Raw genomic sequence first — 72,089 nt, forward strand, 5'->3', positions numbered from 1 at the left:
AATGGGGGAAAGCACAAAATAAATGAAAAATTAAATTGCAGAAAGTGGGTGTCTTAGTTATCTAGTGCTGCTGTAACAGAAATACCACAAATGAATGGCTTTAACAAAGAGAAATTTATTCTCTCACAATTTAGGAGGCTAGAAATCTAAATTCTGTAAGCCAGCTCTAGGGGAAGGCTTTCTCTCTCTGTCAGCTCTGGAGGAAAGTCCTTGTCTCCTTTCAACATCTATGGGCCAGGCATTCCTTAGAGATCTACACGTGTTTTACCATCAGTCTTCCCCTGGGTCTAAGAGGTTCTCAGCACAGGGACCCTGGGTCCAAAGGATGCACTCCACTACCGGTTCTTCTTTCTTGATGGTAGTCAGGTATCTTCATTTCTGCTCACTCCTCTACTTCTCTCTCCTTTTATCACTTGTAAGATAAAAGGTGATGAAGGCCACATCCCAGGGTAACTTCCTTTACATTGAATTAGGGTTGCAACGTGAGTAAGGGTGTTGCATTCTTCCCTAATTCTCCTTAATGTGGCCTATAACTGTACCTCATTAACACAATGGACAGCTCATTCCCAAATGGGACCATAAGCACAGGCACAGAGGCTAGGATTTACAACACATCACAAAATGGAGGATAATCTGATCACAAAATGGAAGACAACCACACAATACTGGGAATCATGGCCTAGCCCAGTTGACACATATTTTGGGAGGACACAATTCAATCCATGACAGTTGGTAAAAGTAATATGCATTCATTAAAAATATTTCACTGAGTGTACACTTACATCATCAAGTACAGTATTTTCCATGTCATTCAGTGAATCTCTTTGATGACAGCTGTGTTGTATCAGCCATGGGCATCAACACAATCATTGGTGATGATAACAGAACAAATTATCCTGTCAGGGAAAATGCAAAGCAAGTAATTTGACAAAAATGGACCTATTTGCCTCTATGGCTCTTATGTTATTGTCACATAATACCATGAGGTAAAGTGAATGACTAGTATTGTGTAATACTGAGACAGAAGATTGGGACAGCGGTTTTAAAGGGGGGCTTCAAGTAGACATCTAGGTATTGTTACATGAACAGCTTGGACACTTTCCAAAGTTATTTCATTATATTAATGTAAGTGTAATTGAGGCACTGTTGTTCAATATTCAGTTCCATCTGGGAAATATAAAAATGAAGCATCCCTAATAGTGTGTAACTTTGCAATTTGTTTCTGTGAAAATATGCTTCACTTTATTAGTGATTGTGCTGAGCTGAGATCACGTTAACTCATATAAAATATAAAGCAGCTATTGACTGGCTCATACTATAGGGTCTCTATGAGTCAGAATCTACTCGATGGCAAGGGGTTTGGTTTGGTTTTATTGACTGGCTCTGGTACATAAGCATTGGATCACCAATGCACCCAATTTTTATAATATTGAGCAGTTTGTTCATTCACTCATTTATTCATTTATCAGTTACTAACTTTTTTTTTTTAAGTAAATGTTTGGCGTAGTGGTTAAGTGCTACAGCTGCTAGCCCAAGCGTTGGCTGTTCAAATCCGCCAGGCGCTCCTTGGAAACTCTATGGGGCAGTTCTACTCTGTCCTGTAGGGTCTCTAGGAGTTGGAATTGACTCGATGGCACTGGGTTTTTTGTTTTTTTTAAGTAAATGTTGATTGATAACATGTTCTGTTATTAGCACAACTGTAGGCATTCAAGGAAGCTGAAAATTGTTAACATCACAAAAATTTGCAAGTAATTAATTAACATTAAATTAATTTGCAAGAATAAATTTGCAAGGATAGCCAAAGATACCAACAAATATATTCTCTTTATTTAATAGCATTTTCCTTCAAATTTTTAAAATTATTCTCATGTATATTTTAAAATATACTGGTTTATACAAATTTTTCTCTCTACTAAATGCTTAGAATATATACACATTGTCACCCGTTATCAACCCTGCTCAGTCCTGTTTCCCACTTTATCAAGTTCTGAAAGTGTAAACACATTTTATAAACTTAGAGTGAGTTCAAACTTAAACACTCATGAAACCATAACAAAAATCCAATAAAATGAAAGAAAAAATATTGAATTTGCTTTTTTCCCCATCTCCCAAACCTCAGCTTTTTCTTTTTCTTTTTTGGACATGTTGTTGCCTTTATAATTGGACTGATTCCCTTTAGGCCCCAGACATTTCTGGCTAGTATTGGTTAGTCTATCATATTGTTTTGTTATTTTGCTTTGGAGCACTATTTTTCTCAATTTAAGTCTAATACCTAGTCCTCGTAGAGACTCTGGAAAATTCAGAAAAGTTAAAAAAAAAAAAACCCAAAAACTGATGATAATATTTTATTGTAGCCTTTAATACACTCTGGAAAGTTCTCATGATCCTGAGATAATTGGTACTAGAAAAATGACACAAAATCTAACTAAAATGGGAATGAGAACTAACATTTTATTGTACTGAGTCTGCCAGATTTAGCAAATATAAATACAGGGCACCTAGTTAAATTTGAATTTCAGATAAACAATAAATAATTTATAAGCATGCCCTTGCAAATACGAAGCATACTCAAACTAAAAAGATTTTCATTGTGTATTTAATATTCAAATTTAGTCAGTGTCCTGTATTTAATTTGGCAACCCTATGGAGTCCCTGGAGAAAACCCTGGTGGCTTAGTGGTTAAGCACTACAGCTTCTAATCAAAAGGTTAGCAGTTCGATTCTACCAGGCTCTCTTTGGAAACTGTATGGGACAGTTCTACTCTGTACTATGGGGTCACTAGACTTGGAATTGACTCAATGGCAATGAGTTTTGGTTTTATGGAGTCCCTGGGTGGCATAAATGATTAGCATCCTCAACTACCAACTGAAAGGTTGGAGGTTCCAGTCCACCCAGAGGTACCTCAGAAGAAAGTCCTGGCCATCTACTTCTGAAAACTCAGCCATTGAAATCCTGTGGAGCACAGTTGTATTCAGACACACATGGGGTTGTCATGAGTCAGAGTAAACCTGATGGAAACCAGTAGTTAACAATATATGATAGTCTCCTGTGTTGAGTGCTTTCCTTGGTCTTTGTCCACATCTTAAAGGGTTGCCCCAGCCAGGGGACTCAACAGGGAATCTGAGGTGTTGAGGAGGTAAAAGATTTGAACAAGCTCAAAGAACAAGCAAAAGGAAGAGCCAATGACAGTTAGCTGGATAACCTAACTTCCCTGCCCACCTTCTTAAGTACTAGGCTGTACCACCTTCCTCAGGCTACCAAAAGCCAGGGACAGTGTCAAGTGGAAGTTTCCATGAGCCTCTTGAAAGCCAATAGGCAATGACTTCAAGCCTCCAGGAAGCCCATGACTGACATAGATCTTTCTGGAATATTAAAGACAAGATTAACTAAATATTTCCTAATATACAGCTTTTATTTACCCGGAATGTTGCATCCTTCTTTCTTTGCCATAAGTCCTTATGCTTAAAGCATGCTTAGTCTTCAAAGCCTTGCTTAAATTCTTACTCTAATTATAAAACTAAGTTTTTTCTAATCTCTCTGTTTCTCTTGCCTCTATAAAATTTCTACCTTTCATGTAGTTTCAACTTTGAAAGTTGGAAAGAAATAAAAATTAAAAAAATAAGCACTTTAAAAAAAAAACAATTAGCTAGAAAAACAATTCTTTTATTTTAATAGACTTTATTAATAGAAATTTATCTAAAACATATACTCTGTACATGATGTGATATATATATAAATAATCACTTGTCAAAAAAATGGTCAAAAGCATTTGACACCTGGATAAGAACAGTGAAAACATTATGAATAGTGGCAGAACATTGTCTGATATACTGTGGGAAAATGAGCCCCTCAGGTTTGGAAGCATTTAGAATATGACTGGGGAAGAGCAGTCTCCTCAAAGTAGACTGGACCTTAATGACATGGATGCAGTAAAGCTTTCAGGACCTCCATTTGCTGATGTGGCACCACTAGAAAACAGAAGGAACAGCTGCAAATATCCATTAATAATTGGCAGGTAGAATCTATGAAGTATGAATCTAGGAAAATTGGAAGTTGTCAAAAATGAAATGGAACACATGAAGATAGATATCCTACCATTATTGAGCTGATGGGACTGGTACTGGCCATTCTGAAGCAAACAATTTTATGGTCTACTATGCTGGCAATGACAAATTGAAGAGGAATGGAGCCACATTTATCGTCAAAAAGAACATTTCAAGATCTATCCTGAAGAACAACTGTCAGTGGTAGGATAATATCCATATGGCTACAAAGAATACCAGTTAATATGACTATTATTCAAATTTATGCACCAATCACTAGTGCCAAAGATGAAGAAATAGAAGATTTTTATCAGCTGCTGCAGTCTGAAATTGATCAAACATGAAATCAAGATGCATTGATAATTTCTGGGAGTTGGAATGCAAAAGTTGGAAACAAAGAAGGATCAGTCGTTAGAAAATATGGCCTTGGTGATAGAAAAAATGCCAGAGATCAAATGATAGAATTTTGCAAGACCAACGACTTCTTCACTGCAAATACCTTCTTTCACCAACACAAACGGCAACTATACACATGAACCTCACCAGATGGAACACACAGAAATCAAAGTGACTACATCTGTGGAAAGAGACAATGGAAAAGCTCGATCTCATCAGTCAGAACAAGGCCAGGGGCCAACGGTGTAACAGACCATCAATTGCTCATATGCAAGTTCAAGCTGAAACTGAAGAAAATCAGAGCAAGTCCACAAGAGCCAAAATATGACCTTGAGTATATCCCACCTATATTTGGAGACCATCTGAAGAATAGATTTGACGCATCGAACACTGGTGGCCGAAAACTGGACGAGCTGTGTAATGACATCAAGGACATCATACTTGAAGAAAGCAAGAGGTTGTTGAAAAGACAGGAAAGAAAGAAAAGATGAAGACGGATGTCGGAGGAGACTCTGAAACTTGCTCTTGAGCATAGAGCAGCTAAAGCAAAAGGAAAAAATGATGAAGTAAAAGAACTGAACAGAAGATTTCAAAGGGCCTCTCGAGAAGACAAAGTAAAGTGTTATAATGACATGTGCAAAGAGCTGGAAATGGAAAACCAAAAGGGAAGAACACGCTCGGTGTTTCTCAAGCTGAAAAAACTGAAGAAAAAATTCAAGCCTCAAGTTGCAATAGTGAAGAATTCCAAGGGAAAAATGTTAAATGATGCAGGAAGCATCAAAAGAAGATGGAAGGAATATACAGAGTGATTATACCAAAAAGAATTAGTCGATGTTCAACCATTTCAAGAGGTAGCATATGATCAGGAACTGATGGTGCTGAAGGAAGAAGTCCAAGCTGCTCTGAAGCCATTGGCCAAAAACAAGGCTCCAGGAATTGATGGAGCATCAATTGAGATGTTTAAACAAACAGATGCAGCGCTGGAGGTGCTCACTGATCTATGCCAAGAAATATGGAAGAGAGCGTCCTGGCCAACTGACTGGAAGAGATCCATATTTATGCCTATTCTCAAGAAAGGTGATCCAACTGCATGTGGAAATTATAGAACAATATCATTAATATCACACGCAAGCAAAATTTTGCTGAAGATCATTCAAAAACAGCTGCAGCAGTATATCCACAGGGAACTGCCAGAAATTCAGGCTGAATTCAGAAGACGATGTGGAACCAGGGATATCATTGGTGATGTCAGATGGATCCTGTCTGAAAGCAGAGAATACCAGAAGGAGGTTTACCTGTGTTTTATTGACTATGCAAAGGCATTCCACGATGTGGATCGTAACAAAGTACAGATAACACTGTGAAGAATGGGAATTCCAGAACACTTAATTGTGCTCCTGAGGAACCTTTACATAGATCAAGAGGCAGTTGTTCAGACAGAATAAGGGCATACTGATTGGTTTAAAATCAGGAAAGGTGTGCATCAGGGTTGTATTCTTTCACCATACCTATTCAATCTGTATGCTGAGCAAATAATCCGAGAAGCTGGACTATATGAAGAAGAGTGGGGCATCAGGATTGGAGGAAGCCTCATTAACAACCCGTGTTATGCAGATGACACAACCTTGCTTGCTGAAAGTGAAGAGGACTTGAAGCACTTACTAATGAAGATCAAAAACCACAGCCTTCAGTATGGATTGCACCTCAACATAAAGAAAACAAAAATCCTCACAACTGGACCAATGAGCAACATCATGATAAATGGAGAAAAGATTGAAGATGTCAATTATTTCATTTTACTTGGATCCACAATCAATAGCCATGGAAGCAGCAGTCAAGAAATCAAAAGACACATTGCATTGGGTAAATCTGCTGCAAAGGACCTCTTTAAAGTGTTGCAAAGCAAAGATGTCACCTTGAAGACTAAGGTGCACCTGACCCAAGCCATGGTATTTTCAATCATATCACATGCATGTGAAAGCTAGACAACAAATAAGGAAGACCGAAGAAGAATTTATGCCTTTGAATTGTGGTGTTGGCGAAGAATATTGAAAATATCACAGACTGCCAGAAGAATGAACAAATCTATCTTGGAAGAAGTACAACCAGAATGCTCCTTAGAAGGATGGTGAGACTGTGTCTTACATACTTTGAACATGCTGTCAGGAGTGATCAGCCTCTGGGGAAGGACATCATGCTTGGCAAAGTACAGGGTCAGCAGAAAAGAGGAAGACCCTCAACGAGGTGGATTGACACAGTGGCTGCAACAATGGGCTCAAACATAACAACGAGTGTAAGGAGGGCACAGGAGTGGGCAGTGTTTCGTTCTGTTGTGCATAGGGTCGCTATGAGTCGGAACTGACTCAACAGCACCTAACAACAACAAGAATGCAAAAGCTGGAATCAAAGAAGAAAGATCAATAGTTGGAAAATATGGCCTTGGTGATAGAAATGATGGCGGAGATATTGTGATAGAATTTTGCAAGACCAACGACTTCTTCATTACAAATACCTTTTGTCAACAACATAAACAGCTACACTACACATGAACCTTGCCAGATGGAATACACAAGAATCAAATCGGCTACATCTGTGGAAAGAGACATCAGTCATAACAAGGCCAGGGGTCAACTGTGGAAGAGACCATCAATTGCTCATATGCAAGTTCAAATTGAGGCTGAAGAAAATTGAAACAAGTCCATGAGAGCCAAAGTACAACCTTGAGTGTATCCCCCTTGAACACATATATTTAGAGATCATTTCAAGAATAGATTTGGTGCATCAAATCCTAGTCACTGATGACCAGAAGAGTTGTGGGATGACATCAAGGACATCATACAGAAAGAAAGCAAGAGGTCCTTAAAAAGACATCATACAGAAAGAAAAGACCAAAATGGATGTCAGAAAAGACTCTGAAAGTTGCTCTTGAATGTTGCGTAGCTAAAGCGAAAGAAAAAAATGATGATGTAAAAGAGTTGTACAGAAGATTTCAAAGGGTAACTTGAGAGGCAAAGTGAAGTATTATAATGAGATGCACAAAGACTTGGAGTTCGAAAACCAAAAAGGAAGAACATGCTCTTATTTCTTAAAGTGAAAGCACCGAAGAAAAAATTCAAGCCTCGAGTGGCAATTTTGAAAGATTCTGTAGACAAGATATTGAACAACTCAGGAAACATCAAAAGAAGATGGAAGGAATACACAGAGTTACTGTACCAAAAATAATTTGTCAACATTCAACCATTTCAGGAGGTAGCATATGATCAAGATCTGATGGTATTGGACAAAGGAATCCAAGCTGCACCAAAGGCATAGGCAAAAAACAAGGCTCCAGCAACTGACAAAATACTGATTGTGGAGTTTCAACAAAAGGAAGCAATGCTAGAAATGCTCACTCATCTATGCCAAGAAATTTGGAAGACAGCTACCTGGAAAACCAACTTGAAGAGGTTCACATTTGTGCCCATTCCAAGGAAAGGTGATCCAACAGAATGCAGAAATTGTCAAGCATTACCATTAATATCACACATAAGTAAAATTTTGCTGAAGATCATTCAAGAACAGTTCCAGCAATACATCAACAGGGAACTGCCAGAATTTCAAGCTGGATTCAGAAGAGGACATGGAATGAAGGCTATCATTACCGATGTCAGGTGTATCTTCGCTGAAAGCAGAGAATGCCAGAAAGATATTTACTGTGCTGTATTGACTATGCAAAGGCATTCAATTGTGTGGATCAAAACAAATTATGGATAGCATTTTGAAGAATGGAAATTCCAGAACACTTAACTGTGCTCATGCAGAACCTATACGTAGACCAAGAGGCAGTCTTTTGAATGAACAAGAAGACACTCTGTGGTTTAAAATAAGGAAAGGTGTTCGTTAGAGTTGTACCTTTTCTGCATACTTATTCTTTCTGTATGCTGAACAAATAATTCAAGAAGCTGGACTACATGAAGAGAACGGGGCATCAGGATTGGAGGAAGACTCATTAATAACCTGTGATATGCAGATGACACAACCTGGCTTGCTGAAAGTGAAGAGGATTTGAAGCACTTACTGATGAAGATAAAAACTACAGCCTTCAGTATGGATGAAACCTTAACAAAAAGAAAAGAAAAACTCTTACAACTGATCCAATAAGGAATATTATGTTAAATGGAGAAGATATTGAAGTTGTCAAGGATTTCATTTTACTTGGATCCACAATTAATGCCCATGGATGCAATAGTCAAGAAATCAAATGACATATTTCATTGGGCAAATCTGCTGGAAAAGACCTCTTTAGAGTGTTAAAAAGCAAAGATATCACTTTGACCCAAGTCATGGTATTTTCAGTTACTTCATATGCATGCAAAGCTGGACAATGAATAAGGAAGACTGGAGAATTGATGCATTTGAATTATGGTGTTGGCAAAGAATATTGAATATACCGTGAATCTCCAGAAGAACGAATAAATCTGTCTTGGAAGAAGTACAGCTAGAATGCTCCTTAGACAGGAGAATGGTGTCATGGTTATCTAGTGCTGCTTAACAGAAATACCACAAGTGGATGGCTTTAACAAAGAAAAATTTATTCTCTCGTAGTCTAGGAGGCTAGAAGTCTGAAGTCAGCATACCAGCTCCAGGGAAAGACTTTCTGTCTCTGACAACTCCATGGGAAGGTCTTTGTCATCAATCTTCCCCTGGTCTAGGAGCTTCTTAGTGCAGGGACCCTAGGTCCAAAGGATGTGCTCCCCTTTGGTTTCTTCACTCTTGGTGGCATGAAGTCTCCTTGTCTCTCTGGTTGCTTCTCTCTCTTATATCTCATAAGAGATCAACTCAAGGTATAACATAATCTTGTAGATTGAGTCCTGACTCATTGATAGAACTGCTTCTAATCTTGGTTCATTAGCATCATAGAAGTAGGGTTTACAACACATACCCAGTAAACCCAGTGCCGTCGACAACACATAGGAAAATCAAATCTGATGACCAAATGGTGGATAACCACACAATACTGGGAATCATGGTCTGGCCCAATTGACACACATTTTGGGGTGATATTATTCAATTCATAGCAGATGGTGAGACTGTCTGAAGTACTTGGGACATGTTATCAGAAGGTACAGTCCCTGGAGAAGATCATCATACTTGGTAGAAAAAAAAAAGATCAACAAAAAAGAAGACCCTTAACAAGATTGGTTGACGCAGTGGCTGCAACAATGGGCTCAAACATAGGGAAGATTATGAGGATGGTGCAGGACTGGGTGTTATATAGGGTCACTATGCATTGGAACTGACTCCAAGACACCTAACAAAAATAATAAGGCACTACCAGAAATTCTTATCTGTGGTAACATACTTCATGAGGTAGCATTTCTATGTGCTTTCACGTATGTCTTAATATTATACATGAGACTTCATAAAGTCAACCTAAAACCAAGAAAAGTTCCCTTTAACTCTTCGTGTACTCAGTTTGTAAATTACTATTTTTATGGCTTTAAAAAAATTGCCTGGTCAGGAATTTTAAGACAATATGATGGCTTATCTTTACCTCTTACCAGGGACTGATAACAATTCTACAAAAAAAAAAAAAAAAAAAAAAAATTTAATTTAATAGCACCGATGAGTCTCTAGTACAACCTGGTACATATTTATTGCATCTCAGCTTGAAAGCAGCATCATATTTAAACAACAACAGAGACCATACATGTTTTCTTTCCTTGTCCAGATGGTGCATCATCTTGGGAAATGGTGTAACCTGTCACAACATATAAGTGTGATCTTGTGTAAAAAAATTCTGCAGGCCTGGGACACTAACTGTGGAGGCCACGTGCTGTCTCTCATTATCCCAAATAATTAGAATTTTGCATTTTCCCCATCAGCACACCATTGAGATTAACAATTAAAAATCACTGAGTAGAGTCAAGGAAGCATAAAAATTTGATGGCTAGAAAAGGACTTTTTCTAATTTTTTCCTGTCATCTGTTACATCGATGAAATTGCTAAGACCTGCTCTCAACTCTGCCCCCAAATAGTAAAACTATTATAGACACATCTGGGTAGAAAATCATGTGCATTTGATTTGACATACAGATTTTCCTAATTAAAATTAATTACAAATAAAATCCGGGTACTTATTTCTTAAGTGTGATTATCTTACATTTATCTATGAAGTTTTAAAAGACAGGGTTATGTTCCTGGAGCCAAAAGATCTGAGTTCAAGTTCTAATTCTGACATCTTTATATGGTTTGGGGGAAATGATTTATGCTCTTTGTCATCTGTGAATAAAATGGTGATTCTAAAAAATCTAAACCCCGGCATTAGCTGAATGAAACAATCTGTAGGAGCAACTTATGAATTGCAAAACAATAACTGTAACTGCATGGCATTATTAGTATAGAACTAAGGAAGTAAATTTGAAGTTTTAAAAAGGAAAGATGTCATTTTGATGCTAAAGTGTGCCTGACCCAAGCCATGTTTTTTTCGGTTGCCTCATATGCATGCAGAAGTTGGACACTGAAAGAGAAAAACAGAAGCAGAATTGATGCATTTGTTGCAGAGGAAAAACTCTGAGCACTGTGACATTAAAGTTCAGACGTTTATTGAATGCTTAAAGACCATTCGAATGGGGGACAGCATAAGTCTCACTGCATTGAACCCATGACTCTGAGGAGGGGTCCTTGGGTGAGTAAGGTTATAGGGCAAAATCGGGAAGTAGCTGTGCAATGTTCTGATTTGTCCTTGGTGAGGTAAGGGGACTGGGGGTGGGGCATTCCAAATGGGGCTTATACACGATTGGACTACAGGGCATATGTATTCTAACATGCTTGGTTACAAGATATAATTGTGACATTACATAGTAGTCACAGGATGAATATTTAGCAAATATTTGGAGAACGAGCTCTTAAAATAACTTGCTTCAGACAGAATATTTCCTGAGTACGCCTTCAACAATGGGTTGCTCATTAGCAGGGGTGCCAAGACCCCTGTAGGAGCCTTGTCTCAGCAAAAATGTGGCCTGACCGCAGAAAGACATTTCCTTAGTTACCCTTGGTTACAGAGCCAGAGGTGAACTACTGTAAAGCCAGTGAGCTTAAAATAATATGAAGTTGGAGCCCAGACCTCAGATCAGCCATTTTATTTCAGGCAAGTGCCTCTAATCCTTAGAGCTCCTTAACACATTCAGATTTTTTACCATGGACCCCCGGAAGAAGGAAGATATCAGTCTTGGAAGAATAAAACCAGAATGTTCCTTAGAAGCAAGGATAATGAGACTTTGGCTTACTTTCTTTGGAAACACCATCAGGAAAGACCAATGTAGAAAAGGAAAGGATGCTTAGCATGGTAGAAGGTCAGTGAAAATGAGGGGAACCTTTAATGAGATAGATTGACATATACACACAACAGTGGATTCAAACATACTAGCGATCATGAAGATGGCATAGGACTGGGCAACATTTCCTTCTGTAATGCATAAGTTTGCCATGAGCCGGAGCTGACTGGATGGCAGCTAACAACAATAAGGAAGTAAATTATTATTCTCTGTATATCCTTTTTGTTCTCCTGATTTAAAACAACCAAAAAAAAAAAAAAAACTGACCAAATCACTGAGGAAAAACATCTTGGAGTAGATTAATAATTTACCACCTGTAAAAAAAAATTTTTTTTTAATTTTTTTTCTAACTGTAATCAGTCAGAAGAACAGGAAACCACTCTTGGGCCTTTCAAGCAGGAAGGGATGTAATGAGGACAAATGCTTATACAGGTGTCCCAAAGGCTGGAGGAGTAAATGGGACGGAGGCAGCCCCTAGAGAAGCCCAGGAGAGGAGAAGGTTATCCAGAGAGATGGAAGTTGCTACCACCTTTTGGCTGGAGTCCAGCTCCCAATCGCCACTGATTTGCTGAAGGCATTAACCCTGCTGCTGCTGCTCTGGAACTCTACCACTACATCTAACAGAAGCCCAGGAGCCCTCACGCCCTCTTGTGCTCAGTTCCTAGGAGCCCGGCCTTTCTGTCCCTTTCTCCCACTGATGTTCCACAGGCAAATCAAACTCAGCTAGCAAGGGAGTCTGGGAAATGCAATTTGCAAGTTTCCACACAGCCTGAAGTCAGAGGCGTGACTGGAGCTGAAGGCCAACACACCACACATATTTCACAACAATTTATCTGGACAGCTGATGATTTTATCTAGTGACTATGAAGTCAAGCATATCCATTTAGCTTCAGACTACCACTCATCTGGAAAGCTTAGCTTAAGCAATTAGTAGAGATGCTCATTTTCTTGTACGTATTGTGGGCAAAAACAACTATACCAAAATGTTTGTCGTGCTGATAGGTTTTAGACTAATATGTAATATTGAAAGACCTTCTTCTCAAAATATGATCCATGGATCACCTCCATCAGAAGCTCCTGGTGCACTTGTTAAAAAACAACAAATGCAGAATTGGTGTATGTTTTGCTGGGTATATTCTCAACAACAACAACATAGATACTCAGATTTTACTTAAACCAGTCAAGTTGATTTTGACTCATGGCAACCCTGTGTGTATCAGAGTAGAGGTGTGCTTTGTCAGGTTTTTAACGGCTGATTTTTTTGGAGGCAGAACACCAAGCTTTCTTCCAAGGTGCCTCTGTGTGGGCTCGAACTGCCAACCTTTCAGTTAGCGGCCGAGCTCTTAACAGATTTCACTGCCCAAGGACTCTGGATTAGACCCTAGATGTGCTGAATCAGAATCTCTGTGTGCTCTGCAAACCTTCACTTTAATTAAACTCCCAGGGTGACTGTTCTCTAACTGTTATGGGTTTGGGAAATAATTCTTGGTGGTTAGGTGGTGCATAGGAGCGGGGCAGTAGTGGGGAGGCAGCTGGTGGCAGAATCTTTAGATGAATTACCTATACTTCCTTGCTGCCCACTCCTCACCTGAGTGAGAAGGTTACGCTGTGGGATGGTACTCACTGCCACTGACTGTGTATCAGATTTGGAGGTCACTTTTTACAAAGCAATTTTGAGGCATTCGTAGTTACAACAGCTTTCCATTGTTTTCTCAGCTGTCCACCTGCCCCAGCTTTATCTTTCCTCAAATTGTAAGCCTGGAGCTGCATTTTAATGTTTTCATTTTGACACCCACTGGGTTTGATCTTGGCTGTGTCCTGAGGCTGCGTTCTCCCTTACTCAAAATATTATGGATTGAATTGTGACCTGGCCTCTTCCCCCCAAAAATATATGTCAAAGTCCTAACTTCTGTTGAAACCCTGGTGGCGTAGTGGGTAAGTGCTACGGCTGCTAATCAAAAGGTCAGAAGTTCAAATCCACCAGGCGCTCCTTGGAAACTCTATGGGGGAGTTCTACTCTGTCTTATAGGGTAACTATGAGTCGGAATCGACTTGACGGGAACAGGTTTGGTTTTTTTTTAGCCCTTGTTGTACCTGTGAATGTGACCTCGTTTGGAAATAGGGCCACTGAAGATGTATTAGGTTAACATAGAGTCACACCAGGGTACTGTAGAGTGTGTCCTAACCCAATCTGCAGATGTTCTATAGAAGAGGAAAAGAGACACAGGCAGACAGAGGAGAGATGGTCATATGAAGATGTATCTACACCCCAAGGAACACCTGGAGCCACCAGAAGCCCGGATAGGCAGGAAAGAGTCTCCCCCTAGAGCCTTCAGAGAGAACATGGCCTTGCCAACACCCTTAATTCAGACTATTAGCCTCCAGAACTGTGTGACAATAGATTTCTGTTCTTAGAAGTCACCTAGTTTGTGGTATTTCATTATGACAGCTCTAGCAAACCAATATACTCAATGAACAACTTTTTTTTCTCTCACCAACCTTTTGTGACTCCTGCTTCAGGAATTTTCAGCTCAGGCTCCATGTAGTTTATATTGAAGCCTGACACCCTTAGTTCTGGAAAACACTTGGCAAGTGCTCTCAGAAGTTGTTGGCCAGACGACATTTATCATTAACCCTGTTCCCATAGCAGCCACCCACGGAAATGCTGCTGCATTGAGTGAGCTGAAGTTGTGCTGGGCGGGCAGCTGCCCCTTGTAGTTCTAAAGGAGCAGCTGGTGTCAGAGTTGATGCCAGATTTCACTCCAACCCACTGGGTAAATGACTGGTTGCCCAGCAGTTCTGTTTTATACCCGGCGATACATTATTTGCCCACTCTAACAACCTCACATAATGACCATCCAACTCACACTAAGTGTCTGTCTTCACTACAATACTCAGCATCATCTCTTTTGGGGAAGAGGGGTAAAACCCATTAAAGAATAGCAAAGATACAATAATGAGGGGCCATTTTGAAACCTTATCCATCCTGCCTTCCTCAGAGTATTGTTACCTCAGCCCCATGAGGCTGGTCTCTTCTCAGTTTGTTGTGGTTTTCTAAAAGAAGGTTGTGTTCCTGTTCTTTAACTCACAATGCAGTAATTATTACTAAGGTTTACAAACTCCTTAGGGATTTTTTCCTTAATCTTTGTCAGTAAGAATTTCCTGTAGCCAAGGCTGTTTCTTTTGTATTCTTAGTGTATTTCCGATTACACAAGTTGACTTTGCCTGGGGGAAACTTACCTCATAGAACACTCTTTTGAAAACAGAATAGGGATATAATTGTGACATTACCAGGTTATAGGACAACTGGCAATAGAGATGCTTTGTTCTCTGTTGTCTACTTTATCCAAAACTAAGAAGCATGAACTATTTCCCTCAACCCTGTGCCAGACGTGCCAGGGTTTCAACAGTAGCAACTGGCAGATCTGAACAGCACTAACAGCATCAATAGCCAAACAGAGAGAGCACCATCCTTGCTAGGAGGATCTAGACTCCAGGCTCTGTTCTGTGTATGTCCTCCTTTTCTTCTGGGCTTCATCCCTGAAATGACAGTCTGGAACTGTAGATTTCTCTAATGCAACTGTGGCTTCAAGATTTGATAAATCTAAGAGCCCTGGGCAGAAGGGGAGAAAAATGTAGAACAGAATTCAAATTCATGAAAAGGACCAGACTTACTGGACTGGAGGAATCCCTGAGACTATGGTCCCCAGACACTCTTCTCAGAACTGAAACCATTCCCTAAATTTGAGATAGGGAAGAAACAGGGATTGAGCCCCTAGGCAAGGAGCGCTGCAATACCTGCAACTTACAATACTGTATGCTTGGCTAATGACATAAAACCCCCATCCTGGAATGTGTGATAAGGAAAGAACAGTGTACTCCCTTGTAAGATGTTTTCCAGAAGGACCGATCTGACCTGGTCCCTGGAGCATGCACAGACATCCACAAAGTGACCAAGGTGATTGACGGATGACTTCTGCCTGCTGCAAGTATCAGGAATCGAAACTGCACCACAGAAGGGAAGGACTGCACAGGTGCGACACCCCGTAATGAGTCCTGCTACAAATTCCAGAAGCCTCCAGGACAGGAGCTGTCTTAAAGCCGTCTTAGAAAGCTACTGCCCATGCACGGTAGTTAACATATCCCTGCCCAGACAGGCCACTTGCTGGAAAACCCTGCCTATACCTGTGAATAAACATAAATCTTTTCCTGCTCAAAAACCTTTAAAAATCCATGCAAATCCTTTGGTCTGGGAGACAGGGGTAAGAGTTGCCTAGACCCTCCTCCTCTCCACTTGCAAGCCTGTTTAATGAAGATTTGCTTGTGAGGAAAATTCTCTGTGCCTTAACTGTTCATTCTTGACCAGTGAGAGGCAAGAATCTTGTTTAATTAAAGGTGTAGAGGCACCAGCACCAAGTCCACTTTTCAGACAAAAATTAGGTAAGCCTATATAAAATAAACAATAACTCACTTGAGGAACATGCTTCTAAATTCAATCAAATCCACAAGACTGAATGGGCAGCTCCTGTCCCAAAGCAAGATGAGAAAGTGGGAAGGGACAGGAACTGGATGAATGGACAAAGAGAACCTGGGGTGGAAAGGAGGGAGATGCTGACACAATGCAGGGATTTCAATCAATGTCACAAAACAATATGTATACGAATTTTTGAATGAGAAATTAACTTGAACTGTGAACTTTCACCTAAAGCACAATAAAATTAAAAAAAAAAAAGGATTTGATAAATCTTTGATTCCATGGCTTCTACTGGCATGAGCACTAAATACTTGTTTTTTAAACTATGTGTATAATAAAAACTTCCCCAAAAGAATTATGAAGCACACAATACAGAAAAATTCATATCCATAAGAGTTATAGCTTGATGAGTTTTTACAAACTGAACACTGCCATGTACCAGGCACCCCAAACAAGAAACAGAATATTCCAGCAAACCCAGAAATTCCATTCCTGAGCCTTTCTAGTCACACATCCCCAAAGGACACTGTAATAATATCAGCTAAAGTACTACCCACTGCCTGCAAGTCTATTCCAACTCATAGTGACCCCATGGGACAGAGTAGAACTGCCCCATAGGGTTTCCGAGTTGTAAATCTTTACAGAAGCAGACTGCCACATCTTTCTCCCATGGAGTGGCTGGGGGGGTTCAAACGCTGACCTTTGAGTTAGCAGCTGAGCACTTAACCACTGCTCCAGTAGGGCTCCTTTTCAAAGTAGTCTTCTATAAAATACGTATTGCCGGGGGGGTGAAAAATGGGGTCATTTTATAACGATAAAAGGTTCAATTCATCAGCAACTGACAATCCTAAATCTGCACACTTTATGTTCTTGTTGTTAGGTGTCCTTGAGTCAGTTCCAGCTTATAGCGACCCTATCTACAACAGATCGAAATACTGCCCAGTCCTCTGCCATCTTCACAGTTGTTGATGTTTGAGCCCATTGTTGCAGCCACCGTGTCAACCCATCTCGTTGAGGGTCTTCTTCTTTCTCTCTGGCCCTCTACTTTACCAAGCATGATGTTCTTCTCCAGGGACTGATTCCTCATGATAACACATCCATAGTATGTGAAACGTAGTCTCACCACCCTTGCTTCTAAGGAGCATTCTGGTTGTACTTATTCCAAGACAGATTTGTTTGTTCTTCTGGCAGTCCATGGTATAGTCAATATTCTTCACCAACACCACAATTCAAAGATGTCAATTCTTCTTCCATCTTCCTTATTTATTGTCCAACTTTCGTATGCGTATGAGGTGATTGAAAACACCATGGCTTGGGTCAGGCTCACCTTAGTCATCAGGGGACACGGTCTTTTACAGCAGATTTGCCCAGTGCAATACACAATTTGATTTCTTGACTGCTGCTTCCATGGCTGTTGATTGTGGATCCAAGTAAAATGAAATCCTTGACAACTTCAATCTTTTCTCTGTTTATCATGATGTTGCTTACTGGTCCAGTTCTGAGGATTTTTATTTTATGTTGAGGTGTAATCCATACTGAAGGCTGTGGTCTTTGATCTTCATCAGTAAGTGCTTCATGTCCTCTTCACTTTCAGCAAGCAAGGTTGTGTCATCTGCATAACACAGGTTGTTAATGAGTATTCCTCCAATTCTGACACCCCTGATCCACACTTTATAGCACAACTTAAGGTGCAAGGAGTACTGAGACTCTCTTCTCAGGATCTTCAAGTCAGAAAGACCGTGAATGTTCTACTGTTTTAGTTGCCCTGAATGTTGCAGACTATAGCCTGCCCTCAGCTAAAATTCATTAAAACATAGGAAACCGATACCATACCATGCCCTTCTTCCTCATGTTGACTCCCCTTTACAATCTGTTTCTTTTTATTACATTCATGTTACATCAGAGAACAAAGAAGGTTATCAACGATGCTGACTCCTTCTGAGGGCTCAGACGGAGGCAGTGTTCATGCCTCTCTCCTACCTTCTAGTGACTACAGTAAATCCTTGTCATTTCTTCTCTGCTTGTAGCTGTGTCTTCATGTGGCATCTCCCCCCACTTATGATTCTGTCTCTGTGTCTCTTCTTCTGTTTATAATGCAAGAGTCATATAAGCTTAGGACCTACCCTACTCCAGTATGACTTCATTAATTACCTGATAATATCTTCAAAGAAAGACCCCATTTCCCCAAACTAGGTTATATTCACAGATACAAGGATTAGGACTTCAAAATGTCTTTTCTGGGAACATAATTTGATCCATAACACTGAGAGAACACATGTCTTTTCCCTGAGCTTGGATAATGACTCAATACCTATGAACGCTTGTTGAATCTTTATCATGGGTAGGGGAGAGCAAGAACTTTAACTAATTACTACATAATGCATTAAATGCTAAAGATAACTAATAGCATACCTGCCTCCTACTCATTTTTAAATACATTTAAAGAATGAAAATACAATAAGGGAATATGTTGATATACCATCAATGAGTATTAAAATTATTTACCTATTTACAGCTGGGATCCTCATGGGGGATTATCATGTGAAATTGGTTTACCTTGCTTACTGAGTAAACTTTCCCTGTAAATTTAAAAAGAGGCTTTCGTTCTGTAGGAAGGGGTTGTAAGGAAACAGATGCCAGCCTTACCTAGAAGCAGAATCATTGATGTGGTGGAAAAATGTTAAACTTTTCACAACAGATGATCTGGCAAGCAAGGTAAGCAACTTGCTTACCCTGCCTATTGGATAGTCCACTTCTGGGTACAATCATCCAGGGCTAGATAAATTGTCACCGGGTGTAATTTCTGTGTTTTAGTGCAGATTCTTCTCCTACTTTCATGGAATGATCTGGAGCTTTAAGATCATTTCAAGATAGTGCTTGGGACTTAGTAGAGACCTAGTAAATGTTTACCAAATTAATTGACAGTTGCCTTTATCAGAGTTTAGTACTTGCCTTCATTTCAAAAAGGTTTTGAAGTACTGTGATAAAGAGGAGTAAGGATGTTTTCTGGGATTTCTAAATACCACATTTTCAACAGCTCATCACTTCAAAACACTAGTGCACAATTAGAACTGACAGAACTGTGAAATCTCTGCCAAGCCTGTTACCTTTCAGACAGTCAGCAAAACCATCACATTGTTAAAGCAAGGAAACCCTGGTGGCGTAGTGGTTAAGTGCTGCGGCTGGTTTTGTTAAAGCAAAATTGCCTCCAGAAACTCAAGGACATTTTTCTTCTCCCCTCCCCCCCATTTTTCCCCCTTTTTACTCTTAATGGAATATGACTAATATTTGAGGCATAACAACAACAACAACAAAAACTATTCAATCAATCTTAGTTTAATCAATCTATCCTCAAGGTTTATTAGGGTTTTTTTTTTTATGTATAGTTCCTATTTGTAGGTTTAGGGGTGGTGGTGAAGATTTCAAGGAATTCAAAAGAATATGTTTCTTCTCATAACATAAAAACTGTAGGCAAATCAACTTTACTTAGTTTGTGGGCAATGTAGTAGGATAGCTCTTAGTTCTTAACCACTTTGCCCTTTGAAATAGGTTAATAATTTTGCTTGTGCTTTTTCATTAACTTGTCAATTTGTGAGGTACATATGGCACCACTTGATACAAAGGAATTATAGAGCAATGCAGAGGCCTCTGAGATCCTCTGCAGAGGTTTGGGGGAGTCTAGGATGAACTAAGAACAGCCATTTCAGGAAATGTGTTCCGCTTCCAGACTCATACTGGAGTAGGGTGGGTTGTAAACCTAATCTCTTCTGAGTGATGTCTTACTAAAGAAGAAAACAGCCATGTAGAGAAGAGATCATGCAAAGATTCATCTACATACCATGGAATGCCAAGGAAGTCTGGGGTTACCGACAAGTAGAAACTCCTAGAACCACACCCTGAATTTGGACTTCTAGGCTCCAAAAATGTGAGAAAATAAATTTCTGTTCTTCAGAGCCTCCCACTTGATTTTTTTTTTTTTTTTACAGAAGTGCTAGGTAACTAAGACAGTTACTAAATACAGCCTTAAACTAAGGAGATCATCCTGGATTACCTGGGTGGGCCCTATCTAATCACATAACCTTTAAAGGCAAAAATGTTTCCCAGTTTGTCACAGAAGAATCCAGAAGAGGGAACCACAGTAAAAGTGAGGCAGAAGGAGAAGTCAGAGACATCTGAAGCATGAGAAGGACTCTACCTGCCATCCCTGGCTTTGAAGATGGAAGAAAGGGGCCACAAGCCAAGGAATGTGAGTGTCCTCTAGAAGCTAAGAATGACTCTGAGACAATAAGCAGCAAGGAAATAAGGACCTCAATTCTGAGGCCCCATAAGAGTGAAATCTAGAACAACCTGAATGAGTGTGGATACAGATTCATTTCTAGAGCCTCCAGAAAGGAGTGCAATACTGCCAGAACCTTGATCTCAGCCTTGTGAAACCCAGAGCAGAGAGCCAGCTGAGCCATGCTGCATAGGACTTCAGACATACAGAACTGTGAACTAGCAAAGGAGTTTTAAAACACTAAGGCCAAAGATGAAGAAACTGAAGATTTTTACCAACTTCTGCAATCTGAAATTTATCAAACATGCAGTCAAAAAGCATTGATAATTACCAGTGATTGGAATGCAAAAGTTGGAGACAAAGAAGAAGGATTGGTAGTTAGAAAATATAACCTTGGTGATAGAAATGGTGTCAGAGACCCCATGACAGAATTTTGCAAGACCAATAACTTCATTGCAAATACCTTTTTCACCAACATAAACATGGACCTCACCAGATGGAATACACAGGAATCAAATCAACTACATCTGTAGAAAGAGATAATGGAGAAGCTCAATATCATCAGTCAGAACAAGGCCACTGGCTAACTGTGGAACAGACTGTCAATTGCTCCAATGCAAGTACAAATTGAAACTGAAGAAAATTGAAACAAGTCCGCAAGAGCCAAAGTATGACCTTAAGCATATCCCACTTGAATTTAGACACCATCTCAAGAACAGATTTGACACATTGGACATTAATGATCAAAGAACAGATGAATTGTGGAATGACATCAAGGACACCACACATGAAGAAAGCAAGAGGTCATTAAAAAGACAGGAAAGAAAGAAAAGATCAAAATGGATGTCAGAAGAGACTCTGAAACTTGCTCTTGACCATTGAGTAGATAAAACAAAAGGAAGAAATGATGAAGTAAAGAGCTGAAAAGAAGACTTCAAAGGGCAGCTCTAGAAGACAAAGTAAAATATTATAATGGTGTGCAAAGACCTGGAAGTAGAAAAAGGGAAGAACACACTCAGCATTTTTCAAGCTGAAGAAAAAATACAAGCCTTGAGTTGCAATATTGAAGGATTCTATGGGGAAAATGTTAAACGACGCAGGAAGCATTAAAAGAAGATGGAGGGAGGCGGAGCCAAGATGGCAGACTAGACAGATGCTTCCATCAAGCTGTCTTTACAACAAAGACCTGAAAAAACAAGTGAAACGAGTACATTTGTAACAAGATAGGAGCCCTGAGCATCAAAGGCAAGCTTAGACAACAAACTGAGAGGCAGGGGAAGGAAGAGACAGTTCAGGAGCAGAGAGGAGGTACCGGACCTGAATCGTGGGGAGCCCTCAGGCACCATTCCCTGAGCAACTGTGGCAGCGGTGGGCTGGTCCTAGCATTCGGCTGCAGTTTCCTCAGGGAGAAGCAGCCAGCCACACAGCCCACTCACACCTCTGGAACCTGAGCAGAAGGGCGCTCTCAGCAAAAGCTAAGTACTTGCATATATTTTACCACACCCCCCCGCCCCCAAGCCAGCTTCAGCAGCAGAATCCCTGGGCCTGAGATAGACCCTGGTGAGCACCTAGAGCCATCCTCCCAGCCTTAGGGAAGGAAAAAATATGCAAATGGGGGGAAAAGATAATTTGGTAGCTCCATTAACTGGGGGAGCTCAGGACAGAAGCAGCTCCTGTCCAGGCATAAACCATCCATGGACCTTGAGCACCTTTCCCTTCTGCATGGACCTGTATGGGCCTATTTCGGGAGAATATGCCCTTGTTGGCAAACTCCAACCATTTCAGCTGTGCAGTGGAGAGGTGGGTGTTTGACGTTTGACATTGCTTTGCCTATTAAACAAGGTCCTCACCTACCCACAACAGGGACCTAAGGACTGGTGGCTCCGCTTGGGTCACCCAGCCACCCGCAACAGGGGCCCAGGGATAAGTGGAACCTCCCAGTCCTTACAACAAAAACTTTGGGTGCCCATGGTCCCTCTCAGAGCCCACCCACCAGCACATTCTAGGGAACAGAGACACGTTTTCCTCAGAGACACTTGGGGATTGGTTCTCATCCCCCTGCCTTGTTCAGAGCATGATCCCCTGCTGCAATCAGATATGGGTATATACGCCAATCACCCCTGCCGCTCTAAGACCGTAGGACAGACCCTGTACCACACACTTGATATCAGCTACCTGGAAACCTGACCTGAATTCATACAAGAAAACTGAATGGACTCCTAGACTGATATACCTGATAACAGGTCTAGCCAGCTGGGGACAGGACACCAGAGCTCCAAAGGAGAAAATAATCAAGCTAGCTCACTCAAGCAATGCATAGGGGTATACCAAAACAAAACAAAGCAAGCAGCTACGACACAGTAAGCAAGCATAAACTAATACAATAACTTATAGATGGCTCAGAGACAACAGTCAATATCAAGTCAGATAAAGAAACAGACCATGATCACCTCAACAGGCTCTCAAAACAAAGAATCCAGGGATCTTCTAGATGAAAGTGCATTCCTGGAATTACCAGATGCAGAATAGAAAAGTTTAATATACAGAACCCTTCAAGACATCAGGAAGGAAATGAGGCAATACCCAGAACAAGCCAAGGAACACACAGATAAAGCAACTGAAGAAATCAGAAAGATTTTTCAGGAACATAATGAAAAGTTTAGTAAGCTGGAAAAATCCATAGACAGACAGCAATCAGAAATTGAGAAGAGTAACAATAAAATTATAGAATTAGATAACTCAATAGAAAGCCAGAGGAGCAGAATTAAGCAAGTAGAAGCTAGAATTTCTGAACTCAAAGCTAAATCACTTGGCATTAATATATTTGAAGAAAAATCAGATAAAAGAATTTTAAAAAATGAAGAAATCTTAAGAATTACGTGGAACTCTATCAGGAGAAATAACCTACTAGTGATTGGAGTACCAGAACAGGAAGGGATAACAGAAAATACTGAAAAAATTTTTGAAGATTTGTTGGCAGAAAACTTCCCTGATATTGCGAAAGATGAGAAGATATCTATCTAAGATGCTCATCGAACTCCACATAAGGCAGATCTTAAAAGAAAGTCACCAAGACATATTGTAATCAAGCTTGCTAAAACCAAAGATAAAGAGACAATTATAAGAGCAGTGAGGGATAAAAGAAAAGTCACCTACAAGGGAGAGCCAATAACAACAAGCTCGGACTAATCGGCAGAAACCATGCAGGCAAGAAGGCAATGGGGTGACATATTTAAAAAATTGAAGGAAAAAGTTGCCTGCCAAGAATCATATATACATCAAAACTGCCTATTAAATATGAAGGTGAAATTAAGACATTTCCAGATAAACACAAGTTGAGGAAATTCATAAAAACCAAACCAAAACTACAAGAAATACTAAAGGGAGTTCTTTGGTTAGAAAATCAACACTATCAGGTATCAACCCAAGACTAGAACACTGTGCAGAGCAACCAGAAGTCAACGCAGACAGGGAAATAAAAAAAAAAAAAACAAAGCAAGATTGAAGAAAAAAAGCCCAAAACAGGGTAACGGCGATGTTATTATATAAAAGAAGACAACATTAAAATAATAAAGAGGGACTAAGAAATGTAATCGTACACCTTCCATATGGAGAGGAAGATACAGCGACACAAAGAAATAAAACACAATAAAATTATTTAAAAAAAAAAAAAGATGGAAAAATACACAGAGTCATTATACCAAAAAGAATTGGTCGACATTCAACCATTTCAGGAGGCAACGATATGATCAGGAACCAAGGGTACTGAAGGGAGAAGTCCAAGCAGCACTGAAGGCATTGGTGAAAAACATGGCTCCAGGAATTGATGGAATACCAGTTGAGATGTTTCAACAAATGGATGCATCCCTGGAAGTGCTCACTCATTTGTGTCAAGAAATTTGGAAGACAGCTACCCGGCCAGCCAACTGGAAGAGATCCATATTTATTCCTATTACGAAGAAAGGTGATCCAATCAAATGTGGAAATTATTGAAACAATATCATTACTATCACATGCAAGGAAAATTTTGCCGAAGATCATTCAAAAGCAGCTGCTGCAGTACATCAACAGTGAACTGCCAGAAATTCAGGCTGGATTCAGAAGATGTGGAACCAGGGATATCACTGCTGATGTCACATGGATCTTGGTTGAAAGCAGAGAATACTGAAAGATGTTTACCTGTGTTTTATTGACTATGCAAAGGCATTCGACTGTGTGGATCAAAACAAATTATGGATAACATTACGAAGAATGGGAATCCCAGAACTGTTAATTGTGCTCATGAGGAACCTGAAGATAGATCAAGTGGCAGTCGTTCAAACAGAACAAGGGGATATTGCATGGTTTAAAGTCAGGAAAGATGTGTGTCAGGGTTGTATCCTTTTGTCACACTTATTCAATCTGTGCGCTGAACAAATAATCTGAGAAGCTGGGCAATATGAAGAAGAACGGGGCATCAAGATTGGAGGAAGACTCATTAATAACCTATGTTATGCAGATGACACAACCTTGCTTGCTGAAAGTGAAGAGGACTTGAAGCACTTACTGATGAAGATCAAAGACCACACCCTTCAGTATGGATTACACCTGAACGTAAAGAAAACACAAATCCTAACAACTGGACCAATAAGCAACATCATGATAAATGGAGAAAAGATTGAAATTGTCAAGGATTTCATTTTACTTGGATTCACACTCGGCACCCATGGAAGCAGCAGTCAAAAAATTAGAGGACACATTGCATTGGGAAATCTGCTGCCAAAGACCTCTTTAAAGTGTTGAAAAGCAAAGATGTCTCCTTGAACACTATGCTGTGTCTGACCCAAGCCATGGTGTTTTCAATTACCTCATATGCATGTGAAAGCTGAACAATGAACAAAGAAGACCAGAGAAGAATTGACACCTTTGAACTGTGGTGTTGGTGAAGAATATTGAATACACCATGGACTGCCAAAAGAATGAACAAATCTGTCTTGGAAGGATTACAATCAGAATGTTCCTTAGAAGCAAGGATGGTGAGACTACATCTCCCATACTTTGGACATGTTATTAGGAGCGATCAGTCCCTGGAAAAGGACATCATGCTTAGTAAAGTGAAGGGCCAGTGAAAAAGGGAAAAGCCCTGGACTAGACGGATCGATACAGTGGCTGCAAGAATAGGCTCAAGCATGGCAATGACTGTGAGAATGGCACAGAACCAGGCCATGTTTCCTTCTGTTGTACATAGGGTCCCTGTGAGTCGAGATGGACTTGATGGCACCTAACAACAACAACAACAAACCAATCTGTGAAAATCTATGGCAGCAATGGAAAACTAACATGGAAACAATGTGAAAGACTTCACCAAGAAGAAAACTTGAGATGACTAAATAAGCTTCATCTGGTCATAAGGCCTTAGTGATCAGGAGGAGTGATACCGAGTTTGGGTGAACCAGTAACTGGATACCATCGAATCACATCTGGCTCACGGCCACCCCATCTGTGTCAGAGTAAACTGTGCTCCACCTGGTTTTCAAGGCTATGAACCTTCAAAAGCAGATCACCAGCCTTTTCTACTAAGGTGCCTCTGGGTGTGTTCCAGTTGCCAACTTTTCCGCCAGTAGGTGAGCACTTAAACACTTATGCCCACCAGGGATTCCTGAGTTTGATTTACTGGTGGTAATTCAGATTTGTCAATACGAGGATGCATGAAAAAAACGCTGCTATAGAGCCTGTTAAGGGAAAGGCAACAACAAAAACAGAGATTTCTCCACCACCCACTGGATCACAGAATACCCTGCAACATTGGTACCTAGAACACCTTGATGTCCAGCAGAGTTAGCAGTGCCCAGAGGGAATATTAAGCCACAACAGAGACAGAACAGGGAATGCACACTCCCACCATAACTCCAGGCTATTTTTCCACTCATTATCAACACTTGAATCCCTAGGAGGCATTTCATGATTCTTCTCACTTCCCAAATTTAGCTCTTTTCAAGTTTTCATCATTTTTTTAATAAATGGCATCATTATCTACCATATTTCTCAGGTCACAAATCTAGAAGTCATGCTTAATTCTATCCTTTACCACATACCCAACCAAGAGAATGTCCAGTTCATCAACGACTTCCTTTGATTCTAAGTATATTGCAAGCCTATGAGACTGCTCACCATCTCTACTGTTCCTGGTCTTACCAATACCGTCTCACGTCTGGAGTTTCACGACAGCTTCTTATCTACCCTCTTGGCCTCCATTCTTTACTCAACATGCTTCCTCAACCACCATCACTGTTTCAAACAGTTCATCTGCTGTGTAACATCAAGGCCTCTTTGTGAAAGCATATATGTAACCCCTGTGCTTAAAATACTTTCCTGCTACCAGAGTAACATCTAAGCTCCCTTCATGGCCTCTAAAGTTCTAATGATCTTGCCCCAATTGCTCTCCACTTTTATCTTCTATTCTGCTCACTGAATCCCTGGGTGGCACAAACAGTTAAGTGCTTGGCTGCTAGCCAATGGGTTGGCGGTTTGCTACCCAGAGGCACTTTGGAAGAAAGACCTGGCAATCTATTTCCAAGAAAAAAAAAAAAAACAGCCATTGCAAAACCTATGGAGAACAGTTCTCTGCAGCCCTCTGCCACACATGGGGTCGACATGAATGGGAATTGACTCTATGGCAACTAATTTGGTTTTGGTATTCTGCTTGAATTTCACTACACCCCAGTCATACTGGCCTCCTTATGTCCACTGAACAACTTAGAGCCTTCGTACTTCTTTCTCTGCTTAAATTTTCACATTGTCTTATCATTCAGATCTCAGTCAAATGTCACCTCCCCAGAGAGTGCACCCTTGATGTTCTACCTAAAGTACTTCATCGACTATATTAACTTATTTTATTTTCCTTATAACACATTCAATTTGAGAATTTTTCTTATTTATAAATATGCTTGTTCATTCATGAATCCTCTTATTTATTCATTTCTTCCATCTCCTTATTGATGGCATGGATTCCTTACCTGAAATGTAAGACCCACAAGATTATAACATTTGCTATCATCCCCAAATGTACACTGGGACTGGGTATATGGTAGGTACTTCATAAATATTTGTTGACTGAGTGCTTCAAAGCAGAAACAGGGTTGCTGAATGCCAGGAAGCTCCTGGAGGCCACAGTAGTACTGTAGAGAAGGCAACTGGGTAGGAAATATGGATGGAGAGACAAGGAACGGGAAGTGGTGATGGTGTACAGCTTATCCAGCTCATTTCAGTACACACATGAGAATTTCGGGTACCCCTAAATTTTACTGTGCTCGGAAACCCTGGTGGTGTAGTGGTTAAGTGCTATTGCTGTTAACCAAAACGTCGGCAGTTCAAATTCACCAGGTGCTCCTTGGAAACTCTATGGGACAGCTCTATTCTGTGCTATGGGGTTGCAATGAGTCGGAATCGACTCGACAGCAGTGGGTTTGGGTTTTTTGGTTTATGTCTCTGAAGGCTTGTTAGCAGATGGCTCCAAGAGGCCTGCAAAACTTAGGTTACACACGAAGTTGACAACTTTTCTGACAAAGACAGAGAATAAAATGCCTTGGATCACATGGTTCTTGCCTAAGTGAAAGAAAGTTCAATCTATTTGCCATTCAGTGTCTCTACGGTATGGCTGCTATGAGTCAGAATTGACTCAATGGCACACAACAACAACATGGTGAATGAAATAGGCTGCGAAGTTTCAGATAAGCAGGCACCGCTGTTTAATACTTTAGCCCAAATTTCTACAACTAGTAGAAATAGAGTTAGCTTTCTATCTCTTGGGGATTCCTTGTTGGGTGCTTTCTGTTCCTGCCTCTCCATCTGTGGTCCTTTAGTACCATAATAGGTGAGGGGATGGAGGCTTTCTCCTTTGTACCCTTTTGTAGAGTTGAGCCTTCATATTTTTTCATTGCCAGCCAATGGGATAAAGTTGGTTTGTATCAGAGGTGGGAAAGGTAAATGTTATAGGGTATATAAAAGTAAACAAAGCCAGAAATAGGAGACAGCAGCATAAGGTTCACCGTAGGAGGGAGTTGAGAAAAAAAAGGACCACTAAAATGTCAAGGTGATTGTTAGTTAACAAATGCTTTGAAAACTTAACTAAATATGGAATTAAGTAAACAAGCAAAACAAAGGTTCTGACAATTTCTCCTGTTACCACAATTACGATGATTTTCATTTGTTTATGATGTTAACTTATTTGTGGAAAGGGAAGAAAATCTAAACTCTCCTAGATAAAAATCCACCACCTGTCTGTTAGTTTGTCATACTGCGGTGTTTTGCATGTTGCTGTGATACTGAAAGCTATGCCACCAGTATTCCAAATGCCAGTAGGGTCACCTATGATAGATAGGTTTGAGCAGAGCTTCCAGACTAAGACTAGGAAGAAAGACCTGGCTATCTACCTCTGAAAATTAGCTAATAATAATAACTCTATGGATCACAACAGGATGTTTTCTAACTCGCTTGCTTTAGACACATCATTAGGGTGGATCAATTGCTAGAGGAGGTCATCATATTTGGTAGTGCACAGGGACAGCAAAGTCAAAGGAGACCCTCAAGGAAATGAATTGGCACGACAGCCTTAACGATGAACTTGACTATGTTGGCGATTAAGAGAATGATGCAGAATTGGACACTGTTTCATTTTGTTGTATATAAGGTCACCATGAGTTGAAGTCGATGGCAGCTATCATCATTGTAAGACTGAAAATAAATAGATAATAAGACGGGCAATTCTACTGTGTCCTATAGGGTTGCCGTCAGTCAGATTCGACTCGATGGCAGTGGGTGGTTTAAGATGGGCAATAAGCAAGCGACCTTTAGTTCTAGATGTAATATTGAGATACCCAGATTACATAAACTTTAACAGTGAATATGAGTTTCAACACATGTCTGTCACTAGGATTCTACAAGGTAAGGGAAATCTAAACCGCGTGTGTCTACTGTAGCATGCTGTAGACATAGAGTGGCGGGGAGGTGAATAAAGAAAGAAACAAAAGGCAACCGAGGCATTATCTCAACACTTCATGGAAGATAAACGGCTCATCAGGATGAAAGCCAAGTGTGACACCTGTTAAGCTGTAAGATGTTCAGTGTTTGCCTTTATTTGAACAGTATTTCTCTTTCCCTGAAATATTCTTTCATTTTTCCATTAATACTTAGAATTGTCCTCCAAGCTGTTGTTCTCAGCTCATTCGCTAGGATTTTTTGGAAGGGTTTTGGAGTGTAAGACGCCCTTGGGCACAAATTCAGCTAAGTCTGAATGCCCCTGTACAGGTACTTTATTCACTACAATCTTATCAGTAGAGAGCAGGGAATGCTCTAACTAATTGAAAATAGTCTTTCTCTTGTCTAGCGAAGTGGAGATTTGAAGAGATGAGTCAGTTTCATGGAGAGAACAAAGCCTTATATATTCTATTTGCTCCAAGTTAAAATAGTTTTGTTTTTTTTTTTGCCTAGATGCTTCTTTAATGAAATTTCAGAACACTTGGTGTCTTGTGAGTTGAGCTAAATGAAAAATAAAGCTTGTGTAAATGGGCAGGAAATATGAGAAGCAGTTGTTGTCACCGTTGGTGGTTCTGACTCTCCAGCGTTTAAGGAACAAAAAGGGATACATTATACTATGTAAACTAGAATGGTCTCTGTTGACCGTTTGTACAAGAACTATGTTAAGGGGACGCTGATGTGTCACAGGAGCCCTCGTGGCGCAGTGGTTAAGAAAGAGATCAGCTGCTAACTGATGGGCTGGCAGTTCAAGTCCACCAGCCACTTCTTGGAAACCCTATGGGGCAGTTCTACTCTGTCCTATAGGGTCGCTATGAGTCAGAATCAGTTTGGTTTTGTTTTGGATTTGGATCTGTCACAGGAGCCTTGGTTAAGTGCTCTGCTGCTAACTGAAAGGTAGGCAGTTCAAACCCACAAGCCACTCTGCGGGAGAAAGATGTGGCAGTCTGCTTCTGTTACTGGAATAAGGTTCTTGCCTCTCACTGGTCAAGAATGAGCAGGTGAGGCATGTAGTTTTCCACATGAGCAAAGCTTTATTGAAGAGGCTTGCGAGTAGATATGAGGAGGGCCTAGAGCAACGCTTACCCTCATCTCACAGAACAAAAGTTCTTGGGCAGGAAAAGATTCATGTTTATTCATAGGCACAGGTGGGGATATGTTAACTAAGGTGCTCTAGCAGCAGCTTTCCAAGATGGCTCCTGTCTTGGAGGCCTCTGGGATTCATAGCAGGATTTATTATGGGGTGTTGGGCCTGCACAGTCTCCCAGCTGGGGCTGTAGCTCCTCACTGCCCCTGGTGGAAGGTCACACAGCGGTCACAGGGGGGTGTTCTGCACATGTCCCTGGGCCTGGTTTTCTCCTGCTGTTTTCGAAAGGCAACTTTAAAGAAGTTTGTGGGCTATTTTTAGATACCCTGCCCCATTGTTCTCAGGAAAGGCTTTGTTTCTGCACCCTGGCCCATTTCTCATTACTTTGTTTGCAGGTTTGGGGGGCCCTCTGTTCCTTGTCTTACAAAGTCTCTAAGTTCCACACTCAATGCCCTATTACCTCCCTTTTAATATAGTCTATTTCTCTTTTACTTGCTTCTCCTCTAACCACACCAGTCTCTTTGCTATTTTTCAAACAGGCACCCTCCCATCTCAGGGCCTTTGCTCCCTGTCTTACTTCTGTAAATATTACAGCCTTGGAAACCCTGTGGGGCAGTTCTGCTCTGTCCTACAGGGTCGCTATGAGTTGGAATCAACTCGGGAGCAATGGGTTTGGGATCTGTCATCTACCTTGTATTGCACAAGCTGTGCTAACAGGGACAACCAGGCAATGTAGTGACGGCCCAGTCATGGTGCCACATGTGCCTCCCCGCCAATACCAGCACTATATAATTGGAGCCCCTACTTTGCAGTGCAGGTGATACATTCCCTTATTCTGAATGTATAAATGTGCCAAAAATAGTGTCACCTATAAAAAAAAAAAAAATTTTTTTTTTTTTTTATCGTTAATCCCATCTGTGTTCTGACTAAAGAGTTGGAATCAACTCGAGGGAAACGGTTTGTGTGCGTGTGTGTGTGTGTGTGTGTGTGTTCTGACTAGAGAGTCTTTAATTTGATGAGAAAAGGGAAATTTTTTTGTGCTTGGGATAATGGCCTTTGATTTACTGATAGTAATAAATAGTGGTCGGGTAAGCAAATCTGATGGCAGAGACAAGGATGGAGCGCAGTTTATCTCTGTCAGGAAAAAAAAAAAAAAATTTGAGGGGAATTGAGGGAGAAGATCTGGCCAGGTAAAGCTCTTACTGGAAGGCAGTTAGAGAAAGAGGAGAGAAAAGATATACCTAATTGGGACTTTTCCAATGAAATGCTGTTCACTGGCTGTCATGGATTGAATTATGTCCCCCCAAAAATATGTGTATCAGTTTGGCTGGGCCATCAGTCTCGGTATTGTGTGATTTTCCTATTTGTTGTAAATCCTGCCTCTATGATGTTAAGGAGGGAGGATGGGCAGCAGTTGTGTTAGTCAGGCAGGACTCAATCTACAAGATTGGATTGTGTCTTGAGGCAATCTTTTGAGATATAAAAGAAAGGAGCCAGCAGAGAGACAGGGGGACCTCATTCCACCAAGAAAGCAGTGGCGGGAGCAGAGCATGTCCTTTGGACCCGGGGTCCCTGCGTGAAGAATTTCCTGGTCTGGGGAAGCTTGATGAGAAAGCCTATGGAAAGAGAAAGCTGTCCCCTGGAGCTGATGCCCTGAATTTGAACTTTTAGCCTACTTTACTGTGAGGAAACAAATTGCTCCTTGTTAACGCCACCCACTTGTGGTATTTCTGTTATAACATCACTAGATGACTAAGATACTGGATGAGGTAAACCAAGCTTCAATCTCCCCTACAAAATCCTCAGCAAGTTCTAAATAACTCATTCAAGCTCTTATTTTGTTTTGGTGCCTTTTTTTTAAATATCCAATATTTCCTGGAAGTTACAATTATTGGGCTACTTCATAAAAAGTTTAAACAATAAAATTTTGTCTAAAGTACAAACATGGTAACACAGTGCACTTTTCTTATGATGATATTATTCACACTACCAAGAACCTTACTAAAAAGAGTAGGGCTTCAAATATATTCTTTCTACTTCTCATTTACATATTATTAATGATATGCAAAAAATAAAAATTCACAACACTACAATCAAAGGATTTGCAGAAGACTAGATGCCAGACACTGGGCACATTTGTCAGTCAGGGTTCAACCAGAGAGGCAGACTCTGTAGGATGTGGGTACTGAAAGATTTATTATAAGGAATAAAAAAATAGGTGTACGCAATTGTGGAGGCGGCAAAGCCGGTCTGAAATCCACAGTGCAGGCTGTCAGGAAGGCAGGCTGGAATTCTCGAACACAGGCTGAAGTCGCTGAACACAAGCAGAATTTCTTCTTCAGGGAAGCCTCAGCTCTGCCTTTAAGGACTTTCAAATGACTGGATCACTTCTACCCAGATTGTTTGGGTTGACTTGTGTTCCCTAAAGAGCTATGCTGAAGTCCTAACTCCTGTAGCTGTGAACATGACCTTGTTTGGAAACAGGGTCTTTGAAGATGTTGTCAGTTAACATGAGGTCATACTGGAATAAGGTGGGTTCTAATCCAGTATGTTGTTGTTTGTTGTTGTTAGGTGCCTTCAAGTCCCTTCCGACTCACAAGATGTTATGTACAATAGAAAGAAATACTGCCTAGTCCTGTGCCATCCTCACAATCCTTATTACACTTGAGCCCATTGTTGTAGCCACTGTGTCAATCTTCCTTCCTTTCGCTGACCCTCTACTTTACAAACCATGATATCCTTCTCCAGGGGCTGCTCCCTCTTGATAATTTGTCCAAAGTACATGAGATAAAGTCTCACCATCCTTGCTTCCAATATGAGTGATGTCCTTACAAAAGCAGAGGTGAGACAGATGCACCCGGAGGGAAGAAGGCCACGTGAGGACAAAGTGATGATGTAACTGCAAGCCAACGAATGCCTGTGGCTACCAAAAGCATTTGGAAAGGAAGGATCTTCTCCTAGAGGCTTTGGAAAAAGCACGATCTTTCTGACACCCTGAATTCAGACTCTTAGCCTCCAGAATTGTGAGACAATAAATTGTTGTCATTTTAAGCCACCTATAATTCTGTTCTTTGAAGGCATACACAATTGTGGTATTGTGTTATAGCAGCCCTAGGAAACTAATACATTAAATTATCTATGATAATCTCCCTTGCACAAAGTCAACTGATTATGGACTTCAATTACATGGACGAAGTACCTTCACAGCAATACCTAGATTAGCGGTTGATGGAGTAACTGGAAAATTTAGCCTAGCCAAATCAATGTATCAAAAAGACCATAACAGCACATTTCTACTTATTGCTGATGAGGAAAAAAATACAATCAAACTTATGAGTTTTCATCCCCTGAAAGAGAATTTGACATGTTTAGAAGAAATAATGGAAATACCTAAATTTATTTTATTGTTTGACCCTATCTATCTCAGGGTTGCAAGATCTGAAACACCTGGGAAACCAAGGGCTTTAAATATTATTTTATAAGGTTCTCGGAATCTTGACACCCTAACTCCAACTACCCCACCATCAGTAGTATTTAGTCAGTAAAAATTTCTAAGTGTAACAAAGCTTACAGCAATAGTTCCCAAAATATGGTCCACATCTGGTGTCTCTGAAACCCTTTCAGTGGATCCATAAAGTCAAAACTATTTTCAGAATGATATTAAGACACTAAGAGCCTTTCTTTTTCACTGTGTTGACATTTGGGTCTTAGCATCAATCAAGGTAGTGACAACAAACTGTATTAGTTGTTGGATTCTCCACCACCAAGATTCACAGTTTGAACAAGTCAGTTTTACTTTAAAACATCCTTAATGAAGCAGTAAAATAATGCTAAGTGTATTAAATCTCAAACTTTGAGTACACGTCTTTATAGTACTCTGTGTGATGAAATAGGAAGTATGTGTAAAGCACTTCTGTGGCAAACCAAAGTATGATTGTCTCAAGAAAGAGTATTTGTGTGGTGGTTCAAGTTGCATGCTGAAAGAGCCCCTTTTACACAGAACATGATTTCCACTTGAAAAAATATCTGAGAGACAAATTGGAAGGGAAAGAGGGACAGCTTACACTCAGGAGAAGGAAGAGATGGGGTGGTGACGTTCCTCAATAAGGTGGACCCTAGGTAGTTAAACGTTAAGCCAAGGAAATGGTCCCTGTAGGAGTCTCTAACTTGATAGGGTCCCTAAACTTGGTAATTAAACGATAAGCCAAGGAAATAGTCTCTATAGGTGTCCCTGACTTGGCTGTTAAATGTTAACAGGGAGAGATAAGAGAAAAAGGGTATAAAACCCTAAGAAAATGACCACCTGGGCTCTCAGACTCTCCCTCTGAGCTGCCTGCTTGACGCTCTCTGGTCAAGTGTACTTTTGCTATGAATCCTCTGCTAACTAATAAAACCCCTTGCTTGCTTGGCACTCTTTGTCTCAGTGTTTGAATTCTTTCCTATACTGAAGACAAGAACCGAGGCTTTTCTCCAGTAACAAAACTATGGTTATTCCATCAGACATTTTCTAGAAAATGAACCTGTCACAGAAAATGCCAGTATTTGTTGCCAATGGAAAATGTAAGCTTTCAAGTAAAAATTGTTGTTGTTGTTACTTGCCATCTAGTCAGCTCCAACTCCTGGTGACCTTATGTATGACAGAATAGACAAGCACTGGAAAAGACTGTTGACACATTATTAAAAATGTAACTAATGTCACTGTACAATTTGCATAGAAATTGTCAAATAGAAACCTAATTGCCTATGTAAACTTTCACTGAAAATACACAAAATATTAGTTAAAAATAAATGAAGACTTTTCTGAGGAGACTGGTGAGGATTTTAACATCTCCGAGGTTTTGATATTTTACAATGAAACATGCCAACTTTTAGAAGAACCAGGTATTCCACTGAAACGATATTTTCCAAATGACCAATGCGTTATTATTTTGGGGGTCCCCAAACTACCTCATACATTTGGTGATTCACTGAGAAGACTCACAGGACTCAGAGACAAACTATAGTTTACCACAACAGTCACCAAGGGAAAAATCCACATCAGGCAGAATCTGGAGGAATCCAAGGACAGGCTTCATAAGTTGTCTTCTCCAGGGAGGGTTCATATAGAACACACCCTTTCCCCCAGCTGTGAAATGCAACTACACATGGGCAGTGCTTCTGGTCTCTAAAGGTTGCTTGAGAATTAGAATCCAGTGTTTTCATTGGGGACTGATCACATGGGCACAACTACTGAAATTTCATGCTTCCTGAAGAAAATCAAGTGTTCAGTGGTCCCAGGTAAGTAAATTAGTCTTATCCATATAAGGAGCCTTCCAAAAGCCAAGTTCCCAGAGGCCAGCCAGTGGCCAATCCTGCAAGCAAGCCTTTCTAAAGATAGCAACCTCAGTCCTGACATGTTAGCTCTTTCCTGCATAATCATGTTACAAAATCATGAATGGGTGAGAGGTCTGTTCTAAGCACAAGAAAGAACAATAAATGTTAATAAACAAATATGAGCAATTCATGAGAGGATTTCAGCTTCACCTTGAAACTAATCTTTAAGACACTACCCCTTATTGAGTTTGGGTGTATTAAAAAAAAAAAAAAATCTACAATTATCTGAAAAGATTATTAAAATATTCCTCTCTTTTCCAACTACATCTTTGTGAAGCTGTATTTCCTTCATATACTTCAACTATTAAAAAAAACACCGCACAAAAAATTGAATTTAGAAACAGATACGAGAATGCAACTCTCTTCTACTAAGGCACATATTAAAGACATTTGTAAAAATGTAAAATCTTGCCCATCTTTTCGTTAAATCTTTTGTTTGGGAAAATACAATTATTTTTCATAAAAATGGTTTATTCATGTTAACCCATTGCCGTAGAGTCAATTCTGACTCATTGGGACCCCATAGGACAGAGTAGAACTGTCCCGTAGGGTTTCCAAGGAGCACTTGTTACTTTCCAACTGCTGACCATTTGGTTAACAGCCAAAGCCCTTAACCACTACCCCACCATGGTTTCCAATACTCATGTTAACATGTCATATGTTTGCTATTCCTACTTACAAATGAATTGATAAATATTTATTTTTTAATTGTAGTTTTAATTTCTAATATGGCAAATATTGATAGAAATAACCTACAAAAAAGCTATTTAGGGTCTTTAATAATTTTTAATGTGTAAACAGGTCCCAGGAGAGAAAGATGTGGCAGTCTGCTTGAGTAAAGATTTACAGACTTGGAAACCCTACCGGGCAGTTCTACTGTGTCTTGTAGGGCCACTATTAGAATCTACTGGACAGCCATGGGTTTTTGGTTTGTTAAACTGATCTCAAGCTCAAAACGTTTGAGAAATGTTGGCTTAGAATAAAAATAATAGCTGGATATAAATTCAGGGAACTTATAACACAGTGTTGCAAATTCATCTTAATAAAATGTCAGGGGAGGCCCGTTCAATAATTTCTGGGAGATGTGGAAGCTGGAAATTGGGCTTGAGTCTGCATCAATGCAGAATGCTCCCTGCATTGATAAGATTGTTCTACTTACTACATTCAAAAAGTACATTTTAAGGAGAGATTTGCCCAAGTTCAAATGGACAACGAAGGGGGCTGGGCACAATATTACCACTCTTGTGTCCTTGTGCCTTTGTCCTCTTCATTCAACATTAAATATCCAGGAAAAAAAAAAATCATGAAGCTTTAAAAAATTCCTGCTTGCTAGTCTCAGTAAGACAGATGACCACTTCAGAGAGCAATGTGGCAATATTTAATAAAAGCATACATGCACAGGCCCTGCAGTCCAGCAATTCCATTCCTAGGGATTTATTCTTAGTCAAATTCTTACATATCTGCAGAAGGATATTCGTATGAGCATATTCATTGCAATGCAATAAATAAAAATCCATCTCTCAGTAGGGTCAGGAATAAATAAAGTGGGATTTATTCACACAATGAAATTCTATATTGCAGCTTAAAGTGAAGAGGTAAGCCTGCATGTATCGGCTTGAATAAATCTCAAGAAATGTTATGTTGAATGTAAAAGGAATTTTCAAAAGGTTACGTATATCATGGTAGCATTTATGCAAACGTTTAAAACACATGAAAGAGATCGGAAGCAGTTTTAAAATATTTTGGAAAAATATGATTAATTGCTAACATCCTGACTTATGGAATATTTTTTCTTAAGTTTTAGTTTCCCATGGCTGGCATAACAAAATACCCACAGACTGGGTGTCTCAAGGGGCCCTGATGGTGCAGTGATTAAGAGCGACACTGCTAACCAAAAGGTCAGCAGTTCAAAGCCACCCACCTCTCCTTGAAAACCCTGTGGGGCAGTTCTACTCTGTCCTATAGGGTCACTATCAGTTGGAATTGACCTGACGGCAATGGGTTTGGTTTGGTTTTGGATGGCTTAAAATAACAGAAATTTTTTCTCTTACAGTACAGGAGGCCCAAAGTCCAAAATCAAGGTGATGGCAGGAGTGATTTATTCTGGAGGCTTTGAGAGAGAAATCATACCATGCCTCTTTCCCAGCTTCTTGTGCTGCCGGTAATCCTTGGTGTTCCCTGGCTTCCCCTCCAATCTCTCTCTCTCTCTTCATATGCCTTTTTCTCTGTGCCTCTGTGTCTTCTCCTTTTCTGTCTCTTGTAAGGGCACTCTTCATTGGATTTAGGTTCCTCCCTAATCTGGTATGAACTCATCCTGACCCTGACCTTAATTACATCTTTAATGACCCTATTTCCAAATAAGGTCACATTCTGAGGTGCTGGGTCTACATGAATTTTGAGGGAACGCTGTTCAATCCACTACACTGCACTTTACTTTTTTTCCTCCTATAATTAACATGGAAACCCTGGTGGCATAGTGGTTAAGAGCTAGGGCTGCTAACCAAAGGGTCGGCAGTTCAAATCCACCAGGCACTCCTTGGAAACTCTATGGGGCAGTTCTACTCTATCCTATAGGGTCGCTAAGAGTCAGAATCGACTCAACAGCGGTGGTTATTTTTGATATAATTAACATAAATTACCATTCTTACTGTTATTTCTATTTCTACTGTTAAACTTTCTCTTACTATCATTGCTATTTTTACATGTACCTAATATTTCATCATCCATATTTACCTCTTTGTACAATTGCATTTGATTTTCAGGACAATCCTGTAAGTTACCCCCTTTTTTCAGTCAAGGAATTGGGGATTTGGAGAGACTAAGTGTCATGCCCAGTTCTTTCTCTCTCTCCCCTCCTTCCCTCCCTTCCTTTCTCCCTTCTTTCCTTTCTTCCTTTTTTTAAATGTGGTGAAAACGTACATAACAAAACGTATGCCAATTCAATAACTTTAACATACAATTTGGTGACATTGCCTACATTGAAGTTGAATCACTGGTTTCTGATGACAAAGTGACGCTTTTTTACTTGCTCTTTCTGCATGTTAGAGTGATATACACATGGAAATACAATAAGTACTTTATTGGCAGATAACAATGGTAAGCAAAAACCAAAACCCACTGCTGTCGAATCGATTCCGATTCATGGCAACGCTACAGGACAGAATAGAACTGCCCCATAGGATTTCCAAGGTGTGCCTGGTGGTCTGAACTGCCAACCTTTTGGTTAGCATTCGTAGCTCTTAACCACTACTCCACCAGGGTTAATAATTAATGCATGTAGAACACTATAGGGTCCTTTGGTAGAGCAAATGGTTAAGTACTCAGCTACTAGCTGAAAGACTGGCAGTTTGAACCCACCCACAGGCACCTTGGAAAATAGGCTTCCAAAAGGTCACAGCCTTGAAAACCCTAGGGAGCAGTTCTACTCTATGCACACGGTGCCGCCATGAGTTGGAATTGACTTGATGGCCACTAACAACAACAACTATATTCTAGTCACAGTTCTAAGTGCTTTAGATATTTTAATCACTTGATCCTCACAACAACTCTATGAAGAACCTATTATTATCTGATTTTAACAGACAAGGTAACAGGTGTGGAACCCTTGAGAAGTTGCCCAAAGTCCTACAGGGTGAAGTGACAGTGATATGACTTGAACCCAGACAGTCTGGCCCCAGAGACCACACTCACAACCACGACATCACCCTGCTTCATAAAAAGAAAGGAAAAAAAAAAAAAACCACAAAAAACAGATATATGTATCTTCCTAGGAGAGCTGCTAAGTACAGAGTTCCTTGAAGATGTGTCTCAATTTTGATGTGATTTTATTGAAAGACACTCTCTGAGGGCTTCTCAACAGCATTCATTCGTTTAAATCCACCCAGTTTTTCTGAGTTTCTTTCTCAGAACGCTAAAGAATTTTGTTGGCAGTAGAAGCAAATGACTTTAGACTGAGCCATCTTAATAATTACTTTAAAAGTTTCCTTTAACATTTGTTTTGATCATATATGGGCATCTTCTTACTGTTGTGTTTAGTTTTCTTTCTTCTAAAGACAGCAGTGTACATAGTCCATAAACCACAATGAAGTTACCACCTTACACTGAGGTTTAAACACGTAGAAAGAGAAGGGGAAAGAGGAGGAGGAAGAGAAGGGGAAACAGGAACAGGAAGAGGAGGAAGAGGAAGCAGAAGCAGCAGCAGCAGCAGATCCTAAGCAGCAAGAACCTTAATGACAGAAATTTCTTCTGATATATTTTGAAAGAAAATATAATAAACACCCAGTGCTCAACAATACCTCTTAGAAAAGCCATGCTGCTATTTTGGCAACATCTTTTGATCGTGAACATTGGCTTTATTTGGGATGAATAATATGAATTTCCTCAGGGAATAAGCCTCTTGTACAAAGTTAAAATGCAAAATTAACAAAAAGATATACAGTGAAATGCAATCCAGCCTGGCCTTGATTCCCTCCCAGAGCCAAACATTTTTACTACTTTTGAGGGAGTCTTTTTTTTTAATGAAAGAAATGTTTTTATTTAGGTAGTTTTCACCTTCTATGCAATATTTCTGGGCAGCATAAATAGTTCGACTACTGGCAGAGAGGTTAGCAACTTGAACCTGCTCAGAGGCACTCGGAAGACAGGCCTGGTGATCGGCTTCCAAAATATATCAGTCTGGAAAACAGTTCTACTCTAACCTGCACCATGAGTTGGAATCAACTGATGGCAACTAACAACAACAACATACAATGTTCTACGCCGCCTTCTTTTTTTTTTTCTTAATACACCTTGGTGTTTGTATATATCTATGTAGATCTTTTTAATAGCTATGCAGTATTCCTTTAAGTAGGTACATTCTAATGTCGCCAATCACCTATTAGAGGACGTTTAGCTCACTGGAAGTGTTTTATTATTACCAACAAAGCTGCAGTGAAGTCTACATTTGTAACTTTGCAAAAAGTATGTAAGCAAGCTTATCTATGAGATCCATTTACAGTGGGATTTCTGGCTTAGTTTCTTAGTAGATAAGAAAATGACATTTTACATTTATTCCGAATAATTTATTTCTTGCTCTTGGCTGTCACTACATGTGACAATGAAGTTACTCTTGATTATTTGCTACCAAACCAATCCAAGCTTGTCAAGGTTGAGTTGATTCCAACTCATAGCGACCCTATAGGGCAGAGCAGAACTGTCCCATAGGGTTTTCAAGGAGAGGCTGGTAGATTCGAACTGCCGACCTTTTGGTTAGCAGCCGTAACTCTTAACCACTGCACCTCCAGAGCTCTGATTATTTGCGTAGCCATCACTAAATTACTACATAGCCTTAGAAGGACGATACTGATCAGCCAGGAATTTTGTTATATTAAAATGGAAGTATTTGGTTAAGTACTTACATGTGGGAAATATACATTGTTAGAGATGTTTCATGCAGATGTGCTTAAGAGGCTATTTGGGAAGTTCTGCCTTTTGGGTAAGAATATAATATATAAACTGAAAGGAAAAAACAAGCAAACAAACAAACAAACCCTTTGCCCATGGAGACCCTATAGGATAGAGTAGAACTGCTCCGTAGGGTTTCTAAGGAGTGGCTGGTGGATTCTAACTGCCAACCTTTGATTAACAGCCAAGCTTTTAACCACTGCACCACCAGGCCTCCTCCATAATGTACAAAAGTGTTGACTTAAATGAACAACGATTCCATAAACATGAAGAACATGTCTTGATCAATACAAGTGGAACTGCATACATGATAAAAAAGAAGAGACCATGACATTTATCCTCCACATCTCATATCTTTCTCTTCATATTTTCTCTTCATATACTTGTTCTGTACTTTGACGTAACATTTTTCCCCTCACTCTTTCAAGCAACTGGGGTCGGTCTTAACAGTGATCATTCCCGTACTTTAACTCATTTACTGAATTTTCTACTTTAAAGTTTTGGTTTCTACTCCAGAAAGTCTCGTTTTGTTGTGAACTAGAATCTTAGTTATTGGTCATTGTGTTATTATTATACTTTGTTGTTGTTGTTATTTGAATTCTCACATATCTCCTCCAGGGGTTCTGGTTTGCCTGGTACCTGCTCTGTTTGAACTCCTGTGCTGGCTGCTTGGGTCTCTCAGATGTTTGATTACATTTCTTCATATTCTCTTTAGAGATCAGTTCTGGGTTGTCAAGGTACCCAAAGTGGAGCGTCTCTTGGAAGGGATGGAAGTTGAATCGCCATCTTCTTCTGTGGGCTAAAAATATAACAATAGGCCGGCACCAGAAAAAATCCTACAGATGACCTGGTTTCCTCATACTCCTCTAGCCGTAGAAGAAAGAAGGACTCGGTTCACTTTTACGGCTTTGCCTTGTCTTTTTTTTTTTTTTTTTAGTTGCAGTGAACATTTACAGAACAAAACCTTCACCAATTCAACAATTTCCACATGTACAACAGTTCAGTGATATTGGTTACATTCTTCAGTTGTACCACCTTTGTCGCTATCCTGTTATCTTTGTCTTTTGAAGGCTAAGGAGACCGTGCTAAGCTAGGTGCTTGCACAGGTGAGCACACACACACACACGCTCGCGCGCGTGGTCAAAGTTGACCCTTCCAAATCCCAGGAGTCCACAGATTCCTACAGACAAATTTCTTTCCAATGTCCTTCGCATTCTAATATTTCTTTGCCCAGGGACTCTCTCACCAGGATTTCACCAAGTCTATGGGAGAAAAGCCCTTTACAAGTTTCTTCCTAGAAATTCTTCAGTCCTTCAATCCCCAGAGCCAAAGCTCTCTCACACCCAGGAATCTACTGCCTCCCAGGGCCATTTGGTCAGGTGAGTTGTATATGTTTTTAATACTGGAGAGAAAGCATGATGCATTCTCTGAGTATCTCCAGAGCCCCTATGTTTTATCTAAGTTCTTTCCTTAACATTTTCATTAAGCTTTACTAATCAAATAAATACCTGAAAATGGTATCTAATTCCTATATCAATTTTTCATTTCTGGTATAATTTCAACTCAAAGTGTTTAATTTTTTCTAGTGTTTCTTTTATAAATTGCCTGCTCTTACCTATCATCCATTTTAACATTATCTAGGAGTTCCCGGAGGCCGTGGCTGCATAGTGGTTAAGAGCTTGGCTGCTAACCAAAAAACTGGCAGTTCAAATCCGCCAGTTGTTCCTTGGAAACCCTATGGGGCAGTTCTATTCTGCCCTATAAGGTTGCTATGAGTCGGGATAGACAGCAACGGGTTTGGTTTCATTTTTGGTAGGAGTCCCTGGGTGGCCTAAACAGGTAAGCACATGACTTTTAACTGAAAGATTGGCAGCTGGAATCCACCCAGAGGCACCTCAGAAAAAAGGCCTGGCGATCTGCTTCCGGAGGGTCACAGCCATGAAAACCCTATAGAGCACAGTTCTAGTCTGCAACTCATGGGGTTACCATGAGTTGGAATCGATTCAATGGCAAGTAGTATTTTTTTTTTTGGTTGATGAAGCCAAAGAAAAATGCAACAGAATACATAATTAAACTCCAAGTCCTTTCAGTGGTGTGGGAAATCATCTTAACATTTTCCAATCTTTCTTGGAGGGAGCAGACAAATGCCTAATGGAACCATAGTTTAGATCATACTGTCATTTCTCAAGTCTTCCTAGAAGTGAGAGAAAGCTAGAGAGTGCTGTAAATCATCACGGGTCATTGTTAACTGTAACACTTTCATTTCAGTATTTCTGGGAGAATGAGTGGCACTGATACAAATAAGGAGAGAAAGAGATATTTTTGCCTGACATTTATTAGCACAGCTAGGAAATAAATGAACGTAAGCAAGCAACATTCTATTAAATATAAGGAGAAACAAACAAGGATATGGGAGAACAGAAAAACCATGTTAATAATGTAGTGTTGCTGTGCTCTGTCCTCAATGGCAATAATCTGAGTGTTCATGTCTGTCAAGCATATTTATTAGCAGTTTCCCAGAACAAGCATTGTATCTAAATTAGTGGGCAGAAAGACACACATAGCCTAACCTTATATTTGGATTCATTTATAGTTTACTGCTTTGAGGACCTAGGCATTTTATGTTCAGTGTCAGGAAATATATTGCTTATGCTTTTTTATTTTATTTAGAGTTGAAATAGTACTATAAAACACTATATTCAGCCACTATTTTTTCTCCATCATTACAGCCCAAAAAAGAACTCAGTTGAGTTAAAACTACAAGTGCCTCACATTACATGTAATTAATCCTCTGAAAAAAGTTCTGAAGAAAAATAGTGCATTAAAATGCAAAAGAGGAGCAAGCACTGTAAACATCTGTTCTCATGCAATGACTTTTCTTTTTTTTAAGAATCATGTTGCTATTACAAGGAGCCCTGGTGGTACAGTGGTTAAACACTCAGCTGCTAACCAAAAGGTCGGCAGTTCGAACCCACCAGCCCGTCTGCAGGAGAAAAGACCTGGCGATCTGCTCCACTAAAGTTTACAGCCTAGGAAACACTATGGGCAGTTCTACTCAATCATGTATGGTCGTTATGAGTGGGAATCAACTCAATGGCACACAACAACAACAACAACAATATATGGCTAGTACAGTTTGGTAGTACAGTTTGCTTCTAACTTCAAAAGAGTAAAAAAAAGGTTTTTTTTCAACCAATTCATTGAAAACCCCTCCAGCCCTTTGAAATACAGATCATAAATGAAAGGACTGTGTGGAAAAAGACTCAGTTTCCTAACTGCTCTGTGTGATTGCACTTGGTTCATTCTGACCCTGTGAGGCTCTGGGATTTACCTTAGTGGTATGTTCAGAAATAATACAAACCAACTTATCCCAGGAACAAACCGCTTGGCATCGCAGAGGCTGTCTGAGGCACTTAGAGTTATTACAGTCATGTCTTCGGAGTGGCCCCTGAGCACAGCTGTGTACTCTTAAAGTGCAGATCTAGGGCCATTTATAAGCTGGCAAATGTTTATGAAACCTGCTATTTTATTTTTCCTAGGTATGTGCAGTCCTCCCTCTGCTATTTTCAGAAGCTTAAAGGCCCAGCCTGAAGGCAGCCCGGGCTTACCTTATAAAGTCCTGAGGTAAGCTTTTAGTACCTGCAGTTTCCATTTGTTCCTGCATTCACTTCACAAGTATTTGGTCAACTTCTACTTTGTGCAAGATACAAGACCAAGTCGGGGTTTGCAGAAGTGAAAAAGACAGTTGTGAACCTTGCCTCTTAGAGCCTTTTGCCAAGGGTAGGGGTGGAGGTGGGATAGATGTTATAAAAATTATTAAAATTGTGGCAAGTTGACCTAAGCAGCATAATCAATCACCTTGATCTAATTGACATTCATAGTGGCACAAACAGTTAACATGCTCGGTTCAAGTCCACCCAGAGACTCCTTAGAAGAAAAGCCAGATGATCTGCTTCCGAAAAATCAGCCACTGAAAACCCTATGAAACGTGGTTCTACTGTGACACACATGGGGTTGTCCCGAGTCAGGGTCAACTTAACAGTATTTGGTTTTTTAGTTTCTTCATCCATCAACAGAAAAATACACATTCTTCCCAAACTGAGAGGGAGCGTTCACCACGATTGACACATTCTAGGCCATAAAATATTCCTTGACAAATATAAAATAACAGAAACCATACAAAATATGTTCTCAGATCACAAAGGGATTAAACTAGAAATCAATAATGGAAAAATAGCTGGAAAATCCCAAAATATTTGGAGATTAACCAACACTTTATTAACACATGGGTCAGAGAAGAAGCATCAAGAGAAAAAATATTGTGAAATAAATGAAAATAAAAATGACATCAAAAATTGTGGGATGAAGCCAAAGCAGTGCTTAGGGGGAAATTTATAGCATTAAATGCATATATTAAAACAAAAAAAACCAAACCCATTGCTGTCAAGTCAATTTTGACTCATAGTGACCCTATAGGACAGAATAGAACTGCCCCGTAGAATTTCCAAAGAGTGCCTGGTGCATTCGAACCACTGCCCTTCTGGTTAGCAGCCATAGCACTTAATCACTATACCACCAGGGTTTCCAGGCATGTATATGTATATATTAGAAAAGGTAAAAAAACATAAAATCTCTGAGGGGCTCTACACCAAGGATTTCCTTACTTAATTGAAATCTCTCTGCTTGGGGGTACATAGATTCCTCTTTTGGTAGCACAGTAACAGAAAGAGGAGTCTCACCCCACACGGGAAGGCAAAGAGGAGATGAACACCCAGGCAGTGGAGCCGGAGCTCATCCATGGTGCAGTAAGGATCCTCAGACAAAGGAGGTCATCCTCACCAGTGGAAGTGCCTTGCTGCTTGATGCACCTAGGCACTGAGAATGTACGTTCTAGACCAGAATTTCAGGCCCATGTCACAGAGCTTTGGCACTGTTACCAAGAGTTTTTGAGGATGGGAGAAAGAACAACACAAGGAAGATGAACCCACAGCACCTTCCCCCATCACCCAGCCCAGCAGAACCATCCTCCCTCCCTGTGCCCTTTAGATCCCTCCTCCCTACCCTCCAACTGTACCCTTTCACTGAAATTTCTGTTTATCCATCCTGTGACCTCAGTATCACTTGAGGCTCCCTTTACTGCTTGGTGATCATTTGATTCTCAATCTTTGAGAGTCCAATGTTCTTCCTGGAGTTTTTGCTGATACCCTGGGGTTTACACTCAAGATCTACTTTGTCCTCAACTACTGCTTCCCCAAATATATAATGTGTTTTTTGCTGTATCAAATCAGAAATATAACTCAGCGACCCCTCATCCCATGTTTCCCTAAAGAATCCACATTCACCAGAAAGCATTAGAGAGCAGAGTTGTTGTTTTTGTTGTTGCTAGATGCTGTCGAGTCAGTTCCAACTCATAGCGACCCTTATGTACAACAGAATGAAACACTACCTGGTCCTGTGCCATCCTCACAGTTGTTGTTGCACTTGAGCCCATTGTTGCAGCCACTGTGCCAACCCATCTCGTTGAGGGTCTTCCTCTTTTCTGCTGACCCTCTACTTTACCAAGCATGATGTCCTTCTCCAGAGACTGATTCTTCCTGATCACGTCCAAAGTATAAGAGAACAGAATAGCCTGTACCAATGGACAGAAAGTGTGACAAGACGGAGACAAGGGCCTGGCACACCCATGGCAAACAACTTAAAAATATTTAATAACTCTTTTTCTCTCAAAATCCCTTTTAAGCTATTGAGCCCCTAACAGCTCTCAAACCTACCCCCCTCAACCCACACAGCGTCCCACCCTGCTGCTCCCCTTTTTCTCTCTTGGCTAAGCCCCTCCACACCCCCAATATCTTTAATCCTTCCTTGATTATACAGAGCAATTTTGCTGGATCACAACCTGCACAGTTAAGTCCATTCTGATTTGAGGAGTAGGATTCTCTTTAGAGTAATCATAACCTGCAAAGAGCACAGCTGAAAATATATTTAGCCATATCTTTTGCTTTGAATCACACCTATAGCTACTTCTTCCATGAAAGTTCTTAGGGTTTTTCCCAACTACTTCCTAGCTTTTCACTAAAATTCCTATTGGCTCCTCTACGTTTTTGTAGTAATAACATCTTTTTTCTTTTTTACTGGTTGTCTTAGTTATCTAGTGCTGCTATAATAGAAATGCCACAAGTGGATGGCTTTTAACAAAGAGAAAAGTGTTTTCTAACAGTCTAGTGGGCTAGAAGTTCAAATTCAGGATGTCAGCTCCAGGGGAAGACTTTCGCTCTCTGTCTGTTCTGGAGGAAGGCCTTTCTTATCAATCTTCCCGTGGACTAGGAGCTTCTCTGAGCAGGAACCCCAGGTCCAAAAGATGTGCTCTGCTCCCGGTGCTTCTTTCTTTGTGGTGTGAGGTCCCCAACTCTCTGCTTGCTTCCCATTCCTTTCATCTCTTGTAATAAAAAGTGCTGCAGGCCACACACCAGGGAAACTCTGTTTACATCGGATCAGGAATGTGACCTGAACAAGCGCGTTACATCCCACCCTAATCCTCTTTAACCACAGATTATGATTTATAACACACAGGAAAATCACAAAATGAAAAACAACCATGCATGGCCTAACAAAGTTGACACATATTTTGGGGGGACACAATTCAGTCCACTACAATGGTGATAAAGGTATATGTATTTGTTTTGTCTCCCCATGTTACTCAGTCGTTTGTAACAGAGTTCTAACCCTTCATTGCTGTTAGCTGCCATTGAGTTGGCCCTGACTCATGATGACCCCAAGAACAATGGAAGGAAACACTGCCCCGTCTTAACCCCTTCTCAAGATCAGTTGTGAATCGGACTATTGTGTTCTATAGGGTTCTTGTTGCCTCATTTTTGGAAGTGGATTGTCAGGGTTTTCTTCGAAGCCTGTGTTAGTCTGGAAGCTCTGCTGAAACCTGTTCAACATCATAGCCACACTCAAGCCTCCACTGACAGGTGGGTGGTGGCCTAGCCTGAAGCGCGTTGGCTGGGAATAGAACTCCAGTTTCCTGCATGGAAGGTAAGAATTTTACCACCAAATCACCATTGCCTCACTTACAGCTTCATTATTTAAATTACGCAGTGCTGAAATTAAGCCCTGGGTCATTTCCTTACCTGGCTTGCCTACACTCACTTGCGAATTCTGATGATTTAGCCTTGGCCCGGGATATTCAGTCCTATCCCATCCATGCAATGAGGGTTTACCAGTAGTAACACCTGCTTTCTTTACCTGTCTAATGTGTCCACAGCTTCTCCATTGTCTCCACACCAAAGGAGGTAACTTCAAACCTACGCACCTTCATCTAACCTCCCTTGACTGCAGGAGGTCTTGGCTCGGAAAAATCCTTCCACGTATCTTTGCATTTTTAGTATTGCCTTTTATAACAAGTCTGGTCCTAACTGCTCCTAAGGTCCCTAAGACTCACAAATATAAAAACATCCTTTAAAATATGAACAAGGTAGCTCCACAACAAATGTTTCCAGGTGATAAAGTGCTGTATTTTTTAATATATTCTTCAAAAACGACCATGTCATAAAAAAGAAAATCTGAGACTCTGTTCCAGATTAAAGGAGACTAAACGCATAGTACAATATGTGACTCTAGATCGGACCATGCAACGGAAGTTAAAAGAAAAAAAAAATGCATAAAGGACATTACTGGATAAACTAACGAAAACTGAATAGGGACAGGAGAATAGTTGAAGGTTTTAATGTCGTGTTAAGTTTACTGTATGGCACCCTTGAATATTCCATTATGTGTTTCTTAAGAAAAAGCATAAGAAACACAATGGAATATTCAAGGGTAAAGGGCATGATATATGAAAAATTCTTAAATATTCAGGAAAATACGTATGTGTTTATATGTATGCATATATATATGCGTGTATATATATATATATATATACACACACACACATATCCTTGGAAACTCTATGGGGCAGTTCTACTCTGTCTTGTAGGGTCGCTATGAGTCAGAATCAACTCGAGGGCAGTGGGTATATATATATATGCCAAACCTACCACCATCAAGTGGATTGTGACTCACGGTGACCCCAAGTGTTTCAGAATAGAACTGTGTTCCAAAGAGTTTTCAAAAGCTGTGATCTTTTGGAAGTAGGCCTCTAGATGTTTCTTCTGAAGCCCCTCTGGGCAGATTCCAACTGCCAGTCTTTCAGTTAGTAGCTCAGCGCTTAACCGTTTGCACTACCCAGGGACTCTGTGTGCATGTGTTGTGCGTGCGTGTGTGTGTGAGAAAGTGGGTCAAAAAGCTAATAGACGAGTCTAGATAAAGAGCATGATTGCTACTATCCATGCAACTTTTCTGTAAGCTTAGTTATTTCCAAGTAACTATGCTTCAAAAATGGACCATCAACTACATCAGCCTGAATTTTACCTAACCTTTGAGATTTGTGCTTTTGGTTCCTGCAGCTACCACTATCACTCCCAGACCCCAGAAGTGTGCAATGTCAACTTTAAAAGAGTTGTATTACTTCCTTCCTGGGCTAAAAATAAATACATAAAAAACAGGCATCTGCTTAGTATAATCAAAGCAGGCCAACATTTCAACAGAGAGTTTTACAAATTGCTGAAAAAGAGCACCAGCTTTTTTTTTTTTTAAGTTGTATGCAATATAAAAAAAAAAAAAAATACGAAAAGAATTAAAAAATCCAAAGGATCATGTTTACAGTGTATAACCTTCAATTTCTTATTTGATGTCACCAGGTGGTTTGTCTTCTGGAATTTCATGGTCTGAATTGGTTTGCATTTTGTCTGATGGCGTCTTCTGCTAAGTCAATTACCACACCTCCACCGGATTTCTATCTTCCAAACATTTGTGGACATCTTTTCTTGGATCCTTCCCCATTCTCAGAATTCTTAAGAGTTTATTCTTTTTTAATCCTTCACTTCTTTACTTTTTTAAACAGCTTTTTTGAGATATAGTTCACATACCATACAATTCACCTACTTATACAGTTCAGTGAGTTTTAGTATAGTCACAGATATGTACAACCATCACCTCAGCCAAGCTGACAATGTTTCATCACCTCCAAAAGAAACTGTACCCATTAGCTATCGCCTGCCACCTCTCCATTCCCCTGTCCCTAAAGCAACCACAAATTTACAGCCTCTTTAAATTTCTCTATTCTAGAGAGTTCAAGAAAATTGAATCATATAATATGTCCTCTTTTGTGACTGGCATCTTTCACTTAGCGTAATTTTTTAAGGTTTATTTGTATTGTAGCACGTAACATGCACTTCATTCCTTTTTATTGCTGAATAATATCCTACTGTATAGATGGAGCCCATTTTGTGTATCCATTGATCAGTTGATGGACATTTGGGTTATTTTTACCTTTTGGCTATTGTGAATAATGGTTCTTAGTCATCTAGTGCTGCCATAACAGAAATACCACAAGTGGATGGCTTTAACAAAGAGAAATTTATTTTCTCACAGTCTAGTAGATTCCAAGTCCAAATTCAGGGCGTCGGCTTCAGGGGAAGGCTTTCTCTCTCTTTTGGCTCTGGAGAAAGGTCTTTGTCCTCAATCTTCTCTTGGTCGAGTAGCTTCTCAGGCGCAGGGACTCCGGGTCCAAAGGATGCATTCTGCTCCTGGTGCTGCTTTCTTGGTGGTATGAGTTCCCCAACTTTCCGCTTGCTTCCCTTTCTTTTTATCTCTTGAGAGATGAATGGTGGTACAGGCCACACCCTGGGGAAACTCCCTTTACCTTGGATCAGGGAGGTGACCTGAGTAAGGGCGGTGTTACAATCCCACCCTAATCCTCTCAGCATAAAATTACAATCACAAAATGGAGGACAACCATACAATACTGGGAATCATGGCCTCACCAAGTTGACACATATTTTGGGGGGGACATGATTTAATTCATGACAGTTCTATAAATACTGCAGGTTTTTGTATGAGTGTAGGTTTTCATTTCTCTTGGGTGTATATCTGCAAGTGGAATTGCTAGGTCATATGGTAACTCTGTATTTAATCTTTTGAGGAATTGCCAGACTGTTTTCCAAAGCCGCTATACCATTTTACATTCCTACCAGCAGTATAGGAGGGATCCAGTTTTTCCACTTCCTTGCCAATGCTTATTTTCTGACTTTTTGATTCTAGCCATCTTATTGATGTTAGCTGCTATTGAGTCGACTTTTAATTCATAGTGATCCCATGTGACAAAGTAGAACTTCCCCATAGGGTTTTTTAGGCTGTAATCTTTGCGGGAGCAGATCACCAAGTCTTTCTCCTGTGGAGCTGCTGTGTGGGTTCAAACTGCCAGCTTTTCAGTTAGTAGCCCAAGTGCTTAACCGCTGTACCACCAGGGCTGTTTTCTAGCCATCCTAGTGGGTGTGAAGTACTATCTCATTCTGGTTTTGATTTGCATTTTCCTGATGGCTAATGGAGTCCTGGTGGCACAATGGATAAGAGCTATGGCTGCTAACCAAAAGGTCGGCAGTTCGAATCCACCAGCTGGTCCTTGGAAACAGTATGCGGCCTTTCTACCCTGTCCTACAGGGTTGCTATGAGTCCGAATCAATTTGAAGGCAATGGGTTTGGTTTTTATTTTTAATGATGTCAAGCATCTTTTTGTATAATTGTTTACTTTTAATGGCATTTTGGGAAGGAGGGAAGATAAACAAGTCTATTTGATCTACTGTGTTTAACTGAAAACCCATAACTCATTTTAATGTGTGACAGGAAAAAAGAATCTGTTTTATCCTAAATATTTGAAAGCATGTATATAGCCATCTTAAGTTTTTATCAACTTGTACAGTTTTTTATTCCTATGAGTTTTGCAGTTATAGTTACTGTATGATTAAGGGACTACAACATTGTGCACAGAGATTGCTTGGTAAGATTACTTCTTGTGTTGAGGAGGGACAAGGAATTCACTCAAATGACCCCTCAGGGTTGAGTTAGAGAGCAAATCAGAACTGATAGCCAAAGTCTATAAAACTCGGTGCTTTTAGTCACCAGTGCTATGTACCTGTGTTGTGAAAAAGTGTGTTCCTCGTGCTAAATTATCAAAGGAATGGATTGCCCTCCAAGGCTTGAGAGCTTGACCTAGGGCACATAACATAGCTCCAAAAAGACAGATGGCAAGATGTTTAAATGGACTTATGCACAACAATTAAAAAATGATGGAGTGTATCATATGTGCTAAAGGATCATTGTGAACGTTAGGTGGTAGGTACATGGGGCATTAAATTGTTCTATCTTCTATGTGGAGCCCTGTTGGTGCAGTGATTATGAGCTTGGCTGTTAACCAAAAGACTGGCAGTTCAAATCCACCAGCTGCTGCTTGGAAACCTATGTATGTTTGAACATTTTTAATAAAGATTTAGAAAATAAAAGGTATTGATGTTGAATGCCTTATGAGGACAGGGAGAGAGGAATAAGAACACCTAGGGGGAGGGTGGATGAGTTCATCAAGATTAGATTTTAGCCACCTCCATAAAGAAATTTCAGGAACTTTAATTCTTTTGAGAGTAGGGAACATCTGAGAAGTTAGTACAATAGGAAGGAAGAAAAAAGGGATGAAGTGCAGTGTTTTTTGAAGATTTTTGATGAAAAAGTTCCCATCCGGTAGCTTCTATTTCTTCTGGGAGCTGTGAGTCTAGAATATTTACTGAGCATGTGGAGCTAACATGAATTTGAGAAAAGCGAAATAATGATCTAACTCCAAACATGGAGCTGTTCTGTTTACTGATGAGTCACACACACTTAGCACAGTGTAAAGCATGTTATAAGCACTTGAAAGTTACTCATGGGATGAATGAATGAGTGATTTCCTGGTAGGGCTGGAGCTGACCATGAGTTTATTACAGCACCAATATGCTTGATTGCGTGATTTTATCCAATAGTGATCTGTCATGGATCAGAGGTAATATTTGGAAAAGGCAGAGAGATGAGATTTTCCAGACAGGAAGGATTAAAGGAGAATGGATGGGGCCCATTTGGAGTGGAGTTTTTTGAATATTGGTTACGTGATGGACCATGACATAGACCTTGGAGATGGAGGAAATGAAGACAAGAGGTTGGCAAACAGATGGGAAGAAAGTAAAATCAATGACCTGGTGTTCCTAAGTTAAAAACTGGCAAGCTGAGGGCATAAGTTAGAAGGATAGAGGGATGAGGTCAAAAGGAGTTATACCAGGCTGCATTGTTCCAGATGGAAAAGGTGTTCTTGGTGATAAGTTCTAAGGTATGGCCATCACTGAACTGAAATGGGGATAAAGGACTCTAAGACTTAGATAGTGAGAGTTCAGGTGTTGGCTAATCTATTCACACGGATGTTGGTGTCTACCATTGATTACCCCACCTCCTGGACTAGGCCCCATCCGACCTTTTGTGCCTCCCAGGGCCTCCGCAGAATCTGCATTCTTCCTGCCACCCTAAGCCTCAGATATTGAACTGTCAAAGGCATGACTCTGGACAAGAAGAAGTGTGGCAGTGAGAGGTACTGGAGTGGACATCTGTTTTTTGTTTTCATTTGGACACCCACCATTCACTTACCTTCTGATAATATTCCCTCTATTGCTCTCTGAGGAATTCACTTCATTCTTGAGTCCATGTGCAAGTAGAGTTTTCTTCCCTCTACGCCCCTATTTTAAGGGTGGATATGTGCATAGTTTTGGTGAAAAAGAGCATTCCATGGAAGTCTGTGGTGAGCCCTCCAAACACCTGTAACCCTGATGCATGATCTAGGACTCCCCTGTACTGCATGAGCTTTGGGTGTCCTGGAGGAGATCTATCACGGCTCCACCAAGCCCATGAAGACCACAGGTGGCACCTCCATCCTGATGAGTGAACTGTGTACACAGTAAGGACAAGACCTTACACATTGTCATCTATCATGGCTGGCAGGAAGGCACCAAGATCACCTTACCTAAAGAGGGTGATGCCATGCCTCGCCACATCTCTGCAGTGTTGTTTATTGTTTAAGACAGTCCTGTGCACATTTCTGCTAAAATAGCTCAGTATGTTCTGCTGTGCCCCGATTATTCTCAAAGAAGTGGCGCCTGGATCGGATTGGGGAAGGGGGGAGCAGGACAGAATCATAATATAGTGATGATGGGCATAAATCTTTGTTGCTCCAAAAAGATCATTCTTTCCCCTCTTCTTTTTTTTTTTTTTTTCCCCTTCCCACTGTAACTCAATGTTTTCCTCCCAGTCTGTGCTTTATTTTCTCCTAGCCAACATTCTTACCATTGACAGGTGGGTGATCCCCTTGTTCTGCAAAAATGCCATCAATCTAGGTAGGCTGAAGAGTTACACTGGGAAGGGACCAGTTCGCCAGGGAACATTTCCAGTGGGAAAACTTCAATGTCAAGTTCAAGTATGTTTCCCCAAACATTGACATGCCCCACATGACAGCTTCTTAAGCAGCATCTACTCTGTTCCTAGGACCTACTGCAGCTGGCCTAGTATCCACTGCAGCACTACCCTCTAAGAACCTCCGCTCAGGATCTACCCACTTGTGTAATCCTATAGTCAAGGCAACTTTTTCTAAAACATATTTGAGCCACTATTTTCCGAAAAATATATCTGCCCCTGTTTTTTTTTTTTTTTTTTTTCCTCTACTGCTTTAAAGGATATGAAACAAAGAAGGGGAGAGTACTGGCTGTTATAGTTTTTCATTAAGGGTAAGATAAGAAGTGGGAAACAGACTATAACAAACTTCATCAGGGAGGGAAGGGGATTTGGGGGGCAGATGATTTCTATTCCTCACCAAGGGCTCCAGAGGACTGGGCACCTTTTAGAAGCCAAAGCAGGCAATCAGTAGGAGCTGAACTAACTCCTTCCTTTCCCTAAGCACACGCTCTGGGATACCCAAAACCTAGGCCCCAAACACAGTACACACAGAACACACCACTCTCAGAAGAAGCGTTTATTGGGGAGGACCAGTATTCTCAACAAGGAATGAATTAAGTTGATGGAGGGACATTTTCCTCCTGGGCAGGGCTCAGGGAGCATGTTCTTTCTGAAGGGAAGAGACAGATCTCTGAACACATTGCCTTGAGCAGTAGAGAGGGTGTTCTGAAGCACCTGGCAGGCTGGATTCATGCTGAGCGGTCTAGATAAGATGCAGACAGCCTGGGGAGAAGGCTTCTGGGGGCTGCCTCTGAGAAGACACCTGGCCGTTGAATCCCTTCATTTTCTGGGGGTGTAAGTCCTGTACCTGATCAGTCCACCACTTGTAGGTCAGCTCTGGCCAGCAGAGATAGCTTCTTGGCTGTGGGCTTTGATACTTGCTTTATAGGAGGGATCCCTGGAGTTAAAAGGAGGTTCCTGGGTAGGCCCTATCTGGGCCTTTGCTTTTGCCTTGTACTGAATTTCCTCAAACTTCATGGGGTGCGAAGGCAGTCTTGAAAGGCAGGGGGTATCTATTCCATGCCTACGCCCCAGTTTCTCTTCTAGGAACTTCAGTGGTCACATCAAAGCAGCTTTACTTGTACCTAGGCCTCTACGCTGCAGAGAGGCTGGCATGGAGCTGCCTTTTTCCAGGGAAATTTCCTGCCTCTTGAATTTCCTAGGATGAAGCCATTGCAATAAAAGCTTCTTCATCTTTTTTCTGAAATTACTTTCAGGAGGAGACTGTCCATTCTGTGACAGAGACTGGGAGGACCTGCTCCCAGTGATCTCCACGAATGTCTTGTGATGAGCAGGGTAGCTCTTCCTTCTGGTTTGAGATGTCCCCAACCCTGCTTCTCCTCCTTCCAGCTCTTCTGCAGCTGGTGGGAAATTCTTATCGTGGCACTCCCCTAAGACTTGCTTAGGGATCCAAGACTCCTGTTGCTGCTCCATGCTAATCCTTTTATCCTCCACATGGGCATACAGCACCTGCGGAGCTGCCATGTACCCACTAGGGACACTCTGGGCAGCTGTGGGTGAGTCATTCCACAGTGAGTCAGTGGGAGTCAAGCTATCTGAGGCACAAGACGTGTCAGTAGAGGAGTCCTGAGCCTGGCTATTTTGCTTGACTTCCAATGTAAATTTTAATTCACTGATTAGCTGCCTTTTAAGGTATGATGGATCAGGATCTTGAAGAACTGGTATTCTTGGCAATTGAGGACTTTTAGTTTTTACTTTACTTGAAATCACACTTTTCCTTAGGGAGTTTTCCAGCTCTCTGGCTATTATGGTGTTACTAGATTGTGACTGAAAAGTCAAGAGCTCCTTGGCCTTGAATATCTCCCTGGACACACTGGCCATGGAAACGTGTTTTAAATTCTTGTCTACCATCCCTTTATCCTGAAGCATTCCTGCTGTATCCCTGGAACTTGTACTCTTGTCTCTTGGTGTATGTCCAGTTCCAGTTTGACTTGTGGGCTGCTCTGGGCTACGTCTATTGGGTATTACAGTTTTGTTCTGATTTATTTTGTCTGTGTTTCTGTGATTGGGAGACACAAAAGTCTTTCTGCCATTCTTAATTATCTGGAAGTCCTCTGTCAGCTCATGACTGATATCAAGTAGTGATTGTCTCAGGTCCCTCTGCCCTTCCTTGTCCACAGGTGAGGTGGCAGGTAGAGTACAATTTGTGATGGGGACTGAATTTGTTATCTTGTCTCCCCAAAACATTTGAGGACTTTCTCCAAGGGGCTTGGAAACCTTAATTTTGGAGTCCATCCCAGATATAAGGGCGGTCGATGGGGGTAAGTTGGAATAGGAAAAAGGAAAAGATGGGCACTCTCCCGATTTAAACATTTGTATGGATTCTAGGACTTTGCGGGGAAGGCCCCATATCATCCTCCTGCGAAAACTTTTAATATGGCCTTCCAACATCTGTTTTTTGCTTGAATCAATAAATGGAAGTTCCTGAGAAGCTTTCAGGCAGTAGTACCCACCCACTGATGGTGCCAAATTTCTGTGTTGCATTTGAGTGTGGGATTTCTCAGGAAGAGGCAATGTCTTTTTGACAGAATGCCATGAACTATCCACAACATCTGGGATCTTACCCCCCTTGATTTGCCCGAGTTTATTACTCAAATGTGTTTTTAAGGCATTTTCTTGTTGTTTCCGATCTAGGCTAACCCCTGGGGCCCTTGAATTATTCTCTGACAGACTCACCCTGTGACTTTTTGGGTCTTTTTCAGAGTCAGACCCCAGAACACTAACTGAAGAGCTTTTTGAGTCTTTTGACAGATGATCTTTTGGGACATTCTCTAGGCTATGTCCCTGATCCTTCCTCATGTCCCTCTCTAAGCGAAGCATTTCTAGGCTCCTCTCATAGAAGCTTCTGCGATGGCTCAGTCCATCACCCTTTAGATCCATGCTGCTCCGATTCTTAAACTCAGAGATCCATGACAGTCCATAGGTGCTCCTCGATTCTGACGTCTCTGGAGATTCCTCTGGAGGCCGCATCAGTGACAGAGACTCAAGGATCCTTCGAGGAAGGCCCCACCGGTGTTGGATGAGTCTCTTTCGAAGGTGGTGTTCTAGTACTTTCTGGACCTCACCGCTAAGAGGAAAATTTCCAGGAATGATAGAGACCGAAGCACAGGCCTGGTAGGGCCGGTGGCGCTGAGGAAAGTTTGGAGCAGAAGGACAAAAAGCTTCCTGAGATCTTCGGACAACAGATGGTACACCCCACAAACCTTCCAGTTGCTTCTGCAGCACGTGCCACTCCAGGCAGTAAATTTCATCTTGGATAAGAGACTGGGCCTCATTCTGGGGCTTATGGCAACACGCTCCACAGATCCCAGTTTGGGATGGAGAAGGTGGTTGGATTTGGCACTGGGATTGAACATGAGCTTGGAGCTGGTCCCGAGGGGGATATAGATTCTGGGACTGGGGTAAAGTTTGAGGCTGAATCTCAGGCAAGGACAGAGGTAGGGGCTGAGAAAGTAATGGGGATTCTTCATCTTGCATTTGGACGGGGGAAACATTTGAAATTCTATTGAAGGAGTCAAAGGCTGAGGAACGGTCAGCCGAGACCAAGATAGTAGACACCAGGGACTCACTGTGCAGAGAGGGGAGACCACAGAAAAGCTGGGTGTGTTGCTGATGTACATGGTCCCCAAAAGTCTTAGGATATGGAGACTCCTGGTGAATGTGAAGTTTCTTTGGTTTGCCTTCCATATCCCAGAAAGGTACAAAGGCTTCTGAGTTATGTTTTTCAGAAATTGATGTGAACATTTTCTCCAAAGAATTTAGTTGGTAGTCTGGCCAGTGTTGATCTAGAAATGTCCCCTTTTTCATTTTTTTTTCCTTCAACTTCAGGAACTGTCCTCTCTTTTTTACCTGTCTCTCCAGGAGAGCCAGGGCATCAGGACTGAGAAAAGAGAGGTTACCAGCTACACAGTTGGTTGCAAGGTTTCCCCCAAAAGAGACCTCTGAAGGATAGAGGGCAAGAAGCTCTTGGTTGAAATCATACAGTGTCAGGGTGGAGGAGAACCAGTCCTTGGCATGAGCTAGCCACCAGGAGAATTCTGAAATAGACATGCTAGAATGGTTCATGCCTGTGACTGTTGACACATGAGGGACCAACCCACAATGGCTGGCTGGAGATAAGCTCTTGGGGACAACCTGTAGTGAGATTGGTATCAGTTGAGATTGAGTCACAGTTAAAGTGCCATCTGGGGGTGGTGAAGCAGACAGGATTGCTGGTGTGCAATGACAAGCGAATGGATCAGTGAGATTCATTGTGTGAGACAAATATGGTGAGGGGTTTATATCTTGAGACAGAGTAGGGTCAGGTGAGAAGATGGTGTTCAGAGAGAAAGTGGGATCTGGTTGGAGAACAGGATCCACTCTCTGAGTAGGATGTACTGGGAATGGGGAGAAGGTAAATGGTTGAGGTAGAAAACGATCCACTGGGAATGTAGAATCCGAGGAGAAAACAGGCTCTGGTGGCAGAGAGTCAAGAGGTAGTGAGGGTGAATGAATATTAATTAAGGGGGTTGTCAGGTCAGGGGAGAGAATGGAGGAGGGAAGTACAGAGGGCTCAGGCAGAGAGGCTGGTATTGGGTCTTCTGGAGGCTGTGCTGAGAGGGCCAGAGTGAAAGATGACTCAGTTACAGGTACTGTGGATGCCACAGGGGACCGGCAGGGAACAGCATGTTCCATGGGCTCCCCAAACAGCAGCCAACGGACTTCAGCAGTTGCCCTATTACACACCTCACAGGAGGGATCTGGACATAACATGTGACGAAAGTGGATGGCATCATGACGCTGGCCCAGGGAGCTGCAGAGATAGAAGGTACAAAGCTGTAGGCAGGACCAGTACAAGAATAAGGGGCCAGCTGGCCTAGCAGGAGTGAGGCCACCTGAGCCCTACAGCCCTTTCACATCCAGCCACACCTATGACTTCACAATGTACCTACCCTACATCCCTTTCCCCAAGACCTTCATACATATTCCTGTTGCTATGACTACCCCTCCTATGACATAACAGGCTGCATGGAGGCCCTGGAATTACATACCAAAAATCAGTTGCTGTCCAGTTAATTCTGACTCATGGTGACCCCATGTGTGTCACACTAGAACTGTGTTCCACAGGGTTTTCAATATCTGATTTTTCAGATGTAGGCTTCCAGGACTTTTTTACCAAGGTGCCTCTGGGTGGACTTGAACCTCCAGCCTATGGATTAGTAGCCAAGTATATTAACTGTTTCCACCACCCAGAGACTCTTAGAATTGCATAGGCCATGCTAAAAGAGGGTTTAGGAAGGTAGAGGAAAGACAAATCACCTTTTCAGAACAGAAAGTAGCTTCCTTGACTCCTCTGCTTCTCTCTCTTTCCAACCTGGGAAACCAGGAGAGAGGATTATATATGGCTAAAGGTAGAAGCATCAACATCATACAAGGATTCCTCTTATAGAAGATCCTTGGGATATTAGACTCTGAAAACTCCAAGAATCAGTAGACAGTTCACATCATCAATGATAATATTAACAAGATATCCATGTGTATGGTGCTTCATCATTTATAAAGTACTTTTACATACATTATTCTTTATGATGCCGAAAACCCACCTGTGAGGGACAGAGGCCAGTGGTGACCTCAAAGAGGGATTTGAGCGCCAGGAAGTTAAACTACTTGTCTAAAGTCAGGAAACAGAAGTCTGACTCCAAATCAACCAGTAGTCCTTCCTTGACACCTCATACACTCATTAGTACTGGGCTACGCCCACTGCACATGTCCATCATTGATTCATGCCCATGCATGGAAAGAGGAGGGAATCTCAGGTTCTAGCTTCCTTCCCAGGAGCCTCTTCTCTGGGGACTCTGTTTCTGAGAGAGACTGTATCTAAAGAGACTGACTTCCTCAGACATCATGGACCTGGGACCTCATGGAACAAGGAGGAAAAGTCACCCTTGGAGAGCCCAGGAGGAATAGGTAGAACCTTACCTTGAGATGTTCTACCTTTTTGCCTCCTCTTGGCTCTGCCCTTACTCTGAGGGGAAAAAACAAAAAGGAACACAATGAGGGACTGCACTCACTTGTCTCCCTTCTTTCCCTAGGAAACTGGGGACATTCATTACCCATGAATAATATGACCATTTTGATTAATAAACAATTAACGAAAACAAAGGAATCCTTCCATGTGATGGATTGACACGATAGCTGCAACAGTGGGCTCAAACATGCCAACGACTGAGGATAGTGCAGAACCAGGCATTGTTTTATTCTGTTACACTTAAGTTTGCCAACTCTATGGCACTAACATTTTAATTACTAGAACTTCATGTTCTTTCCTTTTACTCATTTTTAAAAGTGGTAAAATATTTATGTCTATGAGAACCACACTTAATATTCCCAATCAGTCAACCCCACTCTGCTCAAGGACCAACAGTCACATCTATGCTCCAGCAGATAGAAGCCCGTATAGCAAGTTAGCGCTCAGGCTCCAGCCTCTCCTCAGAGGCTCTCAGAGTCTCAACACTGTTCTACTGATCAAACCAACACCAAGGAAGTCTTGGTCAAGTGACTCTTCATAGGGAATGTGACTGGTGATTAAGTATTGGGACTCTCGTCTCCTGCAGGGATCCCAAACTCCCTAAATAATCCAGGACCATAGAATCACTGTGTTTGGGATCTTATCCAGGAACCCTCCTTCACACCCAGATGGTCTGTGAGCTTCAGAGGGAAACCTTAATCAGCTGAACCCTTACCCCTGCCCGGCCTCTTCTCCCAGAAGGGTGGTGATCTATCCTCTCCTCAAACTTCCCGTCACAGGTGTCTGGCTGTGCCAACATATTTGATTGAGAAAAGTGGAAATAAAAATGGAAAACAACAACAGAGAATCTTTGTTGGGAGCTAAGCCCGGGGTTCCTCACCTTTGTAATGCCCTTGTTGTTCCACCAGGTGGGTAAATACGGATTCCATATTAGGTAGCACAGGAACAGGAGCAACCCTAGCCCACACAGAAAGGTGAAGGTGAGGTCACTGCCCAAGAAAGTCGAGCCGAAGCTCAGAGATGGCCCAGGATGGCTATTTAGAAACAAGAGAACATTCTCCATCATTCTCAGCTGGACTGCTCCCTCAGCCAACTGAGCACTGAGGGAACACGCTCTGGACTATATAGTCCCAGGCCTGCATCACAAAGTTTTGAAGTCACAAAGGGTTTATGCTGGTGGGGGAGGGGGCAACACAAGAAGGCTGAGCCCACAGCCCTTCCCTCACCATCCTGCCCAGCCCTACCTTATCATCCTATTATCAAACCTACCCTTTTATGATATCATACACTTACCTTAGTGAATTTTTTCTGCTTATTCCATCTATAACCCAGATACTACCTGAGTCCCCTTTACTCTTTGAAGGCTTTGACTTAGACCCCACCAATTCCACTACCCTGGAAAGTCTGAAGTACTGCCTGGAATTCTTGCTCATATTCAGACATTTATCCTCTCAGGATCACACATAGACGCCAATCATTTCCTATAGAATGATTTTGCCTTCCACCAACCCAGGTGGGGTTGCTATGGGTCGGAATCATCCCAACAGCAACAGTTTTAACCCAGATGTAGAAGTTAAAGTTATCCTACAATTACTTAGTTTTGCGAATGTTGAAAAGTAAATTTTTTTCTTAATTTTTCATTTCAGTCAGCCTTTCCCCTATTCAATCAGAGGGGCTGACTCTAATACTTAAAGTGAATAATTTATTAAGTAACAGTCACAAAACTAAATAAGTATACAATAAACGTAAATAATTAAGCCTTCAGTTGATTTGGTGGGTAAGTTTGTAGCACTTACTTTTCTGAAGTTTGTGAAACATAAATTGCACACAGGCTTTTGGGACACGTGTGGCACACACGTATCCTCTGACACAATAATCTGCTATTTTCAAATCCAAGAATCAGGCATTTCCTCATTGACATGGATTGAATTATGTCCCCCCAAAAATGTGTGCATCAATTTGCCTGGGCCATGATTCCCAGAGTTGTTTGGTTGTCCTCCATTTTATGATTGTAATTTTTTGCTAAAGAGGATTAGGGTGGGATTGTAACACCCTTACTAAGGTCACATTGCTGATCCATTGTAAAGGGAGTTTCCCTGGGGTGTGGCCTTCACCACCCTTTGTCTTACAAGAGATAAAAGGAAAGGGAAGCAACAGAGAGTTGGTGGACCTCATGCCACCAAGAAAGCAGTGCTGGGAGCAGAGTGTGTCCTTTGGACCTGGGGTCCCTGCTTGGAGAAGCTCCTAGTCTGGGGGAAGATTGATGAGAAGCCCGACAGAGATAGAAAGCCTTTCTCTGGAGCTGACGCCCTGAATTTGGATTTCTAGCCTGCTAAACTGTGAGAAAATAAATTTCTCTGTTAAAGCCATCCACTTGTGGTATTTCTGTTATAGCAGCACTAGATAACTAAGACACTTTTTATGTCAATCTTTCGTTTGTTGTTTTGATCCCAGTTCTTTTTTGTTGTTGTTGTTCGACATCATCAAGTCGGTTCCGACTCATAGTGAGACTATGTACAACAAAATAAAACCCTGCCTGGTCCTGGGCCATCCTCACAATCTTTGCTATACTTGAGTCCGTTGTTGCAGCCACTGTGTTAATCCATCTCATTGAGGGTCTTCCTCTTTTCTGATGACCTTTTACTTTACCAAGCATAGTGTTCTTCTCTAGTACCGATCTTTCCTGAAACCATGTCTTAAGTATGTGAGACAAAGTCTCGCCATCCTCGCTTCTAAGGAGCGTTCTGGCTGTACTTCTTCCAAGACAGATTTGTTTATTTTTCTGGTAGTCCATGGTATATTCAATATTCTTTTCCAACACCGTAATTCAAAGGCATCAATTCTTCTTCTGTCTTCCTTATGCACTGTGCAGCTTACTCTGACTGAAATATGGTCACTGCCCCCTACCTCAGTTTCCTTACAAGTGTGTGACCACTTTCTCCCCCAAAGCCAGGGATAGATTACTGTATTAATAAACTAGTGATGCTTCGGAGCCCTTGGGGTGGCGGGGTGGGGCTTAGGAGTGTCAAAACCTGAGGAGAGAATCTACTCTTGAGCAGCTTTACTTGATTACTGTTGTGGGCCAACTAAATGTGATCTCTGCCAAAGAGTACCTTGCCACAAAGAAAGGTTGAGAAGCTCTGTTCTAAATAATCACCATTCCTTTGTCCAAAAATCACCTACCTGTCACAGTTACTCAGGCTTCTCTTGTCAGACCTAATAATCTCAATATTTTTCCTCTGTCTTCCTACATCTTGTTTTCTCAACTCTTTATTGTCATAACAACTGCCCTCTGAACTGTCTCCTAATTTCTCACATCTTTCTTAAACATCCATGGCCTTGGACTGTTAATCTCCTGTGAAGGGGTAAGACAGGCTTCCCACCAGGCAGAGCCTCCTTTCAATTATGCAGGAACAGGTAGTCTGCCTTGAGGAGAAACTCTGCTAAAACGTTCCACTTCCCCCTCTTCTTGATACGCAACATTAGCCAAGTCTTCATTTAATAAATATTTACTGCCAGAAACTAAAAGGAACCCAGTAGCACAGTGGTTACAGCCTGAGACTGCTAACTGAAAGGTCAAGCCAGTGGTTCAAACTCATCAGCCCCTCCACAGGAGAAAGGTGTAGCAGTCTGCTCATGTAAAGACTTGCAGCCTTGGAAACCCTATGGGGCAGTTCTAATCTGTCCTACAGGGTTGCCAGATAGTTTGGTTTTCGGGTTTGACTGGAAACTAGGAGCATGGTCTCTGCCCCTCAGCACTTCCCAATGCTGATATATACAGAAGTCCTACACAGAACAGGAGTTACACAATGGGACAGGAGAGGTCTGTAGGCAGCATTGGTTAATTGCCAAGGCTCAGTACAGATGAGGAACAGCAAAGAGAACAGGACAGATACTGTGGGTCATAAGTGTTCAAACATATCATTCACTTCAGGAAGGCATCCCTGCCTGTCTTCCCTTCTCAGCTTCCTGATACTAATAATTCTTCAGAAACAGCTTTTCTATTTTACCAGGGCACTGTTGCCTAGGTATCCTTAGATATAATTTGTGCGCCTTAAATTAAAATCTATAAGTTTCAATAGGAAGTCTTTTTCCCAAATGTTAATAAGATTACTCATCTGAAGATGATAGGGGCACCTTCAAAATTTAAAGGAACAAGACACCAAAGGTACAACATTTTTATATTTTTCTTTTTGTCCCATCAGAAATAAACTACACTGATATTGAATGAGAGAGTTTCATAGCACATATGCTTTTATTTGTCTGATTTGTAAAGTATTTTAACTTCAGCGATCTCAGTAGATTTTCACAGCGACCCTACCAGGTAAACACAGCAAATATTATTGTGCCAATCTTATTAATGAAAAAACCAAAGCTCAGAGGGAATGACTTCCCTGGATCACATAGCAAATAAGCAGGTGAGCATTGACTATTAAATACCAATATTCTCATCGCTTTTATTTTAAACAATATTAATAAATAATTTTGTAAAATAAAAGTAGTGCTAAAATTAGTTTTGTGGCTATGAATAGTCACATTTGTCTATTTAATGTTGCAGCCACTGTGCCAAGCCATCTCGTTGAGGGTCTACCTCTTTTGAGCTGACCGTCTACTTTACCGGCCATGATGTTCTTCTCCAGGGACTGATCCCTCCTGAAAACATGTCCAAAGTATGTGAGACATAGTCTAGCCATGCTTGCTTCTAAGGAGCATTCTAGCTGTACTTCTTCCAAGACAGATTTGTTCATTCTTTTGGCAGACCATGGTATTTTCAATATTCTTTGCCAACACCACAATTCAAAGGCATCAGTTCTTCCTTGGTCCTCCCTATTCATCGTCCAGTTTTGCCATGCATCTGAAGCAATTGAAAACACCGTGGCTTGGGTCAGGCGCACCTTAGTCTTCAAGGTGACATCTTTGCTTTTCAACACTTTGCAGAGGTCTTTTGCAGCAGATTTGCCCAAAGTAATGCATCTTTTGATTTCTTGACTGCTACTTTAATGGGTATTGATTGTGGATCCAAGTGAAATGAATTCCTTGACAACTTCAATCTTTTCTCCATATATCATGATGTTGCTTATTGGTCCAGTTGTGAGGATTTTTGTCCTCTTTACGTTGAGATGTAATCCATACTGAAGGCTGTAGTCCTTGATCTTTATCAGTAGGTGCTTGCAATCCTCTTCAGCAAGCAAGGCTGTGTCATCTGCATAATACAGGTTGTTAATGAGCCTTCCTCCAATCCTGATGCTCTGTTCTTCTTCATATAGTCCAGCTTCTCGGATTATTTGCTCAGCATACACACTGAATAGGTATAGTGAAAGGATACAACCCTGACGCACACCTTTCCTGACTTTAAACCACGCAGTGTCCCCTCGTTCTGTTTGAACGGCTACCTCTTGATCTATGTATAGGTTCCTCATGAGCATAATTAAGTGTTCTGGAATTCTCATTCTTTGCAATGCTATCTATAATTTGTTATGATCCACACGGTTAAATGCCTTTGCATAGTCAATAAAACACAGGTAAACATCTTTCTGGTGTTCTTTGCTTTTAGCCAGGATCCGTCTGACATCAGTAATGGTCTCCCTTGTTCCATGTCCTCTTCTGAATCCAGCTTGAACTTCTGGCAGTTCCCTACTGATATACTGCTCACTATACCTGTCCATTTCAGCTTACGAACGCCCAGGATATCAATGCTTATGCATTCCATTTCTTTTCTGATGACTTTCAATTTTCTTAGATTCATATTTCTTACATTCCATATTCTGGTTATTAATGGATGTTTGCAGCTGTTCTCATTTTGAGTCATGCTTCATCAACAAATGAAGGTCCCAAAAGCTTGACTTTGTTCATGTCATTAAGGTGGACTCTACTTTGAGGAGGCAGCTCTCCCCCAGTCATCTTTTGAGTGTCTTCCAACCTGAGGCGCTCATCTTCCAGCACTATATCAGACAATATTCCACTGGTATTCATAAGGTTTTCACTGGCTAATTCTTTTCAGAAGTAGACCACCAGGCCCTTCTTCCTGGTCTGTCTTAGTCTGGAAGCTCATCTGAAACCTGTCCTCCATGGGTGACCCTGCTGGTATTTGAATACTGGTGGCATAGCTTCCAGCATCACAGCAACACACAAGCCCCCTCAGTAGAACAAACTGATAGATGTATAGGGGTAAGGTAACCAAGAAAAAGTAAAATGAAAAGAAAAGTAGCCTTGACATCAAGCTCTGAAAAAGTCCAAACATTTTAAACTTGTGTAGAGGACATGGAACCAGAAAAGGGGACTAAGAAATTGACAAAAGAAGTTAAGAAAAAATGCTTGGAACCATGTAAACCAAAGGAAAATATTTCAAGGAGATTCTGGTTGTCAGTGTCAAGTTCTGCCCAGAAATCAGGTTACAAGAAGGCTGAAAAGCATCCTTTGATTTTCTCATTGGAAGCAATTTTGGAGGATGGACAGTCAGATGGTATGGGGTTGGTTCAAATGATGACTGGTCAGTGGTTGGGGGAAGTAGACAAAGTAGATAGAAATAAATCTTTTGGTCAAGTAATTGTGAAGGATAGAGTTAAGGCCATATATTACAGGGTGGGGTGTGGATATTACCATAGTGTTTGTTTGCAATTTTAAGGTTGCAGAAGCTTGAAATGTTTAAATGATGATATGAAGGCTCCATATGGACCAGCTGACAGTTCAGAAGAGATAGTGTCTTCATTATAAAGGAGGGTGAAGTTACAGGTTTGTCTGAATGCTCGGTGGCAAGAAGATCTGTCTGTTGGTTTATCTTTTTGGTGGGAAAGAGAATCTACCATGTTCTGCTGACCATGAGGAAAGAAGAGGCAGGCATGGTGAAAGGTAGAGCAGAATCAGAGGAGAGTATAGAAAATTTGCAGCAGATGCTCATAGATATGAAGAGCGATGCGACAAGAAACATAATTGAACTGTTCGAAAAGTGTCTGGAGTCCAGGTCTTCCTCCCTGTACTTCCCTCCTCCCTATGTCAGCTTGATAAAAAATTGTCCATATCTTAGAGCAATTCCAAGGACAGAAAGAATATTTATTGAAAGCCTAAACACATGGTTACTATTATATCTATGTACCTACCTAAGGAGCCCTGGTGGCCCAGTGCTTAAGCACTTGGCTGCTAACCAAAGGGTTGGTGATTCTAACCCACCAGCCACTCCATGGGAGAAAAATGTGGCAGTCTGCTCCCATAACGATTACAGCCGTGGAAACCTTATGAAGCAGTTCTACTATTCTGTCCTATAGGGTGGCTATGAGTCGGAATTGACTTGGCAGCAATGGGCTTGGCTCTACCTACCTACCTATCTACCTACTATATATAGTAACACAAATAATACTTTTAGTGTCCTCTAAATGAGCATTTGTCTTCAAAATAAAATTAGCATTTAGCTAAGAATGTCTGATGGTGCTTAATATTGCTTATTAGGTATCAGAACTGGTCACTTCTCCTTAGGCTTTGTTTGACAGCTCTCCAGGCCGGGGTTTCTTTTCTAGACTGAATGCTTGATCACTTCCCGGAGACCTGATACATAGTATATAAGTAGAGTAATGATTTATAAACATGAATTTTAATTTATTTCCTTTATAATAGCTGAAGAACTTTAGTGTAGGTTCTCTTGGGAAGCCATAATGGAGTCAATTTTTGCTTATCTTTAGCAATGAGTGCATTTCCTTATAGGACAAGGAAATTTCATCTCTAGGAAAGATCTTACATTCTATATCTTTTTTACAAAAGAAAAGAGGTTAAGTGACTTGAACATCATCTATACATAGCTGGTGCCCAGTCTTCTACATGCTCACCCCAGAAGTAGAGGAAGGATGCTCTCAGGTTATTGCCCACTTTGGATCACGGTTTACTAAGACACTGGAAACTCAGTTGAGTTCATGAGACCCATTTGAATAGATCAGGTAGTGTATGAGACTGAAGTCCAAGATATACCCTGCATATCCATAATGCTTACAGCCCAAAGCAAGCAGCTGACTACTAATCAGGTAAAAGTCCAGTAAAATTTTTGTATAAAAATATTTGTAACTCAAAAAAAAAAAAAAAAAACTGAAATATAATGGAAACTTTTGAAATTTTTACGTCCTGGCTCTTGAATATGGTCACCAAGTCAAAAGCTCAGGTTAGCCTTCTGATGATGAGAGACATGTATCTCAGCTGCCCTGTTATCCTGGCCACTATCACGCCAATCACCAAACATGTGAATGAGTCCACCGGGGAGCCTCCAGCCTACAGGCGACCAGTCAGCAGACCAGAGTGCATGAATGAGCCCAGAAGAGAAAGCTGAGTCTCCCCACCAGTAGAATTGCCCAGCTGACTCTCAGAAGCATGGGCTCAAAATTGGCTCTTTTAAGCATTAAGTGTTCAAGTAATTTGTCATGCAGAAAAAAACTAATTGATAACACACACTTCAATAATACGTTACTGGAAAAATTATATGTAAAGAGGAAATCAATAAAACAAGACAAGATTATTTGTGACAAATGCGGAAAAAAGCTAAAAGTAGGAATTTCATACACTAGAGATTGAGCAAAGAACAAATGTGATCTGACTGTAAAAGCAGCAGACACGAGGCAGACGAAAAGCAACAGGTACCTTTTATAAAAAAAAAAAATTGTTGAAAATACACACAGCAAAACATACACTGACAATTTCGCCATTACAATTCAGTGACATCGATTGCATTCTTCAAGTCGTATAACCATTTCACTCTCCTTTGCTGAATTGTTCCCCCGCCATATTAACATAAACTCACTGCTCCCTAAGCTTTCTGTCTAACCTTTGAAGTTGCTGTTGTCAATTAGATCTCGCATAGATAGTTATTTAAAAGAGCACAATGCTCAAGGCACATACTCTTTACTAATGAAACTAAGCTATTGTTTGGTTTAAAGGAGACTTCAATGGATATTTTGGTTTACTTTTAAAGATTATCTTAGGGCAATAGTTTTAGGGGTTCATCCAGCCTCAATGGCTCCAGGAAGTCTGGATTCCATGAGAATCTGAAATTCTGTTCCACACCTGTCATGGATTGAATCATGTTCCCCAAAAATATGTGCCAATTTGGTTAGGCTATGATTCCCAGTATTTTGTGGTTGTCCTCCATTTTGTGATTTTCCTATGTGTTATAAATCATAATCTCTGCCTGTGGTTAAAGAGGATTAGGGTGGGACTCAACACCATTGCTCAGGTCACATCCCTGATCCAATGTAAAAGGAGTTTCCCTGGGGTGTAACCTGCACCAGCTTTTGTCTTACAAGAGATGAAAGGAAAAGGAAGGAAGCAGAGAGTTGGGGGACCTCATATCACCAAGAAAGCAGTGCCGGGAGCAGAGCGCATCACTTTGGACCAGAGGTTCCTATGCTGAGATACTCCCAAACCAAGGGAAGACTGATGACGAGGACCTCCCTCCAGAGCTGACAGAGAGAGAAAGCCTTCCTCTGGAGCCAGCACCCTGAATTTGGACTTCTAGCCTACTGGACTGTAAGAGAATAAACTTCTCTTTGTTAAAGCCATCCACTTGTGGTATTTCTGTTATAGCAGCACTAGATAACTAAGACAACATTCTTGCCCTTTTGATCAGGATTCTTCTATAGGATCTTTGATCAAAACACTCAGCAATGGTAACGGTGCACCATCTAGTACTTCTGGTCTCATGGCAAAGGAGACAGTTGTTCATGGAGGCAATTAGCTACACATTTGATTTCCTCCTCCTATTCCTGACTCTCCTTCTTCCTCTTTTGCTTCAGGTGACTAGAGACCAACTGTTGTGCCTTCGGTGGCCACTTGCAAGCTTTTAAGACTCCAGGCACTACACGTCAAACTAGGAGGTATAACAGAAGCGCTGAAACGATATTAGACCAATTAACAGGGATGTGCCATGAAACCATGATCCTAAATCTCCAAAGAAACTAAATCCCATGAGGTGTTTAGTGTACGTAGGCAGACTCCGCAGCTGCTCTTTATTGTTGTTGTTGTAAAAATATGTATCACACAACATTTCCTCCTTGGATGTCTTACGGGTATACTTTTAATGAAATAAATGTATTTTCAGTAAAATAAGAACAAATAAAACCCAACAATGAAGGACTGTTAAATTCCAGCAAGGACTAATGGCAATTCCTTGATTTGAATAGACGCTTCTATTTTTGTATTGTATATGTAAATATAAGTCTAAAAATATGAGGTTAAAATATAAGTGTACATATATGTGTATATGTATGCATGTATATATGTGTGTGCATATGTATAAAATATAAAAATAAAATATATACTAAATATGCAAACATGTATATGTGTCTTCTGGGTGCTCGCCCCAGAAATAGAAGGAGAATATTCTCAGATTACTGCCCACCAGGGTTTACTAAGACGTTGGAAACTCAGTTGAGTACATTGGATCACACAAATGCTTTGCATAATCCTTAAAGCTATACAACTACTTTCATGTAAATAAAATTTACATATATGTATATATATTTATGGAGCCCTAGTGGCACAGTGGTTGAGAGCTAGGGCTGTTAACCAAAAGGTCAGCAGTTTGAATCTACCAGCCACTCCTTGGAAATCCTATGGGGCAGGTCACTTTGAGTCTGAATAGACTTGATGGCAGTGGGTTTGGTTTGGTTTATGCATATTTATATATTTATTAATATTACAAGCCAACCCAATTAACATAGTAAGCAACCTTAGAAAGGGCTTTCACCGACACAGAAATGTTAAAAGCACACAATATAATTTGGTTTGCTTTTCCTTTTCTGTCAAATGGTTTGTGTTACATTTGGACTGCAAAATGTATTACATACCCTTTAGCTAGTAGTAATGCTCTACTCCTGGTGGTGTAGTGGTTAGGAGCTACAGCTGCTAACCAAAAGGTCGGCAGTTCGAATCTACCAGGCGCTTTTTGGAAACCCTATGGAGCAGTCCTACTCTGTCCTATAGGGTTGCTATGAGTTGGGATTGACTGGGCAGCAACGGGTTTGGTTTGGGTTTTTTTGAGTCCAGTGACAGTTGTGTGGCTCAGCAAAACATAAGCATGACATGCCAGGATGAATCATTTCCCTCTCAGTACCATTTTCTTTTTCTCTGGTATTCAGAATCTTCTACAAGACGCAATTAAGACAACAGAAACCCAGATCTTGAAATTTTAATCTACTGTAATAAAAAAAAAAGGCAATGTGATTTTTAATATCAGAAGATGGAAAAGAAAACACATTTCCTGCATTC

Source organism: Elephas maximus, chromosome 6 (genome assembly GCF_024166365.1).
Source record: "Elephas maximus indicus isolate mEleMax1 chromosome 6, mEleMax1 primary haplotype, whole genome shotgun sequence".
Taxonomy (NCBI): Eukaryota; Metazoa; Chordata; class Mammalia; order Proboscidea; family Elephantidae; genus Elephas; species Elephas maximus.